This window comes from Callithrix jacchus, chromosome 10 (genome assembly GCF_049354715.1).
Source record: "Callithrix jacchus isolate 240 chromosome 10, calJac240_pri, whole genome shotgun sequence".
Classification (NCBI taxonomy): Eukaryota; Metazoa; Chordata; class Mammalia; order Primates; family Cebidae; genus Callithrix; species Callithrix jacchus.
The window spans coordinates 97430328-97502416 of NC_133511.1; the positions used below are offsets into that span (position 1 = coordinate 97430328).

At 43.0% G+C, this 72089-nt stretch overlaps 1 protein-coding gene, 1 non-coding gene and 1 pseudogene across 2 annotated transcripts; all 3 read left to right on the forward strand.

Annotated features, from left to right (window-relative positions):
* Positions 1-21612: 21612 nt before the first annotated feature.
* LOC118145848 (small nucleolar RNA U3) lies at positions 21613-21764 on the forward strand (annotated as a pseudogene).
* Positions 21765-24014: 2250 nt separating this feature from the next.
* LOC118146054 (small nucleolar RNA SNORA81) lies at positions 24015-24157 on the forward strand. Its single transcript, XR_004731515.1, has one exon. It is a non-coding gene; the product is annotated as a small nucleolar RNA SNORA81 (small nucleolar RNA).
* A 5896-nt stretch (positions 24158-30053) lies between these two features.
* On the forward strand, positions 30054-44273 carry RCN1 (reticulocalbin 1). The gene is made up of 6 exons (XM_035264252.2): positions 30054-30597; positions 35907-36100; positions 37409-37587; positions 39280-39340; positions 42025-42224; positions 43104-44273. The coding sequence occupies exons 1-6, from the start codon at positions 30344-30346 to the stop codon at positions 43209-43211; spliced, it is 996 nt and encodes a 331-aa protein (XP_035120143.1). The 5' UTR covers positions 30054-30343; the 3' UTR covers positions 43212-44273.
* Positions 44274-72089: the final 27816 nt, after the last annotated feature.

The following is a 72089-nucleotide window of genomic DNA, read 5'->3' on the forward strand; positions in this document are numbered from 1 at the left end:
CCACAGACATAGCAAATCTGTTCCCATGTTGAGAGAAAAATGTCTGTGTTAGATATACTAAGCTATAGCTTGGGATCCACAAAGCCATATCCATGGGACTTTGAATTCTCAAGAGTTATTTTAATGTTAGGCAATTTTACTAAGCTCACTGTCTTTATTTTTATTTAACTTTTATTTTAAGTTCAGGGGTACATGTGCAGGTTTGTTATATAGGTAAACTTGTGTCACAGGGATGTGTTGTATAGATTATTTCATCTCCCAGGTATTAAGCCAAGTATCCATTAGTTGTATTTCCTGATCCTCTCCCTCCTCCCACCCTCCACCTTCCGATAGGCCCCAGTGTGTCTTTCCCCTCCATGTGTCCAGGCATTCTCATCCTTTAGCTCCCACATGTAAGTGAGAACATGCAGTATTTGCTTTTCTGATCCTGTGTTAGTTTGCTAAGAATAACCGCCTTCAGCTCCACCCATGTTCCTGCAAAGGATGTGATCTCATTCCTTTTCATGGCTGCAGAGTATTGCATGGTGTATATGTACATTTTCTTTATCCAGTCTATTGCTGATGGGCATTTAGGTTGATTTCATGTCTTTGCTATTGTGAATAGTGCTACAATGAACATACCCATGTGTGTTTGTAAACAGAATGATTTACATTCCTTTGTTGACTTTAGAATTCAACCTGTGATACCACTGGCAAAGTTGACCAATACTGGAACCGCATTTTGCCTTCAAACCACACACCTTTGTTGCGGTAGAAGGGAGAAGAAAATTCAGCTTTCTGTTCTCTGGTGTTTTCAGTTCCAGGCATAGATTTTTAAAATCCCAGAAGAGGGAAACAACAAAAACAAAAACAAACCAGGAAAGACAGAGCTCTATTTATCTTTGTCTACTCCTGTTCCAAAATGGCGTACTAGCTAGGCAAGCTACAGAAACCCTGATGTAAACATCAGATACAACGAGAAGCAACAGTCTTTCCTCTCAAAGACCACAGTTGCAAAATTCTTATGCTTCTCCCCACCCTCACCCACCCCTTTAACTGCCAAGGATTCAGGAAGGCCGCATGCACTGTGGCCTCCCGGCATCCCTGGTCTGCAAAAGATGCAGACTCTTTCTCCCAACTCTTCAACTTTTCACTGCCAACTGAACAAACACCTTTGGTTCAGTTTGCCTGCCAACCACCTGTGAGCCACTCTGTAGCACAGTGCTGGAATGTAGCAGATGCTTGATAAATATTTGTTGAATGGGTGAGCTATGGAGAGAAGAGCTGTGGAAGAAGCAGAAGTGGTTTTCATGTAGGATTTTATGTGACTTGGAGGGCTTTTCCCCCAACTTTTGCTGAGAACCTAGCTCTGGAAATCGCCAGGGTGCCATCTCGGGATCGGTACAGTCCACCTGTGGCATGGACTTTAGTATTCTCATCTTCAGTAGCTTTGCAGGCAATTGACATCTGCGATGAGCCAGGGTAAGAGAAAAATACCATAGCTGTGTAGCAATTGCAGAGGACAGGCTGATTTCCAAGTTCATGTGTGATACCCCTTTGGGACTCCTTGACATGACTGACTCAGCATGTGTAGGGTGCTGAGGCCCTGAGGCCTCTCTAAGAGAGAGAGATAGTTGGTGAAATTTCTGGTATTATTACAGTGAGTTCAATTTTGTGCGTAAGAATCTGTATTGAGAACAAATTTTGTACTAGATGCTATGCTAAGTAAATACATTATTTTATTTAATTTTCACAACCCAATTACATATCTCATTTTACAAATGAGGTGACTAAGACTTGACAAGTTAACTTGCTTAAGTGTGATGGTCATTTTATGTGTCAATTCGACTGCTGTACTAGGTGCCTTGATGTTTGGTTAAACATTATTCTAGGTATTTCGATGAGATTAACATCTGAATCAGTAGACAAAGTAGAGGAGATGGTCTTTTCCAGTGTGAATAAGCCTCATCGTATCCCTTGAAGACCTAAACAGAACAAAAAGGTGGAGTGAGAGAGAATGGCTCTCTCTGTCTTAACACTGGAATATTGATTGATCCTCTCCAGCCTCCAGACTCAGACTGTTACTATATCATCTGCTTTCCTGAGTCCCCAGTTTGATGACTACAGATCTCTGACTTCTCAGCCTCTATAACCCTGTGAGCCAAATCTTTATGATAGATAGATACGAAGATAGAATCGTAGATGGATGATAAATAGATTAGACAGATAACAGACGGATGGATAGACAAATGGGTGGATGTATAGAAGATAGATTAGATAGATAGATAGATGATAGATGATGGATAGATAATGGATAAATGAATAGATGTATGTATGTATGTATGTATGTATGTATGTATGTATGTATGATGGATGGACAGATAGATAGAAACAGATATATATTCTATTGGTTCTGTTTCTCTGGGAACCTAGACTAATACACTAAGATCCTGCAATTATATAACAGACACTACTGGCTGCTTGCCTACCAACAATCATGAGACATCCACTCTGCGCTGCTGGTAGGACTCATCCTCCACTATGTAGACTTAAAATGTCAAATAATTCCCTTCCCAGCTTTCACTGCATTCAGGGCACAGATGTGCACCCCAAACCTTGCTGTGCGGATTTAAGGAGAGTTTGCTAGGGGCTACTGGGAAAGAGTTTCTTTCCTTAAAAAAAAAAAAAAAAAGCCACACGGGAGAAAATGCCTCCCTCTAACTTTGTGGAAGATTGTGTCTGCTTTGTGTGGAAATCAGAAACTGCAGCAAAGTCTTGCAACCTAGAGGGAGAGATTGCCTTCATGCTTCGGAAAGCAGCGGCAGAAAGAAAGAAAACATTTAAATTCAAATAATATTGTAGAGCTGCTGAATTAGCCAGTTCTGAAACCACTCTGCCTCCAGACTTCTATGTGAGATAACAGATAACCTTATTGTTTAAGTCCCTTCTATATGGACATTTGTTTTCTGTGCCCAAGAGCATTCTAATTGATCAGTTGATTTAATTTCCACTGTAAGAGCTCACATCAATGGAGGTCTACCTAGTCAAAGGTATACTTATTATATAAGTTCACTTAATATTCTTTATTATTTACAAATAGTCGAATGAAATGCTAAATATTTCTATTTACCTATGCCCATATCCACCCCTTCATCCTTCCATTCCTCCGTCTGTGTGTCTACCTATCTATCAACTGATCGATTGGTTGATTTTTCTGTGGTCAAAAAAGTTTAGGAAATTGCTTCCTACTATTACATAACCCCTTCTGGAGAGCCTCTGAGAAGCTTCTACAGTAAAGCAAACAAACAGACAAAACCCAAAACAAAACTTAAAAACTTTAACTCAGCAATTTCCTGAGACTTTGTTTGTTTAATCTCTTTTTTGGGCACACATTTTTAACAGCAACTGGTTTTTGGAAATGTGCATATGACTGGGTAACTATCTCCTAAGATTCCCACACATACATTTTTAAGAGAGCAATTGTTCCCTCTGAAAGCAGCACTTGTTATTCTGAAGCACTGAAGCGAAGCCACCAGCACACAGCAGCCACTTGGATGTTGCTTAGCAGATGTTTACAGATAGCTTGATGTTAAGTTCCACACAAAAGATACATTTCTGGACTTGCCTTATTGTTTATGATTCACAGCTAAATTCCACGACTCTCAAGTCTGGCCATCATCCTGCCTGAGCTAACCATATCTGACACAAACAGTTTCCATTCACAGTGGCCACATGTCCTGTATACACCATCCATGGCCCAAGAGGTAATTTGGAGCTTGGGTTTTAACATAAACTTCAAGTCACATGCATACTAACACTACTTCATGAGCAAGAAATTACCACGTCTGGTTCATTGACATTTACTTCTGGGAACAATTTCAATCAGATTAATTCATTTATCTAAATAATCTTCCACTCACTTCACAGCATCAAAACTCACCATACATTTTCTGTTGATGCTTCCAACTTTCCTCTTTGTAGAATGAGATGCAAGATTAATTTTTACCTGGAGTTCACAGATTGGGCCCTTATTAGAGTGTGAGGGGACCCAAATAATAACAAAAGAGCTCAAGAAAAGGGAAAAAGAGTAGGTCAGACGGAGATGCAAATGTCAATCTACTACTGATAGGCTGCTGGATAAAGTGGCTTAGATGCGCAGCCGCAACCGTAGGCCTTGTGTTAGGCAGGAGAGGTGGCTTACGCAGCAGTAATAAACAATGCAGGAGCCTTCTTGGCTAATAACAAAGGTTTATTTCTCTTTCATATTATGGATCCACTGTAAGCCAGCTGAGGATCTGCTCCATGGCATCATAACTCGAGTCACAGCAGTTGGAACAGACTATCTGGAACATTGTTAATTACCATGGAGGAGAAGGAAATGTAAGTATGGTGAGCCCCACATTGACTCTCAGAGCTTCCACCTAGAAGTGACCCCATCACTTCTGCTCAATTGTCTCTGGCCATGTGTAAGCTCTCCTACCACAGGCCCCCAACATTGAACCCCAGAGCTAATCAGATGTGTTCCCCTAGAAGAGGCATCACTAGAAAAGCTACAGGCTCCATCCCAAGTATGAGGACAAAGCCTTTACCCTGCAGCCAAGAGCAGAGCCAAGCACATGCTCTCTACAGACAAGCAGACTCCAAAGGGACTGGATGATGGAACTAAATCTCCCCACTCAAGTGAGAGGACAGAGAGTCATCAGGCAAAAGCAGTCAAGCCACAATAAGATCTTTGCAAAACAGGTTATTCCACTTACTCATTGCCTTCTCTTTAAAATTCGCCACTTCACTCTTGACCCTCTTTATTCTTCAACAAGTTCTATGCCTTCATCATCTACATCTCCATTATCCTAGCCTTCTTCGTTCTCCTCGTCTAAAAAACCTGATCCCAACTCCACGGCTGGATGCCTGAACACATGTGCCAGCAGTCCTGTATCCGAGCTCCAAACAGTAAATCTTTACATTTAGACCAGTCTGAGAAAGGGTTCCTCTGTGATAGCCACCATAGGCTTCCAGTGGGAAACCCTGAGGACGTGGGTGAACAAAGAGATAATGTACAGCTCCAGAATCAGCAGTTGCTGGTTCAATCTGAATTTCTCCCCATCAGCACTTTTGCTGATACTGGTCCCCTCTCGTGGCATGCCCTTTCCTTTTCTTTTTCTTATCCAAATCCCAACTATTCTTCAAATGTCAAGCTCAGGTCCCACCTCCTCTGGGGTACATTCACACCTCACAGCCACCACACAGCCATACCCAACCTACATCCCTGTGATAACACTTGGAGCTCACATTGTTGTCTGACTTCACATGTGATGATCTGACTCTACAAGTCACCTCGGAGGATGGGGGCAATGCTTTATTTGCTTTCTGACTCCCTGGCAGCAGCCAGGCCAGCATTAGGCACACAGCAGCCTCTTGACTGTTTCTGTTTCTGATGCATAGGCTAGGCAAGGTCGTTAGTGAGGTCTGCTCCCATCACAGTGAATGGGGAAGTGACTGGGAATCCACCTTTGTCACACAGACATTTGATCATGCTGGTAACACAGGTCTGTGCAGGTCCCATATTGTGGTACTGCTGAGAGAGACCCTGAGTTCTAGAAAACATCACAGATGCTGAGAGGGTATTTCTCAGCTAAAATTAGTGAGAAAGTAAAGAAAAGAAAACACAATTGTATTAGAATCATTGTATTACTCAGTTCTTCCAGGCTTTGGGGTTACTTGCTTATTTGTATTAACTGTATGCTTTTTACTAGGTAAAGAGGTGGATTTGTGCCCTGTTTATTACCTAGTAGTTGTACTCAGTTATGGCTTGATGTCCGTGACCTTTAGTGACATCCTGATGGTAAACTACCTCTCTTGCCTAAGTTATTGGATGTACCAATAGTAACAATAATAGTAAGAGCTAGACTTATGATGAGCCGGTTACTGTTCTACGTACTTTATTTATATCAATCAAATACCTTTTCATAAGAACTCTATTGAAGTAGGCGCTATGAATATCAATGTCTTAGAGTCACAGAGAAGCTGAGTTACTCGGCAAAGATTATGGAGCCTGGAGGCGAATCAGAGTCTGAACCCTGTGCTCTGCCTCCAGAGGTCAGACCCTAAACCTCTACCAGGGATGTCCAATCATTTGGCTTATCATCTTTTGCCCAATCATTGGAAGAATAATTGTCTTGGGCTACACATAAAATACACTAACACTACTGATAACTGATGAGCCAAAAAAAAAAAAAATCACACACCAAAAAAATCTCATAATGTTTTAAGAAGGTTTATGAATTTGCGTTGGGCCTCATTCAAAGCCACCCGGGGCCACAGGTTGGACAGGTTTTCTCCACACTAGCAGGTGAAGCAAGAATGGGAGCATGTGGGTCTTCTAAAGCCAGTCAGATGGGGCATGACTTTTCAGCCACACAGACCTGGGCTCAATTTCTTGCTTTACTGTCTTATTTTAGACAAGTCACTTCACCATTCTATGCCTTAGTTCTTTCATCTATAAATGGGGTTAAGGAAGATTAATACTATATAATGTGTCTGGCACAGAGTAGATTCTCAATAAATGTTAAGCATGGATTTGTTCACCTGTTGCCTGGTCTTCTAAGATAGGAATCATTAGAGCATTGAGATTGCACACCATCTGTTCACTCTTTTCACTCAGTTCCGTGACTAGCAAACACAGGACAAAGCAAGAAAAGTGTCAGACAGAGGAGAATTTTAGGCTGGTCAAGCAGTGAATAGACAGTCAGGCACCTCTGTTCAACCTCTGTACTCATCAGCCCTCGGGTCCCCTAGGAGACACCAGATTCCGCTGGTTTCAGCTTGGAGGAAAGGCTTGTGGCTGAGAAGAAACCCAGTTCCTTGGCATTTATTGTTGCCCCTCCTTAAGTGCCTTCCTTCCCTCTCCCCTCTCTGGTAGATAGATATCCCCCTTAAGTAGATATTTCAAATTTTTTAATAGATCCGGAGTTCAACCACTGAGCTACAAACAGCAGAACAAACCTGTGTTTCTTCATAAGTCCATAAAAAAATTTTTTTTTAAATGACAGAGGCCTGGCCTAACTGCACAGAGGGGTGAGCTGGTTAATTTAGCTTTCACTTCCAAAATGATTTAAGGCAATTTAATAGCTTCATGCAAATAGCCATGTCTGGAAGTCAAATCATCCCATCCTTGATACGAACCATGGTTTAGTCTGTTATCCCTTTAGCAGGACAGCTGGGTGGTCAAGTGTGGGCTTGAGGGAGTCTGCCTGGTTTCAAACCCCATACTTGCTGCATGACCGTGGGCAGGTCATTTACCCTCTGTAGTAAGCTAAATAATGGCCAGAGGTATCAGGTCCTAATCCCTGCAACTGGGTCTGCTTTATATAGTTAAGTCTCTGCAGACATTATTAAATTAAGGAGTTTAGATGAAGGGGTTATCCTGGCTTATCACATGTCCCTTAAAAAAGGAGAGGCAGGGTATTGAGGGAATGTGCTCTCTTTCTGGGTCCACCAGGGGGCATAGTTTTAAGGGCAAGAATTTCCCAGTGCCATGCCCCTCTCCCATCTCTCTCATCTGGGAGATTTAACCGTTTATGTTTGAATTTCCCGGGTGCAGGAAGAAACTAAGAGTCAATCACTCCACCAGAAGTTTAAAGGAACTCCTTTCATTGGCCAGAGGAACTTGGGAAGGTGGGAATTTCTCCCAGGATAAACTCCCCTGTTCCTTCACCCAAGCTGGAATTCCAGCTCTCTGGAATCCCCTTCCACACTCTTCGTGGAAGTCTTTCTCTTCTCCTTTTCTTCTCTTTTCTCTACATAAATAAAATCACCTTTCAGCAACACTTCTTGGGTCCAATATTTACTTTACGAGCTTACCGCGCACCTGCAGTGGTCCCTTCTCTTATTCTTAAGAGGGCAGAGACCAAGAACCTACAACATTCTCTCGGAGGAGCTATGCTTCACCAGCATCCAAAAAACAAACCCGGTTACAGTATTGGGCTCACCGGATCTGAAGGTGTGCAGTGATGATGGAAGTAGAGAGAGATTTGAGGATGCTGCACTGTTAGCTTCGGAGACAGAGGAAGGGGCCACAGGCCAAAGAATGTAGCTGCAGAAGCTGGAAGAAGCATAGATTTGCCCATCAACACTGCAAAGCACAACCCTGCCAACACCTTGATTTCAGTCCAGTGACGCTGATGTTGGGCTTTGGGCCTCCAGAACTGTGAGAGAACAAATTTGAATTGTGTTAAGCCACCAAATGCATGGGAATTTGTTACAGCAGCCCTTAGAAACTAGTACACACTCTCCAGGTCATGGTAGCCACGACTCCAGATGGGTTGAGAGCAGGGAGCTGATAGGGGTTGCCAGTGACTGAGGTGGTGAAAATGAGATGGGGAGACTAACCACGAAAACTACAACTGAGCAATTTCCTAGGGACACCGGGCAGGTGTCCACAGATGCACTCTTTGTGTGCAAGAGCCTGGGATAACTCTCTACGCAAATCCCAGTCATATTTGTGACTTTGCAGTCAAAATCTCATCTTAGAGCAGGTTATTTAGCCCTTCAAAGGCTCAGTTGCCTGAGCTGCAAAATGTGTTAAATGAGACAACAGTTACATAGTAAACACAAGGCTGTTTTCCTTATGGTACTCTCAAAGAGTGAAGAAGCAGGAGGGGCTCCTCTCATCTTGCTCTCCACTCCCTTCCATTTGAGCACTGATGAGGTAAGAAAGTAACGCAAAGTTGACCCCCATAGCTTCACTCCACACTACCACCATGGCCCCTAATGTCAACCTGCAGACCAGGAGGAGTCCTTGGTGGAATTCCCATCAGCCATTCAACATCCATTAAGTACATATTTATTGAGCACCTACTAAGTGCCAGGCACTGGTCAAAGCACAGCCCACGTGAAATTTTTTAAAGTAGAACAATGAAGTGCAGGGCCACTGCCAGCTCTGAAAGTGTTTTTGCACAGATTAGAGAAGGTTGCCCTTTCTGGGCAAACACAGCCCTGTCGGTACACAGCTTGGCAAGCAGAGAGAGCTTTTGTGTAAAGAAAAGCAAGCCTCATCATCCGAGTGGACACAACCCGTGTGTGGGGGGGCCTGGCTTGGCAAGCACAGTGAGAACTGGATTCGAGGCTTGCATGCCCCTCATCCAGGTATGCCAGCTGTGCACAAGCGCCCAGCGAGACAGCATCCCTGAAGTCATGCATTTTTCTTAAAGATAAATGGGTTCTGTTTAAGGGCTTCTCTTTTATTCTACACTTTCAGACTGTGAAAGTGTCTTTTCTTTCATAAAATGAGGGTGAGAATAGATAGTAGTTGTTTGTTTTACCTCTTTTGTTAAATTTCCTGACTTAGCAAAATAAAGAGTCGACAACTTTCTTCCAGTTCTCTATTTTGGACATTTTACTGGTCTATTAAATTCAAAATTTGGGGAATGAATTACTGACTGATGGGAGGTATGGCATGGTAAGAAGCCCTCAGTTCAAGCAAAGGAAAGCATACACCTAGCAGCTACCATATTCCATCAGTGTCGCTGAGCTGCTGTGATCTGCATGACATAATATTGCAGAACCTGCTGGGTTGCTATGGTTATCTCACCATACCTATGCATTACCTTTGTGACCCATGAGGTTCATACCACATTTATATTCAGAAAGATTTCTCTGTGTCTCAGAAATGAGCATGCTAGCAATAAATATCGTTGCTTGAATGCAGCTGCATACACACATGAAAATACGCACATAGAAGAATCATTATTTCTTGCATGCTTTGGTGACTCATCTGAAGTTCACATCGCTATGGAATGGGCAGACCTTGGCTCCAGAAACAAATCTAGATTTTCTCTCTTAGGCAGGATCCTTTCAGTTGCCAGAGAACTGGTCTTGGTAACAAAAGGTGAGGACGGGATGGGAGAAATGCGTTGCCTCACATGATTGAGACATGAGGTGTTTGTTTCAGGTACAGTTTGATCCAGGGGTTCAGGGACAGACAGTATCCGGACTGAGGTTTCTCCTACCCCTATGCACTCTGCCTTCCCTTGTACTTACTGACCACAGGCTCTTCCCTGGTGAGGGTCCCACCACGTGCTCAGTTGGCTGCCAAAGTTCAAAGCTTGGATGGAGAGATTAACCTTCCCAACACTTCAAAAAGTTCCATGTCTGTGTCTCATTGGCTCGAATTAGATAATATACCTATCATGTGAGGGGGACTGTTAGTTCTCCGTAATAAAGTCAGGGTGCATGGCCAGGGTCAGGGAATGCTGCCAGCCAAACTGAATTTCACTTCAAAAAGGAGTGGGTGTAAGAAATTAGTCCCCACGGCCGGGCATGGTGTTGCATGCCTGTAATCGCAGCACTTTGGGAAGCTGAGGCGGGCAGATCACAAGGTCAAGATAGCGAGACTGTCCTGGCCAAAATGGTGAAACCCTGTCTCTACTAAAACTTCAAAAATTAGCTGGGCATTGTGGCACACACCTGTAGTCCCAGCTACTCAGGAGGCTGAAGCAGGAGAATCACTTGAACCCGGGAGGTGGAGGTTGCAGTGAGCCGAGATTGCACCACTGCACTCCAGACTGGTGACAGAGTGAGACTCTATCTCAAAAAAAGAAAAAGAAAAAGAAAAAGAAATTAGTCCCCAGATAGACATCTCCATGTGGCTCTGCCTTCTTTTGCGTCCATCCCACCTCCTCCCTGATCCGTTCTCCACTCAGGTTTACTTGCTCTGTGCTCCAAGATGCTGACACCTGGGGACTTTAACACCAGGCCCCTTGCTGGCTGGCCCCTGACTGGGTCAGACAATGGGGGGCACAAGCAGGAGATCTGAAGGAAGGAGGAGGAAGAGCTTGGGGTATTTCTTCCCTGCATCGTCTTTGCCTTAGTGGCTCTCCGGAACTCACTCCCTCTGGGTGCTGGTCACACCATGTCTATCAGCCTTTGAGGGAGTAATAGCTTCCTGCTGCTGCTAGTCTCTAGGCATCTCAGCATCCTGTGTTTTTTCCTTTGACCCTGACCAGTTATCTGTACGTTGTCCCTTATGTCTTTTCACTTAAACCAGGAGTTAGTAAACTTTAGCCCACAAGCCAAATACCATCCTCCCAGTCTCCTTTTGAAAGAAAGTTTTACTGAAGCACAGCCATGTACATTGTTTGGGTATGTCTAAACACACCTGTGACTGAAACTATATGTGACCTGCAAAACCAAAAATATTTACTATCTAGCCCTTTATGGAAAAAAAATGCCAACCCCTGGGTAAACCACCTGATGGATTTGGTTTCCTGCTGGGACCATGTCTATTACATCTTCTTATAAAATATAAGGAGAGAACACAGCTTCTGCTGTGGGATTTGTATGTAAAGATTGGGAGATACTAAAATCATGGGCCTAGCTATCCCGAGACTCAAGGAAAAAAACCACACAGGGGAAAGACAAGTTTTCTTTTTTAAAATACTGTGAGCACTGCTCTCTCCTATCCTTGGAATCGAGGGGAGAATTGAGGGGAATTGGGCAGAGAATGCACCCCAGTGCTCCTGTTCCTGTCCCATGCTCATTTAGACAACACTCCTGAGTGCTCTGACTTCATCAGGGCATGCCAGTGAACAGGAAAATCAATATGTAAAGAAACAAACCAAAATGCTGAATGAACATGGCTAGGTTTAGAAAATAAAAATGTTCCAAATAGATAAACAGTACGCAAAGTGCTTTGATTTGTACTGTTTTCCAGTCCATAAAACCCTAATATCCGCCAACGTTTCATTAAGAGCTTCCATGCCACTCGGCATGCCTACTGTGGCTTGAATAGATCGCTGCAAAAATGTTATCCGAGCTGCAGACCCGATCTTTTGCAATGTTCTACATGGGTGCTAAATGGGGGAGAAGTCTGATCAATCACAAACAGAACGCCAGTTTAGGGGAGAAGCAACTGTTGGCGTTAAATGAACAATATCTATCATTCTGCAATGTGGTTCCTCCGGTCAATCAAAAAAAAAAAAAAAAAAAAAAGGTAAGCAAAGAGCATTTATTGGAATGAAGAAAAAAAAAAGAGTGATGAACACATGCAACCAGATCCTTCAGCTTTCAGAAACAGAGAGGGTTTGTGTTTTGAATAATACACAGTGAAATCAATGTTCAAATTATGTTGGAAAATGATTCATTTGGATTCCTAGCCCCTTCCAATCTCTAACCTGAATAATACTCCAGTTTATGGAATCCCTTCCTAATATATCAAAGGCTCTTCACCTATTGTTGCATTCATTCCCTCAGTGGCCCCTCCTGGAAGCTTGCTGAACCGCCAGCCAGACTGGAATGCACTGTGCGGGACTCTTTTCTTTAATGTCCTCCATTCCTGTGACTGCAAAGAGGAAGAAAGAGCCCTGGTTGGAAAATCAGCACCCAGCAGTGGTTTGTGAGCTTTGAAGCAGAGAAGCCTTGAGCAAATGATTAAATCACTCTCTGAACCTCAATTTCTTTATCCGTAAAATGGACCCAACACCTCTCGCCTGTCCATACCCCAGGTTCTGGTAAAGTCATTCATTCCATTTGGTGAAAATTTACTAAGCACAGTTTATGTATCAGGAGGGCGCTGGGTGGACCAGGAAGAATTCTGAGAGGAAGTGGTCTCTAAATGCATTCTGAAAAATAAGTTGGTGGGGAGGAGTACAAAGGAGGATATTATCACCACAGGGAAGAGGAAAGAGAATATGACCCTTCAGAGGAGGTACTGAAAGCATTTTTGCACGGCTGAGTCACAAGATTCAAGGTAGGGCAAGATTCAGGGCAAAAGCCCTGAAAACAAAAGAGAGCTAAGTAGGACAGATATCAAGGGCCTCCTGGTTCTGTTAAATAATTTGGACTTCCCCCAAGGACAGTGGGAAGACCACTGAAGGGTTCCTGTTGGAAACGATGGTCTGCCTCCGTATGTTTTAGGCTACCCCTACCAGTTCACCCCAATAACTTCCAAGTGGACAAGGAGTTACAGAGGGCCAAATGGAGGCTTGGCATCCAGTGAGAGATGTCGGTGGCTCAGTAGGAGAGAGCAGGCAGGGGTAAGAGGCGGCATTGACAGGACTCCATCCATTGGAGAGAAAAGGGAGAGGAAGGCATCACCAAGGAAACCAGCGTTCTGGCTTGGACCAAAGGGCAGATGCTAATTCTATTCACTGAGAGGGTGCATGCTTGAAGGTGGTGCCTGGCGCAAGGCAAGGTACACAGTAGGTGCTCAGTAAGTGTTTGTTGAATCTTAAGTGAAGCAGAATCTTTAATCTCCTAGCTTCATTCTCCTCCTACCTCTGTTAACATCTCACCCCCACAACCCCGCCCCAGCTCCACCCCCACCTCATCCTGCACATCACTGCCTGGTAAATCTTCTTAAAACACCAATTTGTCTGTCAGATTTAAATGGCTCATTTAAATGGCTCAGGATTTCCCCAGACATGAGTCAAAGCCCCTTTGCTCAGCAGCCCCCACACCCAGCCAGTCTTGCTTCAGCTCTGCTTCTGTCATTGGCCGCATAACCTGCGCCCCTCAGGACCTCTGCTGGGGCAGTGCTCACGGGAGCACCCGCCTTTCCTTCATTCTGCCACTGCAAATTTTAATCAGAGAATCACAGTGGAGACCAGAAAAAAAAAATGCAATTCCCTCCTGAGTCCTGTTGCTTCTGCTAATTCAAGGCAGGCTTCATTCTTTGACATCAGGCAACTCATCAGGTCTGTGGCTGAGGAAGTTGCAGGAGAGAAAAATAAGAGGTAAATGTATCCAGATTCAAGAGAAATTGGCAAACAAGCTGTGTCTTAATACATTCTTCTAGCATATCCCAGATTCTTGGAGTCCTTTTGATTTTGAAACGTTTTTAAAGCATGAGTGGATTATGATTGTCAGAAAAAAAGCAGTTTCTTCCAGGCCTTAAGCTATAAAAACTGCTATTCCTGTTCTCTTTGCAAATGAGCCCACTTTAGTATGCCCTGCTGGGAAATGAAAGCAATTGCTTTATTCCTGGGAATTACCAAAGATTTACTTGAAAGTGCTACCTCACGCACAGTGGGTAACAAGTCTAAATGAAAAGGAAAACAATTAGCCCAAATATGCCAACTTCAACAGTGTTGATTGGCTGGTTGATTTTGAAAGCTCAACTTTATTTCTAGAATCAAAAATTGCAAAAAACAAACAACAAAACTTTCATTGGCTAAAGTCCCTTCACGAGAAGTCCCTAGGGAGAGCACAGACGGGCTCCTTTCAGGGCCACCCACATTTGTGCTCCAGCCCACCTAGGACCCTAGGAAAGGTGTCCACTTGGACAAATTGCGCCCCCAAATTGCAATCCATCAGGCCAAGAAAGCTACAGAGCCACCAAAAATAACAAACAGATCCATGTTTTCTTGTCTGTCCTGCATGCTTTGCATTGGAAATGACAGGCCTCCAGCCCCAAGAAGCTGGCTTCACTGTCCATCCAACCACCAGGCAGCATTTCTCAAGGTATGGTCTAAGAACCACGTGCACCTTCATTAGAATCACCTGGACTCCTTATTAAACACGCAGGTGCATGCTACCCAACCCACACTTACCAAGTCCAAATCTCTGGAGGTAGTTCTTTCTTTTCTTTTCTTTTCTTTTCTTTTCTTTTTTTTTTATTTTGAGACGGAGTTTCTCTCTTGTTGCCACGCTGGAGTGCAGCTGACGGCAACCTCTGCCTCCCAGGTTCAAGCGATTCTCCTGTCTCAGACTCCTAAGTAGCTGGGATTACAGGAATGAGTCACCACGCCCGGCTAATTTTGTATTTTTAGTAGAGACGGGGTTTCTCCGTGTTGGTCAGGCTGGTCTCGGACTCCCAACCTCAGGAGATCTGCCCGCCTCCGTCCCAAAATGCTGGGACTACAGGCGTGAGCCACCGCGCCTGCCCGGCTGGAGGGAGTTCTATTCTTCAACATCATCAGGGTACCCACACTAGCAACGCCTCTTTTTCCTCTCAGTCCCTGAGCTTTTTCCTTCAATTGTTCTCAACGTATCCAGCTTACGGTCCCCAGTCCATTGTTTCAGTAACAACCCTTGCAATTCTAAACTTCCTTGCAATTCTACTGTGTTCCTCTAGTAAACACACTCCCCATCCTCCTCAATAACTTGGTCAAATCTTTTCAAACTACAATTTCCTAATTGCCAATCTCCCAACCTTCTTCCACTTGGCCTCACTTCGACTGCTCTGAGATTTCGAGGCTACCAAATGAGATGCCTTTCCTCTTCCAGACACCAACACAGGTACCCCTGTCTACATGGACCCCCTCCTTCACCTTAACTCAGGATCCCACCCCAACTCCTTCTTGGAACCTTACACTATCAACACGTCTCCTGTCTTCGGGGTGTTCAGTCGCCTCCTCTCTATCAATACTTCTCTTTGGCTCTTTTTTTTTTTACTTTGTAGAGTATCATTAGTGACAATTCATGTAAGAATTCTCTCCAATATCCCAGGAAAAAAGTCATTACATCAATGAAGACATACTATATACCTGGCCACCACAATTGAATGTTAACCTGATTGTTAACTATAAATCATTTTTAATGTGTTTCAGTATAGTTTTTTAAACTTTTTGTTATAAAAATTTTAAAATACATTCAAAAATAGAGAAACTAGTATAGTGAACTCCTGCTTACCCATCAGAAAGCCTCAACAATTACCAGAATTTTATCAGTGTATATATTTATTTTATTTTATTTTATAGACAGAGTCTTGCTCTGTTGCACAGGCTGGGGTGCAGTGGCACTAACTTGGCTCACTGCAACCTCCGCCTCCTGGGCTCAAAGATTCTCCTGCCTCAGCCTCCCAAATATCTAGGATTACAGCCGTGCACCACCATGCCTAGCTAATTTTTGTATTTTTACTAGAGACAGGATTTTATCACTTTGGGCAAGATGGTCTTGAACTCTTGACCTCAGGTGATCCACCCGCCTCCGCTTCTAAAAGTGCTGGGATTACAGGTATAAGCCTCCTTGCCTAGTCATATTTTAAAGAAAATTCTGTGTATTGGGCCATCATATCATGCATTTCTAATTGATAAGGGCCAATTGTATAAAACATAACCTCCAGGCCATTATCACAGCTAAATAACTGTGATTCCTTAATACCACCTAATTCTCAGTCCATATTTCATTTTCCCAATTGTCTCCACAGGATGTCTACTTATAGCTAGGTTGTTCAAATCAAGAGCCAGACAAGGTTCTCATATTGTAGTTCATTGTTTTGTTTCTTAAGTTGTTTTTGTGCTCTATAGTCTCCCTGCCTTTATATTTTTAAGATTCCATTGATTTCTTGGGCCATTTTTTACACAGAGTGTCCCACACTCTTGATTTGGCTGATCGCGTTCTTAAAGTGCTGATAACTTGTGTCTCTATCCCCCATATTTCTGTCTTTTTTTTTAAATCAAGAATATTTTTAAACATACTTACGTGGTAGAGACCACTTTCAGAAAAACTCTACATCATCCTCACATCCTCCTCCAGCTACCAGCTTTCCTCCTCCCCATCCATGGCTAAACAAGTCTCCAGAAAGCTGCTACGTTTGCTTTCTTAATTTCTTCAGCTTTCACCCTCTCTTCAACCCAGTCAAATCTGGCTTCTGCTCCTGTCACACCCAGGAACTGTAATGATCTCCATACCTTCAAATCAAACAGATATTTCTTTTACCAATTCCCATCTTATTCCAATTAGAGAATTCAGTAGCTTAAGGCAGGAATTTATTTTTACCTCTCGCAGTTCCATGGATTGACTGGAATCAGCTGAGCAGTTCTCACTTGGAGCCTCTTACGGGGCTGGTGTCATCTGAAGGCCTCACCTCCCAGATGGCTTCTTTCTTCACATGGCTTCACATGGCTGTTCCAGGTTGGATCACTGGAACAACTGGAGACTGGGATCTCTCCTTCTCGCTCTTTGCCCTTCTGTAGGGTACCTTCACATGGTTAGCTTGGGCTTCCTCACAGCATGGTGGTTTATGGGTAAATAGACTTCTTACGTGGGGTCTGGCATGGCACTGAGCAAGTATTTCAGGAGACCAAGGTGGATGTTGCAAGGATTTCTGTGGCTTTGATAGTCACGTAGTGGGCCCTCTGCTTCAGTCTGGTGATTGAACAGGTCCAGCCCCCATTCAGTGTCACTACGCAAAGGTGTGGATTTCAGGAGACAAAGTTCCCTGGGGCCATCTTTGGAGACTATCACACTTCTCCTTTGACTTTTCAACAATTATCAGCACCTCTGTGAATTATCTAATTTTTTAAATACTCTAACCGCTTGCTCCCATAACAAGCCACTTTTCTGTTCCCTTTCTACCTCTCTGACAAAAACCTCTCAGTGGTCTGCGCAGGCCCCATTTTCCTCTGCCCAGTCCTCCAGGCCTGGTCCTAGGTTTCTTCTCTTCCAAGTCTCTTCTCTCCCAAAACCCTTTCACATGGAGGTCCATGATTTCAATTAATTCCTAAAATGGGTATAACTAAAGTATTACTCGCTCCAACCCAAACCTGTCCTCTGAGCACCATTTCCCACCTTCTGGAAACTTCTTCTTGAATATTCCAAAGGTATATTAACATGTTCAACTAAACTCAGAATCGCCCCTTCTCCAAAGTGGGCCCCTTCTGGATTTCTTTGTTTCACCTAATGGCATCCTCACTGCCTCCAGTTACACAGAAACTTGAGGGTCCTCTCCCTCTCTCTCTGATTGAGTCTATTTATTCTATCACCAAAATATTACTTCTAAAATGTTTCTTCCCACTCTTTCCCACCTCCACTGCTGTCATCCTCTATCCAGGCCACCCTCTGGGGCTATCCCTAGAAGAAGATGAGACCCACAGCAACTCAAGCCAGTGCAGAGTTTATCCAAAGTACTGACCCTTAAAGGGTGCCACTCTGTACTGGCACTGGCATCTTTTATTGGCTCCTGGAGATATTATTAAACACAGAAACTGAAAATTGAATTTTAATGATGGTTCATTAAAAAGATATTCATTTTGCAGCCTCTCACCTCAAGTGTGGTGCCCAAGGCAGATATTCCATATTCCCTTCCTGAAGGAAAGGCCTGCTAACAGGTCTCCCTTCATCCACTCTTACCCTTAGAACCTGCTCTCCACACAGCAGCAAAAGTAAAAATGTGAATTATGTCCTCTGCTTAAAACTCTCTCACAACTTTTTATTGATTTGGGGATAAGGGAAAAAAAATCCTTAACGTAGCTTACAGCATAAATAGGAAATTATATTAGTTCATTTTCACACTGCTGATAAAGACATCCCCAAGACTGGGTAACATATAAGGAAAAAGACATTTCAGGGACTCACAGTTCCACATGGCTGGGGAGACCTCACAATCATGGCAGAAGGTGAAAGGCACATCTCACATGGCAGCAGGCAAAAGAGAGAAATGAGAGCCAGGTGAAAGGGGTTGCCTCTTATAAAACAATCAGATCTTGTGAAACTTATTCGCAACCACGAGAACAGTGTGGGAGAAACCACTCCCATGATTTAATTATCTGCCACCAGATCCCTCCCACAACATGTGGGAATTATGAGAGCTACAATTCAAGATGAGATTTGGGTGGGGACACAGCCAAACCATATCAGAAACATAGTCTGCCCTCTTCTTTATTGTTACAGCATTTTGATGCAAGTAACAGAAACTCAAACTCAATCTTGCTTAAACAATAAGGAATTCTAGTATCTCATAAAACAGAAGTCCTGAGGTAGGGTGGCAGACTGATTCAGCAACCCAACCATTATCAAGGAGAAAGAGTCTTTCCATATCACTATTCTGTCATTCTTGGTGCTGGCTTCCTCCTGAGAGGGGAAGATAGCTGCAGCAGGCCCAGGCTTCACATCCAGATTTTACAACACTCAGGAGAACACATAGGGGCCATCGTTTCATGTGACTTGTTCTTAGGAGTGAGGAAATTTTTTTGGAAGTCTCCCTTAATTTCTCTTTTGCCAGAATTGGGGCCTACCTTTATAACTAAACCAATCACTGCATGATATGGTTTGGCAGTGTCCCCATCCAAATCTTACCTTGAATTGTAGTTCCCATAATTCCCATGTCTGGTGGGAGGGATGTGGTGGGAAGTAATTGAATCATGGGGGCAGGTATTTCCCATGCTATTCTCCTGATAGTGAATAAGTCTCACGAGATCTGATAGTTTTATAAAGGAGAGTTCCCTCGCACAAGCTCTTCTCTTGCCTGCTGCTATGTAAGACATCCCTTGCTCTTCCACCATGATTGTGAGGCCTCCTCAGCCATGTGAAACTGTGAGTCCATCAAACCTTTTTTCCTGTATAAATTACCCAGTCTCAGATATGTCTTTATCAGCAGGTGAAAATGGACTAATACCCTGGGAGAGGGATTATTCCTGATGTAGAAAGATGTGTTGGGGGACATATGGATTCCTGAACAAAACAAGGGTTCTGTTGGAAGGAAGAAGGGTGTAGGCACTGCTGGGGAGGCCTGTCCAGTGTCCCTTACCTCTCCAATGCAATCTCACCCCAGCTTCCCCAGACTCTCTCCACTGCAGCGGCAGGAGCCTTCACATCGCTGTCTGCACCTGCTTCCTTCTATCACAGTCCTTGCACATGCTCGTCCTGCCCCAGGAATGCCTTCCTCTAGAGAAATCCAACTCATCTGTCTGTCTGGGAGGAAATATAATCTCTATTTAACCCTCATAAATTTGTAGTTGGGACAGACTCCTGTTAGCAACAGATTAACAAAGGAAAAACAAGCAACTTTATAAACACGTGCAGTAGACATCACACACAGGAGAAACTTCAATAAAAAGTGTCGACCTAATGTAACTACAAGGCTCAAAATCGAGTTCAAGTGAGTTAAGTACAAAGTGTGAGGGTGGCCATCCCAGGACACATGGACACTGAAGAATAGTGACCGCTGTTCTCGGTGTAGGGAAAAGTGAAGATCATTTGTACAGACAAAACTGCGGGCACTGAACAGAATTACAACATTTTCCACCCAAAGGCTAACATACAGATATAAGATTGACTGCCTACACTCAATTACACTTTAAGGAGTTTGCTTAACATTCTGTAGAGAAGAAGTCCCAGTCACAAGGGACTCTGTCTCCGAAGTCATTTAGTCTAGGTTTGAAAGAACAGAAAGTCTGGCAAAATATGACTCTCAACACAAAAGTCAGAAAGAAACAGACATGCATCAGAGAAGAAAAACAACCATGTTACATGACTCCATTTCCAAAGCTTAACTTTTCCCTTTGGCATAATCAATTTTGCAGGCTGTGGAATTTTCTTTTCACAAAGGTCACTCCAAGCAGTGGCTTAGAACTCTGCCTTATACAACATCTTCAACAAAGAACAGTAAATTTTAGAGAAACGACAAGACAAAGGAAAGCAGTTGTAGGTTTCCAGAGGTGGGAAACTATGGGAAGGCAAATACATGGAAGTAAAGTAATGGAGTAGGTTTGTGTGCAGAGCACTGCTGTGCCATATCTGAGTGGATAGCAGCTGTTCCCAGTAAAGAAGAATGTATATCCTGTCTTCAGCTGGAAAAGCGAGGGAGGATAGAAAGAGCTTTTCCTCTGTTTGCTGCTTCTTAATTGCCTTTTGCTCAAAAATATTTATGTCAAAGCGGCATATTTTGGGACTACATTGGACTTTCACTTCCAATCTCAGCTGAATGCCTTCCCTTAGGGAAATTCAACTCATCCTTCTGTCTGGGAGGAAAAGCTGCTAGAATAAAAGCAGGCAGAAGAACACGGAGGGACTAGCCTTGCTGAGTCTCCTGGCCTTCATCTTTTTCCTGTGCTGGATGCTTCCTGCCCTTGAACACCGAACTCCAAGTCCTGCAGCTTCTGGACTCCTAGACCACACTAGTGGTTTCCCAGGGGCTCTGGGGCCTTCAGCCACTGACTGAAGCCTGCACTGTCAGCTTCCCTACTTTTGAGGCTGGGGTACTCAGATTGGCTTCCATGCTCCTCAGCTTACAGAAGGTCTACTGTGGACTTTACCTTGTGATCATGTGAGTCAATACCCCTTAATACACTCCCTTTCAGATATACATCTATTCTAATAGTTCTGTTTCTCTAGAGAACCCCAATACATCATTCTTCACCCCTCCTGTGTTCACATTGTTTGCCCCATAAATCCACTCTGTCACTAGCACATGGCTTGCTTCAGCCAACAGGATGTGAGCAAATGTGACACAGCAGATCTTTATAAAAGCACTTGCATATTTCTGCTCAGGCCTTGCTCTCCTGAGTGATCATGAGCACATGCCTGGGCTAGCCTCCTGGAGTAAAACTCACCTGGGACAGCTAAATTGTTCTTGTTATCCCAGCTGTGGCCATCCTAGCAGAGCCAATACCCAACCAGTCCCAAGCTTGTGAGTGAGCATGTCAAAATGAGGAAGACTGCCCAGCCAACTGCAGCTGACTGCAGAGGCATGAGACAGCCCAGCCCAGCAGAGATCGGCCAAGCTGAGCCCAGGTCAGCTAAGACCCTGCACGCTTGTAAACTACACAGTTTATTCTTGAACACCAAATGAAATCATTGATATTGCTCATATTAAGGGATTAGAGTATCAATAGATATCAGATAACAAATACAGTTTAAACATCCAGCAGTTGAGGAATGGTGCAATACCTTGCGGCAATTAAGAAAGCTGATCTAAAGACTTTACTTCCAGGGATCATTCCTATCGTCCATTACTAAAAAAGTTTCTCTGAACATGTAGAGCACAGGACACCACAAGGAGGAGGCACAACATTCTCCCTGGAGCCTGAAGCTGGCTTTCAGAGGTTGAGGCAGGCAGATCACGAGGTCAGGAGATCAAGACCATCCTGGCCAACATGGTGAAACCCCATCTCTACTAAAATACAAAAAATTAGCCTGGCATGGTGGTGCATGCCTGTAGTCCCAGCTACTTGGGAGGCTGAGGCAGGGGAATCACTTGAACCCAGGAATTGGAGGTTGCAGTGAGCCAAGACCGGGCCACTGCACTCCAGCTTGGCATCAGAGTGAGACTCCATCTCAAAAAGAAGAAAGAAACAAACAAAAAAAGAATTCTGATGCAGAAGAATATTGACTGGACTTGAAATGTTCACAATAGGCTGATAAATTGTAGGAGGAATGGGAAGCAGGTTGCAGAACGATGTATGTAATATGATACCATTTTCATAAAACAAGTATTTATACATTTGCATATGAATGAGTTGGGTCTGATACACAAGATGCTGAAAGAGGTTATTTCCAGATGGTAGGATCTGGGGTGATTTTCATTTGTTGTTTATCTGTGTCTTAGAGTTACTCCACAGGAACATGTATCACTTGTACAATTTTCAAAGGGGAGAAAAAAATCTTTTCTGTAGAGTACAGCATTTAAAAAATTAAAAATCCTTTGGCTAATCCATAACAACCCTGAGTGTTTTTCTAGTACTTTCTGTTGATGAAGTCATCATCAGCTCTTGCAGCACCCTGTGCAGGAGACTTGGTAACATCAGGTGGTCCAGGAGTCACTGAGGATTGCAGGTAGCAGAACCCACCTGTCTGATCCCACTGGTAACCCTGAGCTCTGTGGATGGCAGTGGCTTCATCTTTCCAGCCCACACAGAGCCAGGGAAGTGTTAAACCTCCTCTACACCCGAGAAGGGTGGCCCAGGAAACTTCAGAAAGCAATGCAGAATCTTTATGTCAATTTTTAGGTGAGAGTCCCTAGCTTTCTTTTAATTCCCAAAGGGCTCTATTGATTTGGGACAGTGCTTCATCAGTTACACTCTCTTTCTTGCATTTTTAGGCTCCCTCCCTTTCAACTGCTATCCCCTTCTCCATCTACACATAACCTGGGTGTACCAGGGCCATGGACAACTACTAAATATAATTACCAGGTATATTCATCTGCTCTGGCTGGCATACCAAAATACCATAGGTAGGGTGGCTTAAACAGCAGAAATGTATTTTCTCACAGTTCTGGAGGCTGGAACTTTGAGATCAGGGTGCCAATGTGGTTGGCTTTTGGTGATGGTTCTCTTCCTGGCTTGCAGATAGCCGCTTTCTCACTTTCTCACAATTTCCTCACATGCTCACATGACCTTTCCTTGGTGCGTGCATTCCAGGGACCTCTCTCTTCCTCTTATAAGGACACCAGTCCTATCATACTATGGCTGGCCCCACATTTGACCTTTCTTTTTTCTTTTGAGGCAGGGTCTTGCTCTGTCACTCAGGCTACATTGCAGTGGCATGCTCATGGCTCACTGCAGCCTCAACCTCCCAGACTCAAGCAATCCTCCCACCTCAGCCTGGTGCCTAGCGGGGACCAGCGGTGTGCACCACCATGCCCGGCTAATTTTTTGTATTCTCTGTAGAAACAGGGTTTCTCCATGTTGCCCAGGCTGGTCTCCAACTCCTGGGCTCAAGTGATCCTCCTGCCTCAGCCTCCCAAAGTGCTGGGATTACAGGCATGAGCTGTTGTGCCCACCCGTTTAACCTTAATTACTTCCTGAAGACCGTCTCCAAATATAGGCAGATGGGGCAGAGGGGAGGTAGTGTTAAGACTTCAACATATGAAACTTGGGCGACCCAATTCAGTCCATAGCACCAGAAATAAAGATAACTTGCTTTAAGATATCAAAGTTGCTATCTTTGTTACACTGATGACAATCTCCTAACTTATCATTTTTCTCTGGCTGCTTTTAAGAACTTGTCTTTATCACTGGTTTTAAGCAATTTGATTATTAGATGCCTTAGTGGACTTTTCTTCACATTTCTTGAGCTTGGAGTTTTATTGAGCTTCTTGGATCTGCAGATTATAACTTTCATAAAGATTGGAAATTTTTGGCATCATTTTTTCAAATATACCTATTTTTTGCTTCCCCTTCCCAACTCAAATTATATATATAATTCCAGGTGGCACATCCCACTTCCTGGGTTCAGTGGGATAGTTCTACCTCCCTGGAGACCCTACCAACCACCAACACATCTTCGGCCCCTCCCTCCTGCGGTGGGCACAGCAGCTCAAGGAAGGCAGAAATGTAAGTGTGTCGTAGAGATAACTAATGCTCTTTAATTTTTACAATTCATTCTTGTCTGAGTCTTTTATTTAGGCCAGTTTCTACTGCTATCCCTCCAAGTTCATTAATATTTTCTTCTGATTGTAAAGACTGGGGGACCTCTTTCTTAATGTCCAGTGACCTTAGTCTTAATATTTGGTGCAGTATATCAGTAGATGTAACAAAATGAATATCTAACAAAAGGAAGTTGAAAACTAAATGACTATTACCTTTCTCTGGGAAATACTGTAGGAATGAAAGTTAGATACACCTTCTGACTTCTACAAGACACTGACCATTATACAGGCTGTGATTTTTCTCAGGGCAAGATGCAAGGTGAGCTGGCTCACAGAGAAAATGCACACCAGAGACTTCACAGTTTCTGCTCTGCATGATGATATGGACTAGAAGGAAAGAGATATTTGCATGAGGGATTTCTGATCAGGATCAAGCTGTGTTCTGGTCACTACTGATTTGTTGGCTCATGTGATTGATGAGCAATGAGTAACTTTGGTTACAAACTATGCTGTACCTACTAATTGTGAAAACTATACCCACAGGAGTCAACAGTAGCAGTTGATGGCAAGATGGCACTCAGAAATGGCACTGATGTAATTTAGAACATGAAATCATAAGTGAGACAGCACATGATTAGAATAAAGAGTGAGTCGAATTGGCAGAGGGGGTGGACTTAGGAGGAAAGGTGTGGATATAAACTGTTGCTGAAGAAGGCAAGAAGATTGTTCATGACACTGAGACTTTCTACAATACTAGAGTGGAGGAGATGCTCATGCATGTGGCTGACCTTATTTAATTCCTAAGTAAGATAGTTTTGGGTGCAGTGCTGGCTGTTGCTGAATAAGTGATCACAATGTGCATTGTGCTTCTCCTTTTGGCAATATTTGAATCTTGTCTTCATGCTCAAAATGGATGATACAGAGTTTGATAGCAAAGTGACATTAGTCATGAGCTCTTGTGAAGAAAGTCATTGGTTTTTTATCTTCTTTAGACTGTGAGAGTAGACATAAAAGATGGGTTCTGTAATATCTTTCCTTCTTAGAAATTTATTTCCTAGTCCTGTGGAAATGGTTGCATCAGATGTTCTCTATCATTTAATAATATACTTGTGGACTAAAAGATAAAAATGCTACATAAAATCAGCCAATTATATTAAAAAAGCATATCTGCCTTTACTGCATTTGTCGTTAACCTGAATAGAAAGGCCTTTAAAATTGATTTTTTAGAAAGCATTTGAATGCATTATTTCTATTGTATTTATTCAATAAAGCATTTAATTAGTGAAAACATATTGTGTTCTGCAATATCTAACCTTCTGCTAATCTTATATGGTATATTTTTCATCCCAGATTTCACAGTTTTGATATCTAGGTTTTCAATCTGTGTCTTTTTTGTATTTTCCCTGGCTCTTCTGAACTTTTAAAACATTTAATACAATTACAATCATTGTTTTAATGTTCTTCTCCATTAATTCTAATATCTGTGTCAGTTCTGGGTCAGCTTTCACAGACTGATTATCCTCTTTATTGTGTCTTCCTGCCTTCTTGTGTCTTTGATTGGAGTATAAAAATTGTGAATTTCACCTTGTCGGGTGTTGGATTTTTTATTATTTATTTCTGTAAGGTTTCTTGAGCTTTTCAGGTCTGCCTTTGTGCTTTGAGAGGCATTTTCTGGAGCAGTGCTCAGTCTAGGGTTACTTATTCCCCACCACTGAGGCAAGGCCTTACTAAGTACCCAGTGCCCCACAATTGATAAGATTTTTCAGTCTGACCTGTGGGGACAGGTACCATGCCTGGCACCCACTGTCCCTTCTAATCCTTTCAGATGGCTCATTCCTCAGCCTCACATGCATGCACTGTTCACCACTTGCTGTTGGCCAAGGGGATCCTCTGTGGAGCTTTGGGATTCTATCTCTGTGCAGCCATCTTCTCTCTGGTACTCTCTTAAGAACCATGGCTGACTTGGTCTCTCTGGTCACTCACTGCTGTCTTTTCAACTTAAGGAGTCTGCCAGGATCCATCTGAGTTCTCCCTTTCTGTACGGTGGCCTGGCAACTCTACCAAGGTAATTCTGGGGTGATCCTAGGACTCAACTAGTTTGTTTCCAATGTCATTCATTGCCTGATGTCCAGTGTCTTGAAAACTGTTGTTTCATATATTTTGTTTGTTTGTCTGTTTCAAATGAGAGGATAAATCCAGTCCCTCCTTCATTCCGTTCTATTCAGGCTAATGACAAAAGCAATAAAGGCAGATATGCTTGACCAGAAGCAGAAGTTGGCAGCTATTAATTATTTTATCATTCATTCAAGATATTTGGGGACACCTATTATGAGCCAGGTACTATACTAGGTTGAGTATACAGTGGTGAGCCAAAAGAATATGGTCCTGACCTCACAGCAAATCTGTCTTATGGTGATCAACTCCTGCCAGAAGGTAGTAAATATGCTAGGCCCTGGATTTATGACCATTCCTCTCTAGGAATTCAGAATTAGGAGAGAAGAAAAATTAATACAAAGCCAACTGTGAAAAGTGTGTGAAATATAAAGGCTCTGGGCATACTGATGAAGAAGTAATTAATTCTGATTTGAGGTATAAGGGAAAACTTCACGGAGAAGGTGACCTTTGAGTTAGGATGTGAAAAGTTCATGTAATTTTGAATGGTGGAGAAGCAGAAGGGAGGTAGAGATGCTCAAAGTGCTTTTAAACATGTGGCAGACACAGCTATCTGGCTTGTTCTCCTTGGCCCACAGAACCCTAATCATGTGCTTCAGAAGATGCTGTATACAGTACTTTCTAGCCCCTAGGAGTGAGTCTTGATTGGTTGAAGTCAACCATGGAATTTCCATTCCCCTTGCCTGTCATTGGATCCAGCATAGGCACATGTCACAATTCTGGCCAATGAGATATGAGGGAACGTCTACTGGGAAAGTTTATTTTCCAAATAGAGGGAGAAAACATTTCTTTCCCCCACTGTTTCTGAAGGAGAAACAAAAACAAAAAACCCTGATTCCTCGATTATGTCCTGAAACCACTGGAATTAACAAATCTGAAACTGACATAACTCACGACTTCTCCTCACATGAGATGCTAAAGTTTTCTTCTTGTTTCAGTAACTTCTTGTTGGATTCTTGTTGTCGATGGTGTTACTTTCAGTCAGGCGCAGGAGACCAGCATACCCTAAGCTGATCAGTCAACCCATTTGCAACTAGCTTTTCCTTTTCACTGATTCAACCCTCTGCTAAATGTTACTCCTCTTGTTCTGGTTCCTCTGCTTCATCAAGAAGGGAGGTTAACCTAAGGCATAAGACATGACGATGCACTTAGTTACTCTCCCCAAGCATGTACATGGGGGGAGATGTAAAACAACTCTGAAAACGAAAGAAAGCAATTACACAGGGCAATACCTTGACTCTTCTGTTCCATCACTCTTCCTGATCCTTTGGTTGGGAGGATTTGAACTCTCATGGTAGGGTGGAGGATGAAAATAAATATATAGGAAAAAAGTGTAGGCAAGCCCAGGGGAAATTATGTAAATTCTTCCGGATTCACAGCAGTGCTAGAATACTCTGGTAATTCCCACAGGAGATAAGACTACCTCTGGAACAATCTAACTGCTGGAAACCACCAGTGTCTGGCAGGAAGCCAGCTATAACAAGGACAAAAGATATGCCGTTCCGGAGAGCCTGGATGGATCCCCAGGGACCCAGGCCAGCCTGTGGCCAAAGTTGTGAATATGCAAAAACTGTCACCAGTCTCCACTCACTTTCCCGTTCCCTTCCTAGTCCCCTTCTTTTTCTAGCCCGGATCGTTTTCTCCCTGTTCCTCCTCCCACTCCTCCTTCTCCTCCCTTACTCAACAATTCATATCCTGCTGGCCTGATGAGCACAGAAGGTACTAAGCCGCCTACCTAAGAACACTTGCAGCTCAGCAGGGAGCTCTTACAGGCCCAAGGTAATGCTTCTCTGTTGCTAGAAATTCAGGCCTCTAGACTGGCTGTGGGAAGCACGTCTGGTCTCAGGCACAGTACTTCTTGTCCCATGCAAAGTTAGCTGGTGGGGAAGGGGGAAGGCTCCAAGGTCTGGATTCCCAGGTCTCACTGCCAGCCAGTGGGGATGTACAGGGTCACAATGACATTACCTCAAACGTGGAGCTGTCTTCTGCTAGCTCATACGGGACCTTATCCTTCTCTCACATAACTATATCCTCCCATCTAGCTTATCCTACTTACCTTCAGTCTCAATTTAGATGTCTTCCTCCAGGAGGCCTTCCCTGATTGATTCTCAAGTCTGGATAGATTCAGTACCCTCAGAGCACTGAATGCCTTTCTCTGTGAGCACTTGTCATGCTAATTTGTGATCCATGGATACTCACCCAGAATGCAGCACAGACTGACATTTAGCAGGTGCTCAGTTTATGGAACAAACGAACGAACGAAGGAATGAACAAATGAACATCTGTTTGTATACACTCTAGCTCTGCAGACACCATGACTATCTTGTTTGCATTGTGCCCTCGGCACCCAGTCCAGTGCTTAGGCTGTAGCAGGAAGACAGTAATGATGTATTAATTGATTGAAGGAGGGCTTCACAAGAAAACGACTTGCATCTATGCTGCTGTGACGTCTTTATTGCAAGGGCAACAAGAACATCCCAGACATTTTTGAAAACATCAGGGATGGAGATGGGAGGCAGAGCAAGATGAAGGACATTTCTGGGAGTACAGCTATTCAGCTGTCATGGTGGGTTTCTCTCCTCAACTATGATTTCAGTTTTCTAGGGATTTTATTTATTTATCTATTTATTATTTTTTGAGATGGAGTTTCGCTCATTTCCCAGGCTGAAGTGCAACGGCATGATCTCAGCTCACTGTAACCTTCACCTACCGGGTTCAAGCAATTCTCCTGCCTCAGCCTCCAAGTAGCTGGGATTATAGGCACCCTCCACCTCGCCTGGCTAATTTTTGTATCTTTACTAGAGATGGGGTTTCACCATGGTCTCGAACTCCTGACCTCAGGTGATCCAGCTGGCTCGATCTCCCAAAGTGCTGGAATTATAGCCTGAGCCACCACACCAGGCCTTCTAGGGATTCTTAACCTGGGGCTCATAGGCAGGGCTTCAAAAGATCCATGAATCCTCCAACTCTTTAATCAAACACCCGAGTCAGTAGCCACATGTGCATTTTTCTGGAAGAAGATCATGGCTTGCAATGAGTTTCAAAAAGCCTGAGACCCAAAAAGAATTACTGCTCGAGACCTGTACTGTACAATACGGTAACCATTAGTCCAGTGTGAATATTTGTTTAGATTTAAATTAAAATTTCAATGCCTAACTTACACTAAGCTACACTTTAAGTGCTCAACAGCCACTACCTACAGGGCGGACCAGATAGAGCACATCTCCGTCATTCCAGTAAGTTGGACAGACAGAAGTCTGTATTGATGGTATTACCAACTGAATACAGGTAAGATTGGATCCACCTAGTGCTTTTGTAAAATGAGTTACCAACATTTAGAAGTAAACATAAAAATAAAAAATCCTGATTTCATTTGGGAAACCGGACTATCTACCAGCGTGGGGCCTGCGTACCTGCGGCAGCTGGAACTTAAAGGACCGCTCCCCTTAGGGGACTCTCGGTCAAACAGAAGTTCCCCGCTTGACCCTCCTTGACTATTGAGTGTTCGGCCCGCGTTTCCATGGGACTTTCCTCGACTTGGTCTCCTTCCAGGCTCGCGTTTGTAACTAGACTCCATATTTTGCTAACTGGGGTTGAACTGGGTTTGAGAGCACATCTTAGAGCAGGCTCTGGGGCTGAGATTCGGGGTCTCAGTTGGAAGTTGAGGAGGGGCAGCGCCTCCTTCCTTACAGTTTTCTGGAACTGTAGGAAGTCAGAGGAAATTTTATCCTGAACATCTGTTGCTTGACAAAGAACTTCTTCCCAGTCCTCCTCTGAGCCCTCCAGTCCCCAGCCCAGTTCGCCCGGGCCCGCCCCCAGCGACGAGATCGCTGGGAGGGGCCTAGGCGAAACCCGAGCCCCGAGCCCCGAGCCCCGCGCCCACCACCCGGGCTGGCTACGTGGCTCCGCGGCCCCGGCCTCCCCAGGCAGCGCGGCGGCCAATGGGCGCGTGAGCGGGGCCGCCCGCAGCTTCCTAGCCCGAGGCCCCGGGCGCGCCCCTCGGCTCCGGCCCTGGGCGGGCACTGGCGGAGGGACTGGCCCGTCCCCTCCTCCGCGCCGGCCTCAGCCCCGCCGCCGCCGCCGCCGCCGCCGCGCTCCAAGCGCCCCGAGCTGCCGCTGCTGTCGCTTGCTCGGCGCCTCCCTCCAGGCCGCCCTCTCCTCCGGACGATGGCGCGCGGTGGCCGCGGCCGCCGCCTGGGGCTCGCCCTGGGGCTGCTGCTGGCGCTGGCGCTGGCGCCGCGGGCGCTGCTGGCCAAGCCCACGGTGCGCAAGGAGCGCGTAGTGCGGCCCGACTCGGAGCTGGGCGAACGGCCCCCCGAGGACAACCAGAGCTTCCAGTACGACCACGAGGCCTTCCTGGGCAAGGAGGACTCCAAGACTTTCGACCAGCTCACCCCGGACGAGAGCAAGGAGAGGCTGGGGTGAGACGGCGGCCGGGGCCGCGCGGGGGGCGGCGCAGGTGCCCAGGGCCGTCCGGGCGGGAGCCACGCGGGATACCAGAGCCAAAGCGAAAGCGAAATCTCGCGCGCGGGGGCCCCCTATGGCGGGAGCCTGCCTGGCTCGGCGCCGGAGCTCGGGCTAAGTTGCTGGAGAGCGCCGGGACCCCAGCGTGGACATCGCCGCCGCGCCCTGGCTGGGTTGGCTTCCCGCGGGGAGGCGAGAACGTGGCAGCGGCCGCGGGAGCCAGGACGGCGAGGGCCCGCCCCCTCCCCCGAGTTGCATCAGAAGGGAGGGGAGAGAGTGCACAAAAGAAGAGTTTGTCCACAGGGGCCTGTTAGTGACATGCCCACCCTCTCGCAGTTTCTCTTTTATCCCCCAACTCCCGGGGAGAAGGGCTTGAGACACTCTCCAAGAAGGTCTCGGGGATGAACATAAATGGATAAAAGATGAAGGGGCAGGCCAGCGAAAGGCTTGCTTCCTGGTCTCGGCCGGGGTGGTCTTGCCTTTTGACTAATCACCCTGTAAATCTAGCGTAAGTTGGCCGGGCGTGGTGGCTCACGCTTGTAATCCCAGCACTTTGAGAGGCCAAGATTGGCGGATCACCTGAGCTCAGGAGTTCGAGACCAGCCTGACCAACATGGCGAAACCCCGTCTCTGCTAAAAATCCAAAATCACCCGGGTGTCGTGGTGCACGCCTGTAATCCCAGCTACTTGGGAGGCTGAGGCAGGAGAATCGCTTGAACCCGGGAAGCAGAGGTTGCAGTGAGCCGAGATACACCACTCAACTCCAGCCTGGGCTACAGAGTGAGACTCCGTCTCAAAAAAATGAAAACAAAATAAAATCTATTGTAAAATCCGGTTGAGAAGGGACATTCAGTTGGAAATTAGAAACACGAGCTAGAGGGAATGGAAACGGGTTTCTGTTGGCAGCAGATTCTGCAGAAGCACTTGGTTCTTTGGTCACTGATTTGTTGGGGGCAAAAAGCTGGAGGGTGCTCGCAGTGGTGGTGGATTTTGACTTAGGCAGTTAAAGGCAGTTGAGACAGGAACCAAATCCGGAAAACAAAACTTTGGTGCATTTCAGTACGCCCTCCCCGGGTCTCCCTGAGGAGACACTTGGGCAGTGTGCAGAGTTATCCGGGGATCCTTGCACAGAGGACCACCAGGCAACCTGGTCCCAGATGGAAGCAGGGCTGTAGAAGAACCCAGCAGCCCTGCCTACTGGGCACCAGGTCTCAGATCTCCCAGAACCTGATTCCTGGGGGTGGAGGATCTTCATGTTCTGCCACATGAAAGAGAACACAGCCATCCCTGTTCCGGGGGCCTCCAAAGGCCAAAGTGTTTCATTGGAATATGAGGATAAATTCTACCTATTGTGTAGGTGCACCATCTGCCTGCTCTGATAAAAAGACCTTTGAACTTCAAAGTCACCTCCAAACAATTACCTTTTATCTGGCAGAGTATCTTCTCTTCCCGTTTAGGACTTAACAATGGGGGCCATTGATGATTTCAGCCTATTGTATTGCTTTGAGGTACTTGGAGACTAATTTATCCTGGAGCCCTGAGTGGTAGCCACATTGCACTGGAGAGGAGACAGGGAGAAGTTTTGGGATTTGGAAAACTTTATAAGATGCGGTCCTACAGCCTCCAGTTAATGCCTTTATCATGACAGTTCAGCCTCATAGTGAGAACAAGTGATGGTGGAGTTGGCTTGGGTTTGATCCTTGTGTCAACACCTTGACTTCATTCATTCATGCAACAAACATTTGAATGGCTACTGTGTACCAGACCCCAGTTTAGATAACTGGCAGGTACAGAGATGAAACATTATGCTCTAGGCATCAAAGTGCTTGTAGGCAAATGTGGAGGGGAGAAGCACAGACAGACCAGACGTTATGCATAATTGCTGCAATGATTGCCCATAAAACCTTTGGTGAGCACCTCCAGGAGAAGGAGCCCCCAGGGCTGCAGGTTACAGAGAGGGGATTGGGGCTGTCACCTGATAGAGAGTTTGTAGGATGACTTGGAGGTTGCCAGGTGTACAGCAGGGGAAGGTGTACCTAAAGAGAGAACCGCCCATTTCTAAAGGTTTTGAAAAGTATTCTGGGGAATGAGGGGTGGTGAGTCTGCAAAGGGGAACGGAAGAGAAGTGGGAGGTGGGAATGAAGGGGAAACCAAGGGCAGAGCAGGAAGGACCTTGGTGAGATGGAGATCAGTGGTTGTCCTGTACGTTGTCAAAATGTCATAACCCCCAAAACTAATTGGCAAAGTCAGGATGGCAGGAGGACAGCACACAGAGAACATAAAGCACAGACTAGACCGGTGGCAGGGGAGAGGAGGTGAATGCAGAAGGGGCTTGGCCTCTATGGATTCCAGGGGGGATGAATCTAGACACCAGTGGGAAGTAGAACTGGCAGCGCTTGCTCTTGACTCAACAAGGGGGTGAGGAGGGAGGCGCAGGAATCACGGGGACATCTGGGTCTCTGGACCGAGCGACTAGATGTGTGGTGGATGCACCATTCACTTGTAAGTTAAATCTGGGGTTGAGGCAGAGTAGGAGGTGCTGGAAATTATGGGTCCAGTTTGGATGGGACTGAGTGCGAGAGGCCGCCCCTCTGTCCAAAGCTTCTGTTTCTGTGGTTCCCCTCCAAGACTGGCTGCTGAGAATGTGGCTGGATCTAGGGAACTTTGTCACCATCACTTGTCAGTTCTGAAACTGTGACAACTCTAAGGCCACTGAAGACACCTGGGCCAGAGGTTTGCATAGTGGGAACCCGAAGGCTGCATACATTCACAAATATGCCATACAGTCTTAGAAAAAAATGTAAATTACTTGCCGACATTTAAAGTTTATATGATTTCACATACAGACCCCCATGTCTGGTTTCTCTTGACACCTTTAGTCCCATGTGGCAGTCATCATTTGCAGCAGAGTCTGCCAGCCCTGTTTGGCGGCTAGCAGGGTACCTCCAAGTGGCCATAGGTCCCATCAAGAGGTTTTGCTCATTCTGTTACCTGCTGGTGTTGAGAACAAATGATGATGGAGTTGGTCTGGGTTTCTTCCTTGTTTCGACACCTTGACTTCATTTATTCATGCAACAAACATTTGAATGGCTACTGCGTAGTAGCCACCATCTGCCCTGATCTAGATTATTGTCTCTTGGGAGGAAAGGCATGCATTCTCTCCTTTATTCCTCACAACATTCCTTATGAAGTAGGTGTTCAGTTTACAGATGGAGAAACTCAGAGAGTCAAGACATTTGCCCAGCATCACGCAGATAATGGGGACCAGAGGCAGGACGAGGATCTCGGTGTTCTGATGAAAGTGTTGGGCTTCATCTCCATTCTGGCTGCCTTTCCCAGGATCTCACTTGAGGTTGTTAAAGAGAGAGGTTAAGATCTTCTTTATTCTTACAACAAATATTTGTTGAGTCCCTACTATGTGTCAGGCTGAACTGTGTCCTAGATGTTTATTTGGCATAGAATAGATGCTGTCCTTTCCACAAAAAAGTATTATAGAGTCAGATATCGTTAGCCTGAGATTCTGTTTCCCAGTTGGCTTTGGGTAACCCACTGGCATGTCTCCCCAGTGTCCCCAGGACTGGAGCAGCACTTGGCATGTAACTGGGCTCACCACAGCACAATGTTAAAAGAATTCTGCTGTGTCTGGCTATGATTTCCTGGGGGAAGAAACCTTTTAGTCTTTTTCTTTTTTTTTCTTTTTATTTGTAAGACAGCGTTTGTTGCCCAGGCTGGTTTACAGTGGTGCGATCATATTTCTCTGCAGCCACGACCTCCTGAGCTCAGGCAATCCTCCCACCTCAGTCTCCTGAGTAGCCGGGGCTACAGGCATGCACCACCATGTCTGGCTAATTTGTAAATTTTTGTAGAGTCAGGATCTCACTATGTTGCCCAGGCTGCTCTCAAACTCTTGGCCCTCCACCTCAGTCCTCCCACCTCAGCCTTCTAAAGCACTGGGATCACAGGTCCAGCCTATCTTTTAGGATTGAGACCTGTTAAGCTGACAAATAAAAGGGCACTTTCAAGCTGTTAGTGATGTTTACACCTTCCTGAGAAAGAGGAGCTTGGACTCTTGGATTCAGGTAGGAGGTGCGGACATTGATTATTCACTCCTCTCCTTCTCTTCTCTAGCCTCCCCCCACCTAAAAAAAGTTATAGGAGATTTTCTCTATGAAACTAGCAAACTGTACCGATGAATTTGTTTCCCACTTTTTATTAATCAAAGATTGCCAATCAGAATGTCTGTTGACAAGGAAGTTTGACTACTGAAGCTGATAGAATTCCAGCCTGAAACAAAGAAATCTAGAGTTAGCCTGTATGACCTCCTCCCAGGTAAATGGACTACAAAGGTGAAACTTTTTTAAACAACGGAAATAGCTTGTGAGTGTTTTTGAAGTTCCCTATTGGGATGCTGTCCTGGTTTGGGACCATCTGGTCTAGAGACTATGAAAGTGAGTTCCCAGCCTGAAGTTTGCTCTGGGCCAGCATTTAGGGTGCCTCAGTGGAGTCAAGTGGTAAGTTTCTGAAACCTAGGCCAGCTGCAGAGCTGGTGTAGGTGTCTTTACCCTAAGAGCAAAGGATTTAGGCTCCTAGAGCAGCTCAGCTGGTCAAGTTTCATGAATAGATTCCATGATGTCAAGGCTCCCTCAGCGCTGACATTTGTGCTGTGTCCACCAGCTGGTCTCCTGCTTTAGGTTTCAAGTCTTTGAGTCCATGGTGGTGGGATAGAAAAAAAAAAACAACTCATTTGTATCTTTTGATTTACCTAAAAGTTTCCACTTTTTGCATTGAACTTAAGCCAGAAGACCTGAGTTCTTACCTCAGTTTTACCAGATACTGGCTGTGTAATCTTAGAAAAGTGATTCCATTTCTTTGGGCCTCAGTTTCTATTACTCCAAAATGAGGGAGTTGGACTATCGCAGAGAAGATTGATAGTTTTCATCTTACAGATCAGCTCTGATCCATTGGTAGTGGCCATCGCCAGAGCACCGTGCTGAGAATTCAGAGAGCTCTTCTAGGTGTATCAGGACAGAGGGGCGCGATCCATTAGTGGTGTCTGCCCTTGGCACTGGTCAGGGGAAAGCACGTCTACTGTGGAAGGATAAGCTTAACGATTTCCTTCCAGCCTCCTTGGATCATTGATTCTGCTGTAGTTGTTTGTGCATTTTAGATTGCGCAGGTGTTTGATCTTTTGCTGGACCAGGATCACACAAGAGTTGATAATAGCCTTGTGCATGTGTGTGGGTTTTTTTTTTTTTTTGTACTGCAGGAAGATTGTTGATCGAATCGACAATGACGGAGATGGCTTTGTCACTACTGAGGAGCTGAAAACCTGGATCAAACGGGTGCAGAAAAGATACATCTTCGATAATGTCGCCAAAGTCTGGAAGGATTATGATAGGGACAAGGATGATAAAATTTCCTGGGAAGAATACAAACAAGCCACCTATGGTTACTACCTAGGTAAGAGGTGCTGCGGGAGCAATGACATAGCGGGGGCCCGGTTCACAAGCTTTTTGTAGACTCTTCTCTCTCATCATATCCACTCCCTTCAGGGATATGTCACAGCCTCCTAAGTAGAACCAGCTTGTGTAACACCCTCCTCTGCAAACTCAAATGTACTGCGTCGCTTATGCTGAGTGAAGATACAGGTGGGAGGGAAGGTGTGTGAGGGCTAATAAAAAAAATCCTGGCCAGGTATGATGGCTCACGCCTGTAATCCCAGCACTTTGGGAGGCCGAGGCGGGTGAATCACGAGGTCAGGAGATCGAGACCATCCTGGCTACCACAGTGAAACCCTGTCTCTACTATAATTACAAAAAATTAGCTGGGGGTGGTGGCATGCGCCTATAGTCCCGGCTACTCAGAAGGCTGAGGCAGGAGAATTGCTTGAAGGTTGCGGTGAGCCAAGATTGGGCCACTGCACTCCAGCCTAGGTGACAGAATGAGACTCCATCTCAAAAAAAAAAAACCTCCCTCAGATTACAACCCCATCTCAACTTCATCTCCGATGCACTTACGGAAAGCAGAAGGAGGTGTGTCTGTGGTACACTTTCAAAATGCTGCCTAATTCTGGATAGCAAGGATTGAGTGGGCCGGAACAGTCAGGGAAGGCTTCCTGGTGTGGGTGGTTTGGAAACGGGGGCCTTAGAGAATGGATTTATATTTGAAGAAGGTGGGTCAACTGGAGGGGCAAAGATGCAGCAATGCATGCAGTCATAAGAAGGGTTTGGATCCAAGACGAACAAGATGGAGGGAATGAAGGAGAAGTGGGATACAGAGGCACCGGGTGCAGACTTGCTGGGTACATGGTAAGGACAGCGAAGAAACCGCCCCGAGGAGAGCCAAAGATGCACGCGTGCGGCCAGAATCAGGGAGATCTTGAAAGCCAGGCACGGTGTTAAGATGTTGTGGGTACCAAGGAACCACGTTCTAGATCAAAGAGTGAGATGACCAAAGCAGAGTTCTGCAAAGAGACATGTGGCTGTAGTGTACTCTAAAGCCTGCGCTCTTAACCACATGCAGTAATTCCCCCAATATGTCATGAGGCCTAGCATATTCAGGGAGTTATTGCACGTGGTTCCCCCACAGGGTGGCTTGAAGGGACTGATATTAGAGGCATTCTGACATAAAATGTTTTCAAGAACTCAGCAGGTTGGGACCTTTTTTCCCTATGTGTACCATTTGAGCATGAAGGAAGAGTGGTCTGGCAGGAAACGCCTCTCTTGGCAGCACAATTTCAAAACATTTCTGCCTGTATACATCCTGCAGGAAACCCTGCGGAGTTTCAGGATTCTTCAGATCATCACACCTTTAGAAAGATGCTGCCACGTGACGAGAGAAGATTCAAAGCTGCAGACCTCAATGGTGACCTGACCGCCACTCGGGAGGAGTTCACTGCCTTTCTGCATCCTGAGGAGTTTGAGCATATGAAGGAAATTGTGGTTTTGGTAAGATAAGTGAAGAGCCTGGGCTGGGAAAAGACTGGGGAGAAAGCTGCCTTTAAATCTTGACTCTTCCGAAGAGAGAACGTTTTTCAGCCTGAAGGGAATTGCAGAAGGACTCTGAAGCGGGGTGTGTTGGAATACCTATCTACCCAATAAATTAGTCAAGGCAGGCTGGCTGCTGTAACAAATAGCCTCCATTTGTAGCCGTTGAACACCATCAAAGCTTGTTCCAGCCAGATGGATCTCCTGGGCTGTTCTCTGAGCACTGCTGGGTGCCCAGTTCTCCTCTAAGCACTCCTGCTTGTGCTCTGCCATCTTGTAGCTTCAAAGTCATCCTGGTAACTCGTGGCTGGCTGACAAAGGAAAAGAGAGGGAATGAGAAGATACAGTCTTTCTTTACTGTTCTGGCCAGGGAATGACACATCCCCTTCACTTATGTTCCACTGGTCCTTCCTAGATATGAAGAGGTTGGGAAATCTAGTTTAGATATGTGCCTAGAAAGGGCCAATGGGTTAAGTGAGCAACTAGCTAGTCTCTGTCACATTTTTCAGTTTTAAGGGAATTAGAAAAAGACTCAGAAATGGAATGCATGGGATTGTTAAAACTGTATGGGAACATAAGGTAAAAATTATGGCTGAAAGGGCTGCTACCCTTTGGGGGTGGATCTTTGGAGGGTGGGTGGATCAGACCCTGGGCTTGAGGGATGACTATGCTTGTAAGGCTTCAGAATGTCGTTGCTTGCCATGGTGTTTGTTGGGTCCCAAATGTCTTCATTTTCCATGACAATTAAATAAATGCTGTCACCTGTTTTCCTGGACAGATGCACCAAGCCATTTCCAACTGTTTCAATCCTGGGAAACAGATGGCTAGAGCTTTTGTTTACATGAACTGTGGATGGTTTTAGTTTTCTAGGTGGTGGAAGGGTCCACTCATGCTTCATCCTCATGATCGCCATGGCTGTAAGAGCTGCGCGGTGGCTCCAAGAATCATTTCTCTTTACCACCCAGCATCCATGTCGTGATAGCTAATGCGGCAGAGGACAGTGCAGGTGGGAATGAGCCACTGTGAATTACAGGCCTTTGGGAGTGGCTCTCTGCTGTCAGGTTGGCTCTTTGTTTTGACCCAGGATGCCACTGAGTTGCTGTGCCAGTGGACAGTAGACTCATTTAATTACTGACCCAATCAAAAACCTAAATAAGAGGTCAAGTAGACAAAATATAGAGCATAGTACATTAAAAAGTCAGATATACTTTTATTTTTTAGTTGTCCACTCTTTCACGTTTCTGACACCAACATTCACAGTCCTGTTAGCACTGGAGTCTATTCTTGCGGTCATCTAATCCAGTGGTTCTCACACTGGGTTTCTTGCATGTTCCCCAGCGGGTGTTTTGGCTGAATGGTGGAGTTGGTTGGCCTGGCAGGGCCTCCTGATATCGGCAGAGCACCTCTGAGCTTACAGGTACATCTTGCTTTGAAGCTAGCACTCTGCTCTTGAAATTGGGGTGGAGGATTAGGAACAGAAACTATTGCCTGTATTTTTTCAGAGAAGAAACTAGTTGCCAGGGAAGTAAGGAGATGAGCCAGAAGTCATCAAGCATTCAGCCGTAAAAGCTGGATAAAGGAAAGCAATAGAATTCTCAGACTTCCTTAGAGCGCACGGCCATCTTGCATTCTGTTTTACCCTTTGCTTCCTAGGAAACCCTGGAGGACATCGACAAGAACGGGGATGGGTTTGTGGATCAGGATGAGTATATTGGTGAGTGCTGGCCTGAAGTCTTGCTCAGCTATCCCAGCGGGGCCACATGCCTCCACCCACATGTCTGGCTTCTTTCCCCAGACGTCTCTTTTAGCAACAGCTGCAAGTCTGTAAGCCACTCCTGTGAACTTCCAGCCTGCTTGTCACATCAGCCCTAGTGGTGTAATATCAGGGAAGTATTATTAGACCTCATTCAGTGGAGAAGAGATGAAAAAGCTGGCCCTACACTAGGCTGCCCAACAGTTGGCCCCATGACTCTGAGAGCTGCCCTTGTCACACTGCCTGATTTTACCTTTAGAAAAGGGCATTGGAGATCCCACAGACTTACAGTAAAGATAGAGGAATCAGTGTCAAGGCAAAGACTCTAAAACTGGACTAGGTTGATGGGGCCTAGAAGCTCTGAGTAGATACGGCTGTGACTAGCAGAACTGTTCATGTGTCTGAGCTCTGCAGAAAGGCCTTCTTAAGAGAGATAAATGCTTTACAGAGTGCACAATTGCCCAATAATATGGTCATTTTGTGCCCCTCGTTTTCCATCCTTCAGTCAGGAGTCCCATAGAGTTAAATTAATGTATTTGGATCTGAACCCACCATTGCTGGTTAGAGCCCTTCCTGGTAGCCCCAAATCCCCCCCACCCCAAGTCCCATCTGAAAGGGCTAGAGCAGGCAACAAGGACAGTTCTCTCTGATCCTCACCAGCCGCTATGGCACGTGGCTCCAGCTGCAGGCCCCCTTCTCATGACAGCCCTTTCCCCAAATTCTCAATAAAGTAAAAGCTGGGAAATCATTTGATTTAGGTGTTGACCTATGAAAAGAGGAATGAAATATATATACTTTTTATACAGATTTTTAATCAAAGCCTCTATTACCTTTAAATGTAAAACCCAGAGCCCGAGTTGCCACCCGTCTCTGGTTTTGTGGTTGTATCTTACTTTGCCACCCTAGACACGAGAACAAGTGCCTTCAAGAAGGAAGAGCAAAGTTAATAATTAATAATTTCTAATTCTAATCATTAGAAATTATATTTGATCCTGAAACAAACACTGTTCCTTGTGTGTCATTGGTAACAGACAGGTAGCTCTCGCCACAGTAATTAAAATGATCTTGGTGGCACTCCCCTGATAGAATAACAGATGCTGACAGCTCCCTCATCAGAACAAGCAGCAGAGCCATCCTCTTGCTGGGTGCACGTGCAAGGGTGAAGTTCGGAGGCATGGACCTCTCACGGTGGCCGTGGGATGGAATGAGACTGACAGCAATGGCTGCATGATGAAAACAAACAATGTGGTGCTTTTGATTGAAAGTGTTTGCTCTGCCTGGCCCTCTAGAACTGTGCATTGAAATGGTGCAAAATGAGGGGCAGAATTCTTTGAGCGGCTTTGCCTAAAAGAAGCATCTAATTCTTTATACTGAATAAAGAGAGGGAGGTGGAGGCGCTGCGCTAGAAAATCAAATACCAAGTGACTCGCAGTCCGAGAAACCCAATGTATTGACTTGTCATTTCACTTTCTGGGGAGGCTTCTCTTCAGGTGCAACAAGTGGAAAGCAGGTGGTGGGGGTATATTAGGAAGGGCACTGGAATTAGGAGCCCTACCTTCTCCACTGATGAGCTGTGTGACCCTGGGTAATCATGTAATGGCTTTAAGCCTCAGCTTCCTCATCTGTAAAATGGGAAAAAAAATGAGCCCATTCTTGCAGGATTGGATGAAGCTCAAATTAGCTAATACATATTACGGCTCTTTCCCGAAAACAATGTAGACACGACAGTTAGGGGTCTACCTTGTAGTCAAGGTTCTTGTCTCTTTTTTCCCTTCGCTCACTACTTGCTCCCTTTACCACCTGATAGTTCTAAGTTCTGCTTCCATTACAGAGCAACTGCCCACAGGGTTTCTCTTTTCCAAGAAGAGCTAGTGACACACAAACAATGCATAAAGGTTTCCTTTTTCTTTTCCTTACCATTTTGTACAATGGGGGATAATGACCCATCTTGTAGAATTGTTATAAGGATGAAATAAAATGACAGTGAAAGCCCCGTGGAAATTATATAAACAATAGCAATACACACAGTAGTTAAGACTCTGGGTTGAAAGCAGAGTGCCCATGTTACTGTGTGGCCTCCAATTCATATGAGCTGTGGGTCACTGGGTAAGCCTCATTGTTTTCATGTGTAAAATGGGAATAATAACAGCACTCACTTGATAAGGTCGCTGTGTGAAAAACAAATGAAAAAATGTGCGTAGAGCATGTTATACAGGATCTAGACCATAGAGTTCAATGTTGGTCTTTATTACTAGTGTTCGCTTATGTAGTGCCAGTTTGGATTGGAGAGGGCTATTACATCGAAATGGTGCATTTGATCATAATAGCCCCGTGATTTATAAATTATCATCTCCATTTTACAGACAAGGAAACTTAAGCCTCAGTCACCAAACTAAGAGCCGGGATTTATCTTTGGGCTTCTAAACTCGGGTCTTTCTACTCTACCATGTGGCCTTCATCAAGGATAAATTACTGCATTATTATCCCTAAGAAACTGCCTACCAGCTGTTTGAGTTAGGTCTCTTGATTGATCATCACCTTTTCTAAAGCTCAGGAGGTCAGGTTTTTTGCCGGGGGTGGGGGGGCTGGGGGTGGGGGTTACCTTCCCACTTTTCTTTGTAACCACCAGCAACCTTCCCTTCTAGCGGATATGTTTTCCCATGAGGAGAATGGCCCTGAACCAGACTGGGTTTTATCAGAACGGGAGCAGTTTAACGAATTCCGGGATCTGAACAAGGACGGGAAGCTGGACAAAGACGAGATTCGCCACTGGATCCTCCCTCAAGATTATGATCATGCACAGGCTGAGGCCAGGCACCTGGTGTATGAGTCAGACAAAAACAAGGTATTTCCCATTCTTCTGGGATCACTGATGGAAGGAGACAGTTTTCCAAAGATTGGTTTTGTTTGCTTTTCGGCGATAGCATTGACTCATGTTGCCATGTCTTTATTGACTTTTCCTTCTTGTCCCACAGTGGAAACCTGTAAACTTGAGCTAATACCACGATAACACACAGTGAGCTTATTGGGCCTCAGCTTTCCTGGAAAGTCAGCTATGAGCCACAGACTTGTATTAATCACATCTCCTAGGATTCCAGAACTTTGTGGGCAGGACACAGATTTAAGAAGTATGCCCCATGTTGCCCTAGGATAAGCTTATGCATTCATTGTCAGCAAATATTTATCAAACATCTGTGATGTGTCATTAACAAGGAAGTCCCTCCCATTAAAGCCCAGACATCCTCAGGCAAGCTCAGGTTTCTGACTTTTAATGCCTAGTACTTCAGTATCTATTGATAAACATCCAAATAAACAAATCAGTAAATTTAGAAAATAAGTCCTGCCTACTCCCCACTTTGCTGATTGTCCCTACATTGTCAGATTATGCCAATAGTCAGGTTAGGCAGTGAGGCCATAAGAAGGAAATGGTATTCTTGAGGGCCAATTTTGGGAAGACCAACATTGCTTGTGGACACGAATGGATTCGAACTTCTGACTTACTTGGGAACTTCCCTGACACATGTTAGCACAGTTTTTATAGCCAGAGGCTGTTCCGATTTGAAGTTTTGCAGTGCAGTCATGGTAGATGAAGGAGGTGCCCAGCAGCTTCTGAATTACTGAATATCATATTTTAAATGTTGCATATCAATGAAATAACATGAATATCATGAAATAGTGCAGTTATCAGAGCTTCCATGACAGAGCTCTTTCATCTCTTCTATAGGATGAGAAGCTAACTAAAGAGGAAATACTGGAGAACTGGAACATGTTTGTTGGAAGCCAAGCTACCAATTATGGGGAAGATCTCACAAAAAATCACGATGAGCTTTGATAGACACTCACCAGAATATGGCAGACTGTCACAGGCTTCTGTTATTGTCTTGGATGGTTGCTACAGTTGTCTAATTTGCAACAGTTGTGTTCCCACAAAAAGCAAGTTTATACCTCAGATTAGGGTATAAAAATTGTTTTTCACTCAGTATTTACTGGAAAATGGACATCACTATTCTTTCAGTAAGATTTCTCTCAAAACACACGAAACCCTTGGAAAATTGCAGTTCTCTGCAATTTGGGGGAGATATTGGTACAACATGACTTTTTAAAAGTTTTTTTTTCCCCCACTAAAACTTAAAGGGGAACAAAACTTGAAAAAGCCCTGTTCTTCAGAAGTTGGGGGGGTTGGGGGAGACAGTAGTATGAAGAGACTTCTGTGTATTTTAATTACCAGATTTTTTTATATTTGCCACTGTTAAATAGTTGGAAAGGAAAAATTCTGATTAAGCAAAAGCGGTATCATCCTAGGTAAGCTTATTTCCGAAAGTCTAATATTTCAGATTCTTCCTTCTTGACTTTATACTCTGAGCTGTTATTGTAAAGTGGGTATGAAACCTCCATGCATTTTCCGGTATGGATCTGCTAATATGCATAATAAATCCATGTCTTTGTTTTTCTATTAAAAAGCAATCAAGAAAGATAATGTGAAAAAGAAAGGAATTTAAAGGTAGGGAAAAGATGAATATCAGACATTTGAAGAACTATAGGAAAATGATAAACACTAAATATACTTGAGAGAACTTTCTTGATAAGCCAGTAAGGTAGGCCTGTCCTTCGCAATAGTGAATAGGAATACAGTGCATTTCCTCAGTGATCACTGATTAGAATCAGGTGGTGGGATCCTTGCAAAGCCAAACATAGCGGAGTTCTGGATCGTGTCCCATCCAGTCCAGTGAATCCATGACTCTCGGACCTGGCCCCCTAGAACAGGTTATGCCAAGGAATGAGGACAAGGTGAAATTCTGAGCCATGCACTGAACTGGCAGACACAACCTGTACAGATTGAAATTGCACCTTGTAAAGAGGAAGTGAATGAAATAAAGGATCCCCCTAAAAATTTTCTACTGTGTCCTATGGTGTTTGACTTCATAGATGCTATTTGTGATGTTATTATTTATATAGCATAAAACAGTGGGGTTGGATCCCATGAGTATGATGATAAAGATTCTGGGATTTTTTTCATCCAATTACTAGGATGTTCAGAATAGACTCATATTTACTAATTTAATATATGTATATACTTAACGCCCTTTCTTCTCTAGGTCATTTTAACTATAAAATCTTCCTGAAAATGTTTCCACTGGAAAATCTGAACTTCTTCCCTGGGCCTACGAGGCCCAGTGTGGGATCTGGCCCTGCTAGCATCAGCATCATCTCCTTACCACTCTCCCTTTCACAGCCCCTATATTCTGCCCCACAGACTTTCTAGTCCTCAGACGCACTGAGGTCATTCCCAGGTTGGGACCTTTGCACTTGCTGCCCCTCACATTCAGAATACCCATCTCTCACACCCTCAGATAATGCATGAGACTTCCTCAGGGAGGCCTTCCAGTCCTCCTATTTAAAGTAATCCCAACTTGAATCCATGTCTTACATCCCCATTTTATTTTTTTCTTGGTATGCATTACCATTTATATTCATTTCCATGCCTTCTGTCCAAATTGCCACAAAGTGGAGGATTTACAGTGACAGAAACTTAACTCACATGGTTCTGGAGGCCAGGGTCTGAAGTCAAGATGTCAGCAGGGCTGCTCTGCCTCTGAAGGCGCTAGGGAGAACACCTCCTTGTTTCTAACAGCTTCTGCAGACTCCCCGGAGTTCCTTTCCTTGTGGCTACATCACTGTGTCATCTCTGCCTCTGTCTTCACAGGGCCTTTCTCTGTGTCTCTCCTTGGTGTGTCTCTTATAAGGACTCTTGTCATTTGATTTAGAGCCCACTTGGATTATCCAAGATGATCTCATCTTGAGGTCCTTAATTATATCATCCTTTTTTCCAAGTAAGATCACATTCACAGGTTTGGGGGTCAGCAGGCAGATAAAGCTTTTGGTGGGGGCGCCATTCTGGCTATGACACCACTTGACATCATATTGTTTGGACATTGCTCTTTTTCCCAAGCTAGAATATAAACCAGGAGAGCAGCAGTCTCATTTTCTGGTTTACTGCTGTTTCCTAGGACCTAGAACAGTAGAGTCTAGCAGCAATCAATGCTCAGGAATTATTTGCTGAATGAGTGAGAGGCTGATGGCTTTAATCAAAGGGAATATCCCTCAGGGAAAAAGAATTAACCATATTGAGATGTCATCTCATGCCAGTTAGAATGGCCATCATTAAAAAATCCCGAGACAACAGATGCTGGAGAGGATGTAGAGAAACAGGAACACTTTTACACTGTTGGTGGGAGTGTAAATTAGTTCAATCATTGTGGAAGACAGTGTGATGATTCCTCAAGGATCTAGAAATAGAAATACCATTTGATCCAGCAATCCCATTACTGGGTATATACCCAAAGGATTATAAATCATTCTATTATGAAGAGACATGCACATATATGTTTATTGCAGCACTGCTCGCAATATCAAAGACTTGGAACCAACCCAAATGCCCATCAATGACAGAGTGTATAAAGAAAATGTGGCACCATGGAATACTGTGCAGCCATAAAAGGATGAGTTCATGTCCTTTGAAGGGACATGGATGAAGCTGGAAACCATCATTCTCAGCAAACTGACACAAGAACAGAAAACTAAACACTGCATGTTCTCACTCATAAGTGGGTATTGAACAATAAGAACACATGGACACAGGGAGGTGAACATCATACACCGGGGCCTGTCAGGGATGGGGGCCTAGGGGCAGGATAGCAGGGGATGGGGAGATTGGGGAAGGATAGCATTAGAAGAAATTCCTAATGTACATGATGGGGTGACGGATGCAGCAAACCACCATGGCACGTGTATACCTGTGTAACAGATTTGCACATATACCTCAGAACTTAAAGTATAATAAATAAATTTTTTTAAAAAGAAAAAAATGTTTAAAAAGCTATCAATTGCTAAATGGGAAGTTGAACAGTTTGCCCAAGATTCCACAATGATTAAATGGCAAGGCAAGACATCAGCTCCGAGTGTTCCTGACTCCAGAGTTCTCTTCTGTTTAGCTTTGAGTTGTGCTGCTCCAAACCTCAGAATTTCACGTTTTTTTCTTTATTTCTTTGCTCGCCCACAGTATATGATTATGTGGTAAGGAAATGAGAATAACCCCTCTTTACTAGAAATAAGCAGATGGCTTTAAAAAAAATTTTTTTTAAGGAATGAGAAGCTGTTTGAAGCTATTTTTTTTTTAAATGAGAAAATAATATGTGTAACCTAATTATAAGCACACCAATTTAAAAGGAGGTAACATTTTTCACCTCTAAAAAGGAATACAGTTGATTTATTAAGTTATATGTAGTAAAACATTAAATATATTTGGAGCATTAAGTTTTTCCTTTCAAGTCAGTGCACATAAGAAGACTAACCCTGAAAGATACCAGCGCTTCTGGGGCTGAATTTAACACTATTTAAAGAAAGAAAACCTTAGCTAGGGGACATAACTGTTAACATGGTGATTTGTAAAACCTTAGATTTCTAATAAGGTCTGACTGTTTCAAGGAAAACATATTTTGTTTCTAGGTAACATTTCAAGTCTGATTATGAACAAATGCTACAAAATTGATCTGTAATGGGAAATACTGTAATGTCACAGAGCATTATTTAATGCTTAATGTGACTGAAAGCAGTAATTGCTAGGAGCCATAGTCTGTCCAAGCATAACATGAACACACATTTTGCACCTCGTCTCCTACTGTAGGTTTTCGAATGAATACAAGTGTCACAAGAATGTAGTTAGAAAACCCGCAATACCTGAAGGTTTTCTTCACCTGCTTGGATTACGGTAGTTGTTCCCTTGTTAGCAAATGTATGAGTCGTATCTTCTCAGAAGTACCCAGCAAACATTTGCTATGTGGCTGCTTGTTAGCAGCTCAACTAAAATGTCTCATGGAGTGAGGGAGTGAATGGCTGATGGGATTTTTTTTTTTTTTTTTTGTCCTTCTAGATTTATTTTGTCACTTTCATAATCAAATCTTAGATTTCTCTAAGAGCATGCAGTTGAGATTTGGCTGTCTCTGTAGTATTAAAACAAGTTTATAGTGCTAGAATTTCCACTAAAAACCAATGAGTGCTGTAATGTTCACCATTTTGGCTGGCTGGAAAGCTTATGTCATTAGCAAACTCATGAGATTTACGCGAACTTGGGGCTATTTCCAAAGAAGCCATCCCCATCCTCAATTCTGGTCAGTCGCAGCGTCTGCTGCTGGGGACACATATGCTAGATGTAATGTGTCCCACCATCCCATGTGCTTTTAGTACCTCTATCATTTTTCTCATGTAAAATAGAAAATGGAGTCTGATTCTCCCACAGAAGCCCATCAGAGAAAATGCCTGTAAGGGTTGGCTGCCTTCTACCTCGAAGGTGTTTGTGTAGTGAGTGCGCTTACTCATTTCATTGCTCCTAGGATAAACACTAATAGCTCTGCACCAGGAACTATGCCAAGCACGTTCATTCATACATTTCTTTCTCATGTTACCCTCACAGCAGCCCTCAAGATTGATACTCGTAGGAACGAGGAGAAGCCAGGCAATGTTGCAGTAACAGACAACCCTAACACCTCAGTGGTTTAAAACAATAGAGGTATAATCTTTGCTTTTTGCAAAGCCAGCTGTGGTCTGGCCAGCTGTCTGTGGTGGCTGTGGTGTGGGGGATCAGCAGGGCATCTCCACAGGCACCCATATCCACTGGAGACCCCACACAGATAATCCCATGCTGCCACCTGAAAGTGGCCCCTGTCACACATGCTCACTGGCATCGGTCAGTCAAAACAAGTCATGTGGCCACATCTAACTTCAAGGGAGCAGGAGAGTATAATCCGACTGCTGAAAGCACTGGTGAGCAGCATCTGTGGTTACCACAGTGGATTTCCCATCTTAGAAATCAGGGAACTAGAAAGGGAAGTAATGCCCAAAGCCACACAACTCACAAATGAGGTGACTGTATAATTGATTATCCAGACAGGGACACCTTTGCCAATGAAAGGGAGGGGTTTTAATCAGTATCTTCCTGAATCCCGGACAGCCTGCTCTGCCCACTTTGGAACTTGTAAAGACCCATTCCACCCCTCTTCTTGCTATGTTCCTCCCCACAGGTTGAGAAGTCCATGGGCCAAAGGATTTTGCCCACTTAGAGCCAGTGCCACCCACTTCTAGACCATGCTCCAAGTTCCCATATGATTCCAGAATTATCTGCCCAAATGACCCCAAGCCTCTTCCAAAGCCTGGGTCAGCCTTTTCCCCAGGTATATCTTCCAAAAGGCAAGCAATGTGGCAGGTGTACCCACTTCTAGTCCAAAAGGATGGCCAATAGGCAGCTGCTAGGGGGGTGGACTCGATGTGAACCTGCAGGCTGGGGTGTTCACACACACCGCTATGGTTTGAATCTATGAATCACCCCAAAATTCATATGCTGAAACCTAAGACCCAAGGTGATGATACTGTAAACCAAAAAGTATGTTTCAGGTCTCAATCAATTTAGAAGTTTATTTTGCCAAGGTTAAGGACATGCCTGGAAGGAAAAAACGAAACAAAACACAGAATCACAGAAACAGTCTATGGTCTGTGCCTTTCTCCAAGGATGATTTCAAGGGCTTCAACAGTTAAAGGGAACAGGCTGCAGGGGAAAGAGAGAGGGTATGGAAATCCACATGCTGCAAGGAAAAAGGAGCAGGTAGGGGAATAGTCAATTGTGTATTCCTCTCCTGCTCAGTAAATCGTTACTTTACATATAATAAGGGGAATATAGAGTAGTTACCTGTGGAAATATTTAACCTTTATCTGTAGGTATCTGCTTAGGAGCAAAGGGAAAGGCAGCTTCTTGCATGACTCAGCTTTCAGCTTAGCTTTTCCTTTTGGCAGAGAGAATTGGGATCCCAAGTTTTTATTTTCTTCTCACAGTATTAAGAGGTGGGGCTTTTAGGAGGTGATTAATTCATGAGGGCAGGGCCCTCATGAATAGGATTAGTGCCCTTATAGAAGGCCTAAAGAGAACTAGCTAGGCCTCCTTTTTTCCCTTCTGCCATGTGGGGACACAGCAACAAGGTAACCATCTTGGAAGCAGAGAGCAGCCTTCACTAGATACCAAAGCTACCAGGGTCCTGCTCGTGGACTTCCTAGCCTACAGAGCTTCGAGAAATAAATTTATATTCTTTATAAATGACCCAGTCTAAGGTATTTTGTTACAGCAACAAAACACACACCTACATGGAGCCCATTGGTAGGGAGAACAATAATAGAGGGACCTCCATTTTTTATTCCCATGATGGAGCCCACAGGTATTAGGGGATGGCCTGCCATGATGCTAGGACAACCAGGACTGTCTTGGGTGAACAGAGACGTGTGGTTCCCCTACTTAGAAATGGCAGATAAAGGATACAAATACAGGTTTCTCTAATATAGACCCTACTCTGTTAATCACTCCACTCTGTTGCCTCTCATTCAGGAGCCTCTTAGTGGAACCAACAGGGCTGTCACCATTTTTTAAACTGGTGGGAGAGCATGGTGTCATTTGAAAATTCAGGACTACTGTGATGAGATGCAGAGTTGGTAACATGGAAAGACAGATCCAAAGGCCTGGTTGAATTCGAGTTCTAACTGCCACTCAGAAGTGCTGTAATCTCGGCAGGTCACCCTCTTCCAGAAGAGCCTGTTCGGTTGTAGAGTGGGGATCATGATGATAATACCCAGCTCCCAGAGTAGCTGTGCAAATGAGGTGACATAATGCATGTGCAAGGAGCTCAAGGACTAGGAAGTGACACACAAATAAAAGGATTGCTCCCTGTTGCCCTTACTGAGCAGGTCAAGTGCCAGAGATCAGGTAATCAATGCCTGCAAACACCAGCCTGCTGGTTAATCATCTTTCCATGCTTCAGAATTATTACATGAAGCATTTTTAAAACCTCAAAATCAATCTATTACTAGGTTGAACTGAATGGCATCAATGACAAAGGAATAGCAATTGGCAATTGTTGTTATCATGGTGAGAGTACTTCAAAGATATTTATATGTAGCACAGATTTGGAACTCAATTCCATAGCAGATGAAGAGTCTCCATACAGCCAAAAAGCATTCAAGAATCCAGATGGAAAAGGCCACTGGGGATCATGTTTTCCAAATCAGGAAACTGAGGCCCGGAGAGATTAAATCCATGGTTGTGGCACTGAGGTGGAGACAGACCTTGGACTAGAACCTGACTCAGCCATCCTCTTTAAAACCTCAGCGTTCTTATCTGGAAAATGGTGATAACAACGCCTGCTGTATAGAACAGCCATGATGATGGATTGAAGCAATGACCATAAAGCATTTTGTGTCCTGAGCATTCAGCAAATGGCAGCCATTTTTATTATGACCCCCAAGTATGGTACTTACGTATTTCAGCATCAAAGATTTATTTTATCCATAGTTACTTCTAGACTTCAGTTGATGGCATGAGTGACTGATTGAGGTTATAGGTTTAATAGAAAAGTGTTAAAGGTTTACTGGTTTGTTGTTTTCAACATAAAAAGAAAGCTGGCTTTACCACACCAAAGTTCACTTCTTCCGTAAAAGGGAGGTCTGAACAGTACCTGCCTCATAATGTGGCTGCAAGGGTTCAGGGAGGAAAGCCCTTAGCCCCCAGCCCTGATACAAGCAGGCACTTGATCAATGGAGCTAGATGACTCTGTTATAAAAAGTTTTAATGACTTGACAGTCATTTTAAGGGCAAAAACATATGCAAAGGAATCAAAAGAAATTATCTAGAAGATAAACTATTTTATGACATGCACAATTCCATGTACAGTATGTACGATTCACACAGAAGCTGACCTCATCAGCTGCAAGAGGCCCCTCCAGAAGTCCTCTGGAAGGCTTGTTGGCTTGCCGGTGGCTGGATTCACAAAGACATGAACTGAAGAACCAGTGGTACAGGCCAAAGCATCAAACTGTGCCAACATGGGATGGCCGAAGAAAAGGCCATCACTGAGGTCACGGTGATCCACTGAGGGCAGTTCCTCAGTGGGCTTAGGTGGAAATAGAGCAAGGAGGTAATGCACACTGGAGTGGCCCACTTTCTCTACAGCCAAGGCAGCCACTGGGATCTGAGGAAAGCCAGTAGGTGTGTGGTAGGTACACCCATTGTCCACCATGAACCCCAACATGGAGAATAACTGCAAGCTGGTTTTCAGGCCACAGCTCCTAGAAGATTAAATCACAGTACTTATTCTGGGTCACCATGATGCTGTCTTGCAGCCCAAAGGGACCTGTTTCAGTGGCAGAGGTCTCTGGCCTCAAAGGGCCTTGGTTCAAGTCCCAGCTCCGCCACTTAACCAAATTACGTTTGGCAAATTACTTAACACCCCTGTACCTCTGTTTCTTTTGATTTGATTTGATTTTTTTTATTTTACTTGCTCTGCACTTCCAGAGAAACCTCTAGTAACAAACTATAGAATGATCCCTTAAAATATAGTCTACCTCAGTCTAACAGCATAACCTACCTCATAGGCTGACTGTGAGAATTAAATGACAAACGTATACCATTTAATATATTAACAGTTCCTAGACATGGTAAATTCTCATTAAACATTGGCCATATTCATATATTAGGTTAGTGCAAAAGTCATTGTGGGTTTTGCCATTCCTTTTAACAGCAAAAAATACTTATGTCCATCTTTTTCTTTTGCTTCTCATGATGAAAAGTCAGGCACTTTTATGCTAACTGAGAAAGAAAACTCATTTATTATTGATAATAAGTTATTGTGTCTCTTATTTTTGCTGCTAGATATTAATCTCAGAGAACAGGGGCTGTGTCTTGTTCACTTTTTAAGTTTGTCTAATAGGAACAAGGTGACACTTGAGATAAAACTTGGAGGCTGAACAGAATCAGAAATAAAAAGCATCGAGCTGAATTGCAGCCTCTGCTCCTCTGCACCAAAGAGGCCCACAGATGATTTAAACATTTTAATCATGTTGTCTTAGTGTCTTCTTCTCCTGATAAAAATTATCATTGACTATGAGAATTCATTGTGAAGGAATAATTACGGGTTGTATACAGTTTGACTACAGGCTGGATGCGGTGGTTCATGCCTGTAATCCCAGCACTTTGGTTGGCTGAGGCGGGCAGATCACAAGGTCAGAAGATCGAGACCATCCTGGCTAACAAAAACAACAACAACAAAAAAAAAGCCAGGCATGGTGGCATATACCTGTAGTTCCAGCTACTTAGGAGGCTGAAGCAGGAGAATCGCTTGAACCTGGGAGGCAGAGGTGGCAGTGAGTGGAGATCAACCCACTGAACTCACGCCTGACAGAGCGAGACTCCGTCTCAAAAAAAAAAGAAAAAAGTTTGACTACACAAAATTGTTCAATGATGCACTGTTCATGAAGGGGAAGCAAAAATGAGCTACAAGTCTCCACTCAGGGAGGGCACCTAGCATGAGTGTCACATGGCCAGCCCCCCTCAGGGTATAACACTGCCACCCATGATGCCAGGAGATATGTCCACTGGCTGATATGGAAAGATGTTCAATGGAAAAGATTAAGTTATGGAATAGCATGTACTGCCCTATGTGATCTCGCTTGTTATACAAGAACGTGTTCGTCTATGTACATATTGCCTAGAAAAAAAGTTGAAAAGCTAGACTGCAAAATGTTTTCATTAGTTATCCAGCAGTGGAATTGTGGATAATTTTTTTCTTCTTTTGAAGAATCTTGAATCTTCCCACATGAACATAATTTGCCTTTGAAATAAGAGAACATGTTATTTTTTCAATGGCTGAATGTGAATTTTATTTTTAAAAAAGCACTAGAGAGATAAGAAGTGGGATAAATGTGGCTCCTTCTTCTTCCACCAAGATCCTGCCCCCACTTCCCTGGCTAGGTTCATTAACTCCCAGACTCCACCCCAGCCCAAACTTGAGGACCAATGAGTCTCCAAGGCAACCATGGCTCAGAATAAGACCAGCAGTGCCTACGATCCCAGCCTGACTTTGTATCCAGCTCCAACAATGGGGCTTGGTCCTATCTACTCCCCTTCTCCCAAGTTCCTGCCTCCTTCCTTGCGACTGTAACTAGGTTCTGCCTGGACTCCTGTGTTGAAGCCCTCCTTTGGTGCCTTCTGAAGCCCTGGGTCCCTCTGGAGCAGGAGGCATGCACATGATAGACCCAGTGCTCCTGGGTCTGTGTGAGGACACAGTCCTGCCTCCCCCTGAGGTCGGGAGAGAAAGTGCCTGTCAGCCGCAGGAGGCCAGTGGGCAGATGGCACAGGTATGCCTTTCAAAGGGCTGAGGCTATTTTTGTCACTCTATAAATATCATAGAATGGGCCATGGCTTGTGGTCAGTTACCTGGAATATCGGGCAGGATTCTGGCAGGACGTATATCCCCATACTCCCCTTAAAACAGAATAAACACTGGCTTGGCAGCATGAAACTGACTGTGCAGAATCCTCAAGGAGCATCACACAGACAGCTGAAGGGTAATTCAGGCCTTGGGACCCTGCACAAGGAGGCCTCTGACTGTGTGGTGGTAGCGGATTATGTGGTTTTAAGGAGAAATACTCACATTAATAAACAGGCTGGGTGTGGTGGCTCATGCCTGTAATCCCAGCACTTTGAGAGCTGAGGTGGGAGGATCACTTGAGCCCAGGAGTTCAAGGCTGCAGTGAGTCATGATTGTGTCACTGCACTCAAGCCTAGATGACACAGTGAGACACTGTCTCTAAAAAACGTTGTTTAAAGAAAAAAAAAGAAATAGAAAATACCTTAAATGGTAACATGTATAAAGTCAAAATAGATTAAGATGAAACTAGCACTTAAGAATGTACTCTGTGTATCTTTATGAAAATAATTTATCTTCAATCAAGCCTATTTTAATATTGTCACCACAGAATGATTCAGGTATACAGGGCTCAGAAAGACTAATGGAAATAAATGATATGTCAACCATTTCTATTACTGGCATCATGCAGTACAGAATACTGGTTAAAAGCTTAGGGTCATTAGACCTGAATTTGATTCATAGCTCTGTTGCTGTGTGATCTCAGTAAGTCACTCAATGTCCCAGAGCCTCAGTTTTTCTCATTTTTTTTTTCCTTGAGATGTAGTTTCACTCTTTTGCCCAGGCTGGAGTAAAGTGGCACAATTTCGGCTCAATCTAACCTCCACCTCTTCGGTTCAAACAATTCTCCTGTCTCAGCCTCCTGAGTAGCTGGGATCACAGGTGCCTGCCACCATGCCCAGCTAATTTTTGTATTTTTAGTATAGACAGGTTTTTATCATGTTGGTGAGGCTGGTCTCAAACTCCTGACCTCAGGTGATCCACCTGACTTAGTCTCCCAAAGTTTTAGGATCACAGGTGTGAGCCACTGCGCTCAGCCAGTTTTTTTCATCTTCAAAATGGAAATAGTAACGTACACTTGAGTGGATTTTTGTGACAATTAAGGCAATGCATATTTTTTATGTCCTGGCTAATTTCTGGACCCTAAAGATTTTTATGGTTATTGTTGTTTGCTTGCTTTTCAAAATTTGCAAATGGTTTTTGTCTCTATGAGTGGAGACTTACATTTGCCTTTGGGCCAGATTTTTCCCTTATTTAGGAAGACTGCCTGTATCAGGACCCTGGTAACCAGCTAGGGTGTGGATAGTGGTGATTATCAATAAAGGCCACTGTGTTGTTCCTTCAGGTGGTGTCCAGTGTCACAGACATCAAAACTAGGGAGCCGGGTAAGAGGAAATGAGCCAGAGGGATGAAGGGTGGCAACCGTTACAATTTAAAAACCTCCAGGAAAAGCTGAGGGATGCTTCAAAGGGGAGAGGGGACCCGTTTAGCCACTGAGCCAGAGGAAGATTAAGCCAATGAAATTTGCATGGTAAATATTATAAGATGTAACTAATTTTAACTGCATTGTCTAACAGGAATTTACTGAAGAGGTACCACCAGAAGTCTCACTTGGTCTCCTGGTGGCAATGATTCAAGCATAATCAGTTTGTAGACATAAGATCTCCTCAACTCCTCAATGGAAACTGGTAAGTCAATCTAGACTTTGACTTAAGTTTTACCAATTTTAACTGATATAGTTTGGATATTTGTGCCCTCCAAATCTCATGCTGAAATGTGACCTCCAAAGTTGGAGATTGGGCTTAGTGAGAGGTGTCTGGGTCATGAGGCAGATCCCTCATGAATTTCCCATGGTAATGATTGAGTTCTCAGTCTATTAGTTCACACGAAAGCCAGTTGTTTAAAGGGATTGGCACCTCTTGCTCTCTCTTTCTCTCTCTCTCTCTCTTTCTTTTCTCTCTCTTGCTCCCTCTCTTGCCATGTGATGCCTCCTTCCCCTTCACCTTCACCATGAATGAGTTTCCTGAGATCCTCACCAGAAGCAGATGCTAGCACCATGCTTCTTGTACAGCCTACGAAACCATGAGCCAAATAAACCTCTATTATTTAAAAAATTACCTAGTCTCAGGTATTTTTTTTAGAGCAATGCAAATGGACTAATACATTAACTTTATCCTTGGATTTGGTGCTGGTGATACCATCATGTTAAAAGGTTCTCTTCTCTTGAACCCTACACTAATCAAAGAGAGACAATACTGAACATTCCATCACAAATTAAATGCAAGTGTTCTACAGAAAGGCTACATACAGTTGGCTCTCTGTATCTGCTAGTTCTGTATCTTCAGATTCAACCAACTTCAAATAGAAAATATCCAGGAAAAGGCTGGGCATGGTGGTTCACGCCTATAATCCCAGCACTTTGGGAGGCCAAGGCAGGTGGATCACAAGGTCAGGAGTTCAAGACCAGCCTGGCCAACATAGTGAAACCCCATCTCTACTAAAAATACAAAAAAATTAGCTGGGCATGGTGGTGTGCACCTGTAACCACAGCTACTCAGGAGGCTGAGGCAGCAGAATCACTTGAACCCAGGAGGCAGAGGTTGCAGTGAGCCAGGATCACACATTGCACTCCACCCTGGCTGACAGAGCAAGACTCTGTCTCAAGGAAAAAAAGAAAAAAGAAAGAAAGTATCCAGAAACAAAGAAATTAAAAAATTAAAATAATACAAATTTGAAAAACAGTATAATTATTTACAGAGCATTTACATTATATTAGGTATAATAATAATCTAGAGATGATTTAAAACATACAGGAGGATATGCATAGGTTATATGCAAATACTATGCCATTTAATATCAGGCTCTGGAGCACCCTTGGATTTTGGTATCTGCAGGGTGTCCTGGAACCAACTCCCTGCTGAAATTGAGGGACAACTGTATATGGTTGTATGAGACGCAATAACAAAAGATCCTGACCTAGACAGAGGCAGGTGGGAGCAAAGAGCTTCTGAGGAACCTAAACCAGTGAGGCCCTGTGGCTGGACCATAGATTGGAAGGGAAAAAGGTAGCAGATGAGGCAAGAGAGGGAGGCTTAGCTAAATCACATAGGAACTGGGTTTTATCCTGGGAGAATGGGAAGCTTTTCTGTTGGGGGGAGGGAGAGACATGACCACTTTTTATGTCAAGATCAGCACTCTAGGAAATGGACCAGTGAAGTCAAGTATGGGGGCAAAGACACCAGTCAGGAAACTACTGAGACGCTGAAAACAGTTGAGTGGCAATACTGGAAATAAAAATTGTGGCTTTCAGAGATATCCAAGGACCGGCTCAAAGGACAGATACCTGGACCTCTCCTGGCTCACTGGCTTCTAGCTCTCACCAAGGTCAGTGTTTGGTAGCAGTGGCACCTACAGCAAAGGCATGTGCCTCCACCAACTCCTTCCAGGCTTTGAGGCTACTGATGAAACTTAGGGTTCTTCACTATAAAAACCCACCACCCTCCCTAGGTAGGTTTCTGCCTCAGTTACCTATTATTCTGCATGGCTGTGACTGTGAACTTGTCCCATTTTCCATTGGAGTATAATTTTAGGTCTAGGTTTTTCAAGTACTTCCAAACCTAGAGGAGATGACCACATAGGTAAATAAATTTATTTAAAACATATAAGATGTTTTGCTTCCAAAAAAAAATTGGAGGCCATTAAGACAAAAATGGGAAGAGATACTTTCTGACAGTCTCGTATTTGGAAGAACCATGACCTGGAGAAGGCTGAGTTTTTCCTTTCATTAGCTTTGTGTTGCTTTTTAGCTCATTTGACTTTATTTTAAAGGACAAATGATGTAGCTAATAAAAACAATTTCTCAGAACTCAATCCTAGCAACAAGTGAAGTTGAGCAAATATCAAAATAAGACTTTACACCATGCTACATTTTTTTTGCCACTTGGCAGTATACCAATATTAAAAATGATATTTCCAAACCAAGTTACCTATCTGTAAATCTAAGAAGCTAATATAACGAGCTAGCAAGAGTTGACATTAGGAAAAAGCCCGACCCACTTGGCTGCTACTTCACATTTCAATGTGCATGCACTGGGCTCCCGAAGTGAGGAAAATAAAAATTATGAAAATCATCTACTGTCAGAGCAGAATAATTTCTTTGCTGCAGTGTTCTCACAGGAAGTTCATTCTGGTAAATCAGTGTCAAAATGACAAGAAAATCCAACATGTCTCAAGAGGCACAATGTATAACAAGCAAAGGATTCTAAATCAGTATTCAGAAATTGAATGTTAAAGGAGCTAATGAAAAATGCAAGACAAAAAAATGATGGATGTGAAACAAATTCATTAAAACATTTTGAGTAAAAATAAGAAGACCGTGACATTATGCTCAATTAAGAGGAAAATACAATCTTAAAGGGTAAATGTGGTAGATAATGATCTGCTTTTTCAGACATCAAGAAGTGGAATCAGCCATTAGAGATGGCTCTGAAAGAGAGACTAGATTAGATAAAAATTGAATCTACACACTAATGATATCACAACTGTTGTGCCTTTTGCCTTGGCTGGAGTTGCCCTCTCAGCAACCGACTTCCAAGAAAGCATCTCTGAAAAATGATTACTGGATAGTTCAAGCCTCAAAATCAAGCAGGTCAGGGAGGGATACAGTAATCATTCCTGGGCACCTGTTGAGAAACAGTGAGAATAGAAGCTTAGAAGACTGTGGTGATACTTCCCACACCCACAGTGCTCAGTGAAGTCCCCAGTGTCCAGCATCTTGCAATTAGCTATGGACAAGTCCAGGAGAATGTGCACAGCAGCAGTGGAAAACGCTATTTCAAATCACCAATGTCAGAAATTACTTAAAATCCGTGGAGAACAATTTAGAATACCAAATGTGCTAGAGATAACTGAAGGCGGTGAAATTGGAGGAGACAGAGGATGGAGCATAAAGAGTTTTTCTTTCTTGTAATCACCACAGTGTGATTTGTGAAGTTGAAACAACTTGACTCTCTGCCCCAGAAAGAGGTTACTGAATAAGGCAGGTACCCCAGCTAAGAGGGTTCCAACATCAGTCCAAGCATTTGGGTGGCTTTAAAGCTTGTTTATCATTTCTTTCTTCATGTTTTTAAAATTAACTTTTACTATATAATTAATGCATGCACACTGTAGAAAAGTAGAAAGTACAGGTAAAAAGAAGAAAACTTATGTCACCATTTATTCCATAAGTCAGAAATAATCAGAGTTAACATTTTTGTTTTGTTTTGTTTGTTTGTTTGTTTGCATTTTTAACTCCAGATGTCCTAAAGCTCAATTGTTTGCTCTCTGGTTTTCATCCTTAGAGAAGCCATGGAGAACAGACTTGAAAAGTTTAGGAAATCATAATGTGGCAGAGGTGATGGGAAGAAGAAAGTTGAGTTTTTCCCCTTGAGAAACTTTTACATTTATTTGTATTTTTCCAGGCAAAACAAATGGGTATTCTTTTCATACAGCCATTTTCAAATAAACCTTAGAAAAGTATTATTTAAGGTATTTTATGCACAGAATACACTTAGATTGATAGGAAAGAAGTTGTAAAGGAGTTTGAGTAAAGAAAACGACTGAGGTACTTACTTAACTCAGTAAAAATTGTTAAAAATGTTAAAAGGTCAGCATGTTCTAATTGGGAATCTAGATATAGCTTAGATTTCCTATTGGTTTAGAGTATTTTCTATAACAAATGAAGTGCAATGACAATTATATATTGCTACTTGGTCATACTGGACTGGCTTCATTCTCTTAATATTCAGTAATGACTCAAGCTTCTGGCTATTAACATACTCTAGTTGCCAATTTTTTAATTGCCACGAGCCAAATATTTCTTGTATACAATTGATCATTTATTTTAGTGGTTGCCTTTTTATTTTCATCTTTTCTTGCTGCTACCCATCTATGTATGTAGTCGGGGGGGGATGTAGTTACATTTTTTATGGAAAGATTTTGTGTTAAAAGCGAACATTTTGAAGGTTTTTAACTGGTGAAAGAAATTAGCCTGGAATAATGCCACCAGAGACTGAGTGGAAATCGCCCCTTTTGAAGGTGCCATTCTTATGAGCCAAAAGTTTGTTGTTTAAAAGTTCATTTTGAAGGAATAACATGTAATATAATTTGAAATAAAGGTATAGTAACCTTAAAAAGAACATTATAACTGAATATTGTGAATGGGGTGAATTTGTTAAATGAATAACTTTGATAAAGTTTTCATGCACAGGCAAAATGTATTCACTAGATTTCTACATAGTGATCTGCTTTTACTTTGGAATGTGTAGTTCTCAAAAGACTTTTTTTAGTCTTCTCAAAAAATAAAGTCTATACTTAAAAAAAAAATTTGGTATACATCTTTCCAGACTGTTTTAGGACAGGAGATTTTTGTTTTGTCCTAAGGAAGTCGAGATCATATTGCAACTTGCTTTCTTCAATCAATTACATATCATGAACTCATTCCCATGCCAGTAAATATATTTCTTATCGTGACTGCTGAATATGCCCTTGTATGGGCAGAGCATCATTTATTTAATCAATCCAAAGATAATTTTTAAATGATTTTATTCTTATTTATGTGTTTTTAAAATTTGTTTGTTTTGTTTTGTTTTTGAGACAAGGTCTCTCTCTGTCACCCAGGCTGGAGTGCAGTGGTACAATCATTTCTCACTGCAGCCTCAACCTTCTGGGCCTACGTAATCTTCCCATCTCAGCCTCCCAGGTTGCTGGGACCACAGGCACACACCATCATGCCTGACTAGTTCTTATATTTTTTGTAGAAATAGCTTTCTTCCATGTTGCCCAGGTTGGTCTCAAACTCCTGGCTCAAGCAATCCACCCACCTCAGCCTCCCAAAGCTCTGGGATTACAGGTGTGAACCACCATGCCTGGCCTGATTTTATTTTTAAATACTTTCAAACTGACAGAAAGGCTTGCAAGAACAGTATGGTGGACTCCTGGGTATCTTTTATACAGAGTCATCCATTTTTAACATTTTGTCACATGTGCTTTATAATTAACTTTTATTATTTCTGAACTATTTGAGAGTAGGTTGCGCATGTCATGCCACTTTCTCCTAAATATTTCAGTGTGTATTTCGAAGAACAAAGACAGTTCCAAAACCACACTACTGAACGACTTCTAAGAGCCATTTCTGCACCAAACTGCTATAATTCTTCACAATAATAGTTATCCCCTTCCTGGTATCATGTTTAGATCTTCAAACAACTCTTGGTTCTACTCTGAGCAGGACTCTATATTGGATGTCAAGAATTAAAAATGAATAAAATAATAGTCCTCCCCTTGAGCCACTTACATTCTATTATGACAGACACAAGTAGGTACTTATAATGCAATGTAGTAAAGATGATATGATGCTCTGGGCATAGAGGAAGGCCCATAGAACATTGGAGACACAGAGAACTAGCAAATCTCACAGCCGGAGTCAAGACTGATAGAGGTGAACAATGGTGCAAGTGTGTGCTTCTGCATGTGTGTGCATGCATGTGTGTGTGTGCATGCTCAGGAAGCATGGAGGGAGTATGTTTTGACAGGTAAAATGCCTGGTTGAGAGCAGTGAAAGATGAGGCTGGAAGTGAGGCAGAGCCAGAGCCTGAAAGGCCTGGACACAAGACCTAGAGCTTGGACTTGACCCTGCAGATGATACAGGGTAAGCTGAAGAGAACATGACCAACACGGTTTGATGGGTCATCCTGGGGGCAGCAGAAATGTCAAGTCTGAGGACAGCAAGACCCTGGAAGCAGCAAATAAGTTTAGTAGGGTATTGCAACAGTCTAGGTGAGAGAAGAGTCTGCTCTGAACCAGGACAGTGGGGGTAGAAGCAGTGAGAAGACAAAAGAGAAATTTCTAAGAGGTACCTGAGTGTGGGAATGATGGGAAGGGAGGAGCTGACTCCCAATTTTTCAACTTTTCAGAGAAAAAAATCATAAATGATATTACTTAACTCAAGTTGATCTTTATAACAACCCTATCAGATAAATGGAGCCAATAGTGATTATCCTCATTTCACAGACCTTTAAATTGAAATTCAGAAAGTCAAAGTGACTTATCAAAGGTCACACAACTAGTCAATGGCAGAGTAGAGATACCAAGTTCATCCTAGTATGAATACTAATGGATGATACAAAACTATTCAAAATGCCACAATTGGGGAACCGCATATGGATCCATACCTCACATCACATGTAAAAATTAACTCAAAATGGATCATACATCCACATTGAAGAGCTAAAACTTTAAAAACATACAGAAGAAAATATAGGAGAAAATCTTAGTTGCTGTGGGTTCAGCAAACATTCTTAAATAGGACACACAAAAGTGCAAGCTATAAAGGGAAAAATCAACACATTAGATTTCATCAAAATTAACACCCTTTTCTCTTTGCTATAGTCTGAATATGTATGTCTCCCCAAATGTATATGTTGAATCCTAATTACCAAGTTGATAGCATTAGAAGGTGGGCCTTTGGGAGGTCATTAAGTCATAAGGATGGAGCTCTCACAAGTGGGGATTAGTGCCCTTATGAAAAAGGCCCTCCTCATATCATCCTTTGGATGAAAAAGAAAAAGGGTCCCAGAGAGCTGCCTTGCCCCTTTTGCCCTCTGAGGATGCAGCAAGAAGTTGCCATCTATGAAGCACAGAGAGCCATCATCAGACACCAAATCTCTTGGCACCTTGATTTTGGACTTCCCAGCCTCCAGAACTATGAAAAATAAATGTTTGTTGTTTATAAACTATTCAATCTAAGGCATTTTGTTATGCCATCCCAAACAGACAAAGACACTCTTCAAAACCCATTATTGCAAAGATGAAAAGACAAGCAACACACCGGAAGAAAATACTAGCCAAACACATCTGACAAAACACTAGGATCTAGAATATATATAGTACACTCATAACTCAATAATAAGATATACAGTATAATTTTTAAATGTGCAAAAGACTTGAATAGGTATTTCACCAAATAATATATACAGATGGCAATAAGAACATGAAAGAGTGTTCAATGTCATTAGTCATTAAGGATATGCAAATTAAAATCACAATGAGATATATATTATCCATCCACTAGAACATCTAAAATTAAGAAGGTAGACAAGAAGATGCAGCCAAGAAGAGCTTTTCCTGCCGAGAGAGACCAGAATATCAACTAGACAACAGATCTGAACAGATCTTCTGAGAGGAAGCACTGAGAGCGGATGAAGAGATGATGGAGACAATGGGCCCAAATAGGGAGGAAGCTGAGAACCCTGCACAGGGTTGCTGAGTGCTGGGGCTTGTTCCTGGCACTAAGTAACTCGTAAGGAAACAGTAAGTGAAATAATTGCAGGGCAGCCCACTCTCACCACAGACCAGTGGGGTCCTACCTGCAGTAGATCCCACATCACCACGGACATTTAAGTTGGCATGGGAGTTGCCTGCAGAGTTGACAGAAACAGATTCTGAGTCTCTTTGGAGCTCTGGGAGTTTGGCATGGGGACAGAGGCAAAGGGACACAGCCAGAGATGCCCATCCCCCAAGGCTCTCCTTGTTCCTCTAAGTGTCTCTGACCTTTGTTATCTGTTGGACCTGAAGACAGCAAGGCCATCTTTCCCACAGGACTGGAGCAAGTCTGATCTGTGCATCCCCCATCCACCAGCCCTTCCCAGGGTCCCTGCCTGGCCACTCCCATGGGAGCAGGCACATAGCACAGCCTCCAATGCTCTGCCAGAGTGTTTATGCCAGCAACCACCACCATAATACTTTTACTGCTGGCCCCTGCCACTCTGCCAGAGCACTTTTACTGGCTCCCACCACTGCCCTGCTAGAATACTTTCACCAGCAGCCCCCCCCCCCAAATGGACCACTTTTGCTACTACCTCCAATGGACCACTTTTGCTAGCAGCTTGGGAGCATCTTGTCCCCCACCCCCCCAAACGCAGCCAGTGTGAGAGGACAAAGCTGTGTGCTTGGTCCAAGTCCTGCTGGGTTAGAGCACATATCCCAGGAGTGCCAAGCTGAGTCTTGGTCCTCTGAAAGCATCCTGAAATGAAACCAATTAACTATGTCCAACTTATTCCACAGTCCAAGCTTCCAGGGAAATAAAGAACATAAAAACAAAAAGCTCCAGCCAAAGGACAGCAACTTCAAACGATAAAGGAACTCCAGCTCTCACAGATAAGAAAGAACCAGCACAAGAACTCTGGCAACTTTAAAAGCCAGAGTGTCTTCTTACCTCCAAATGACCACACTAGCTTTCCAGCAATCATTTTTAACCAGATTGAAATGGCTGAAATGACAAACATGGAATTCAGCATCTGGATGTCAAGGAAGCTCAATGAAACACAGGAGAAGATTGAAACTCATTCCAAGAAAATAGCAAAATTATCCAACCATTGAAAGATGGCATAACCATCTTAAGAAAGAACCAAACTGAATTTGTAGAATTGAAAAATTCACCACAGGAATTTCATAATACAAATGGAAGTATTAACAGCAGAATAGATGAAACTGAGGGAAGAATCTCAGAGCTTAAAAACTCCTACTTTGAATCAATGTAGGCAGACAAAAATAAAGAAAAAAAGGATTTTTAAGAAGGAACAAAAACCTCTAAGAAATATAGGACTATGAAGTGACCAAATCTATTGACATTTCTCAAAGAGTAGGAGAAAGAGTAAGCAACTTAGCATATTTGAGGATACAGTCCACAAAAATTTCCCCAATCTTGCTAAAGAGGTTAACATGTAAATTGAAGGAATTTACAGAACTCCTGCAAGATATTATGCAAGACAACCCATGGTCATCAGATTCTCCAAGATAATGCAAAAAGAAAAAATTAAAGGCAGCTAGAGAGAAAGGGCAGATCAGTTGCAAAGGGAAGTCCATCAGGCTAACATTGGACCTTTCAGCAGAAATCTTACAAGCCAGATGAGATTGGGGGCATATTTTCAGCATTCTTAAAGAAAATAAATTCCAACAAAAAATTTCATAACCTGCCAAACTAAGCTTCATAAGTAAAGGAAAAATAAAATCCTTTTCGGACAACCAAATGCTAAGGGAATTTGTTACCACTAGACCTGCCAGAGGTCCTTAAAGGAATGCTAAACACGGAAATGAAAGAAAGATACCTTTCACCATAAAAAACACTCTTAAGTACATGGCCACTAGTACTACAAAGCAACTACACAATCAAGTCTAAATAACAACCAGCTAACAACATGATGACAGGATCAAATCCTCACATATCAATATTAATTTGGAATGCAAATGGGCTAAACACCTCACTTAAAAGGCATAGAGTGGCAAGATGAAAAAAGAACAAGACCCAACTGTATGCTGTCTTCAAGATATCCATCTCACATGCAAAGGCTCAAAGTAAAGGGATGGAGAAAGATTTATCATGCAAATGGCAAACAAAAAAGAGCAGCACTTGCTATTCTTATGTCAGATAAAACAGACTTTAAATCAATAATTATCAAAAAGGACAAAGAAAGGGCATTACATAATGATAAAGTGCTCAATTTAACAAGAAGACTTAACTATTGTAAATGTGTATGGACTCAATATTGGAGCACTCAGACTCATAAAACAAGTTCTTAGAGGCCCAAGAAGAGACTTAGATAACCACACAATATTAGTGGGAGACTTCAACACCCCACTGAAGTGTTAGACAGATCATCAAAGCAGAAAGTTAACAAAGATATTCTGGACTTAAACTTGACACTTGACCAATTGGACCTAATAGTCATCTACAGAATACTCCACCCACCAACAGAATATACATTCTTCTCATCTGTACAAAGCACTTACTCTAAGACTGACCACATGTTCAGCTATAAAGCAAGTCTCAACAAATTCAAAGCAGTTGAAATCACACCAACCGTACTCTCAGACCACAGTACAATAAAAATATAAATCAATACGAAGAAGATCTCTCAGAACTATACAATTACTTAGAAATTAAACAACTTGCTCCTGAATAAGCTTTGGGTAAAGAATGAAATTAAGGCAGAAATAAAAAAAGATTCTTTAAAATTAATGAAAACAGAGACACAACACACCAGAATTTTGGGGACACAACTAAAGCAATGTTAAGAGGAAACTTTAAAGTGCTAAACGCCTACATCAAGAATTCAGGAAGAGCTCAAATTAACAACCTAACATTGCATCTGGAAGAACAGAAAAACAAAAGCAAATCAATCCTAAAGTTACCAGAAAAAAAGAAATAATAAAAATCAAAGCAGAACTGAAAGAAGTTGAGATATGATAATCCATACAAAAAAGATCAATGACACCAAAAGATAGTTCTTTGAAAGAACAAACAAAATTGATAGAATATTAGCTAGACTAACAAAGGAAAAAAGAGAGAAGATCCAAATAAGCACAATCAGAAATGTCAAAGGTGGCATTACAACCAACCCCACAGAAATACAAAAAGTCCTCTGAGACTGTCATGAACACCTTTATGCACACAAACTAGAAAACCTAGAAGACACTGATACATTCCTGGAAACATACATCTCCCAAAATTGAAGCAAGAAGAAACTGAAATCCTGAACAGACTAATAATGAGTTCCAAAATTGAATCAGTAGTAAACAAACCTACCAACCAACAAAAGCCCTGGACCAGATGGATTCATAGCAAAATTCTACCAGGCATATAATAAGAGCTAGTACCAATCCTACTGAAATTATTCCAGAAAATCAAGCAGGAGGGACTCCTCTTGAACTCATTCTATGAAGCCAGCATCACTCCAATATCAAAACCTGGCAGAAATACAATAAAAAGGAAAACTTTGGGCCAATATCCCTGATGAACATAGATATGAAAATCCTCAACAAAATACTAGCAAACTGAATCCAGCAGCATATCAATAAGTTAATTCACTATAATCAAGTAGGCTTTATTCCTGGGATGCAAGATTGTTTCAATATATGCAAATTAATAAACATGATTCACCACATAAACAGAATTAAACACAAAAACTATATGATCATCTCAATAGACACAGAAAAAGCTTTGGATACAATTTAACATCCCTCGTGTTAAAAATCCTCAACAAATTAGGCATCAAAGGAACATACCTCAAAATAATATGAGCCATCTATGACAAACCCCAAGCCAATGCCATACTGAACAGGTAAAAGCCAAAAGCATTCCCCATGAGAACCAGAAGAAGACAAGGATGCCCATTCTCACCACTCGTAATCAACATAGTACTGGAAGTCCCAGCCAGAGCAATCAAGCAAGGTAAATAAAGAAAAAACATCCAAATAGGAGGAGAGGAAGTGAAATTATCTCTCTTCATAGACAATATGACTCTATACCAAGAAAACCTTAAAGTCTCTGCCAAAAGCCTCCTAGAACTTCAGTAAAGTTTCAGGATACAAAATCAATGTACAAAAATTAATAGCATTTCAATATGCCAATGACATTCAAGCTAAGAGTCAAATCAAAAATGCAATTCCATTTATAATAGCCACAAAAAGAGTAAGACACCTCAGACTACAGCTAACCAAGGAGGCGAAAGATCTCTATAATGAGAATTACAAAACACTGCTGAAAGAAATCAGAGATGACACAAACAAATGGAAAAACACTGCATGCTCATGATTAGGAAGAATCAATATTGTTAAAATGGTCACACTGCCCATAGCAATTTACAGATTCAATGGTATTCCTATCAAACTACTTATGTCATTTTTCACAGAATTAGAAAAAACTTTTCTAAAATTCATATAGAGCCAAAAAACAGCCTGAATAGTAAGACAGTCCCAAGCAACAACAACAAAAAGACAAAGTCGGAGGCATGACACTACCAAAACAGCATGGTATTGGCACAAAAACAAGCACACAGCCCAATGAAACAGGACAGAGAGCCCAGAAATAAAGCCACATACCTACAACAAACCTGTCAAAAACAAGCAACGGGGAAGGACTCCCTGTTCAATAAATGGTGCTGGGATAACAGGGTAGCCATATGCAGAAGACTGAAACTAGACCCCTACCTTTCACCGTATACAAAAACCAAACTCAAGATGGATTAAATCTAAGACCTAAAACTATTAAAATCCTAGAAGAAGATCTAGGAAACACCATGCTGAACACTGGCTATTGCAAAGAATTGATGACTAAGTATCCAAAAGCAACGGCAACAAAACCAAAAATTGACAAGTGGGACTTCATTAAACTACAAAGCATCTGCACAGCAAAGAAACTGTTAACAGAATAATCAGACAACCTATAACCCTACTTTAAAATGACCAAACGACATGAACAGACACTTCTCGAAAGAATACATACATGCAGCAAATATACGAAAAAATGCTCAACATCACTAATCATCATGGAAATGCCAATCAAAACCACAATAAGATACCATCGCACCCTGGTCAGAATGCCTATTAGTAAAAGTCAGAAAATAACAGATGCTGGAGAAGTTGCAGAGAAAAGGGAAGGTGTATGCACTGTTGGCGGGAATATAAATTAGTTCAGTCACTGTGGAAAGCAGTTTGGGGATTTCTCGAGGAACTTAAAGCAGAACTGCCATTTGACCCAGCCAGCTCACTACGGGGTATATATTCAAAAGCAAATAAATCATCCTGCCACAAACACACATGTACTTGTATGTTCATCACATCACTATTCACAATAGAAAGACATGGAGTTATCCCAGATGCCCATCAATGGTAGATTCAATAAAGGAAATACACACACACACACACACACACACACACACACACACACCGTGGAATAGTATGCAACCATGAAAAGGATGAAATCAAGTCCTATAAAGCTATATGGATGCAGGTAGAGGCCTTCATCCTAAGCAAGTTAATGCAGGAACAGAAAACCAAATACCACATGTTCTTACTTATACATGGGAACTAAACATTGAACACCCAAGGACATAGAGATGAAAACAACAGACACTGGGGACTACTTGGGGGGGGGGATCTTGGCGTGGGGGGCAGTGAAGATTGTAAGACCATCATGTACTGTGCTTACTACCTGGGTGATAGGATTATTTGCACACCAAACCCCAGTGACATGCAATTTGCCCATGTAACAAACCTGCATATGTACCCGCTAAAACTAAAAGAATAGTTGGAAAAAAAAGTGGAACTGTAAATGAAGCTTAAAAAAAAGAATTTAATAAGGTGGAGTATACCAAGTCCTGACAAGGATATTGATATAGCTTGGCTGTCTCCCCACCCAAATCTCATCTTGGATGGTAGCTCCCATAACTTCCATGTGTCATGGGCGGGAACTGGTGGGAGATAGTTGAATCATGGGAGCAGGTCTTTCCCAGGCTGTTCCCATGATACTGAATAAGTCTCATGAGATCTGATGGTTTTATATAAGGGAGTTCCCTTGCACATGTTCTCTTGTCTGCTGCCATGTAAGATGTCCCTTTGCTCTTCCTTCATCTTCCACCATGATTGTGAAGCCTCCCCAGCCATGTGGAACTGTTAAGTCCATTAAACCTCTTTCCTTTATAAATTACCCAGTCTCAGGTATGTCTTTATTAGCAAGCAGCATGAAAACAGTCTGATACAGATGTGGAGGATTAGAACTCTCATACACTGCTGATGACACTGTAAAATTACACAACTGCTTGAGAAACTACTTTGGCAGTTTCCTAAAAAAGTAAAAAATACATTTACCATATGACCCAGTCATTCTACTGTTTGTATTTCTCCAATAGAAATGAAAGCATATGTCTGCACAAAGGCCTGTAGAGGAGTATCACAGTAGCTTTTTTTCATTATTTATTTATTTTTATTTCAATGGTTTTGAGGGTACAAGTGGTTTCTGGTTACATGGATAAGAACTTTAGTGGTGATATCTGAGATTTTAGTGCACCCATCACTTGAGCAGTGTACACTGCACCCAATATGTAGTCTTTTATCCATCACCCCCTCCCAAACTTCCCCCATCGAGTCCCCGAATTCTTTACATCCTTCTTATGCCTTTGTGTCCTCATAGCTTAGTTCCCACTTATAAGTGAGAACATATTTGGTTTTCCATTCCTGAGTTACTTCACTTAGAATAATGTCCTCCAGCTCCATCCAAGTTGCTGCAAAAGACATTATTTCATTCCTTTTTATGACTGAGTAGTGTTCCATGGTATATATACACTACATTTTCTTTATCTACTCAGTTGATGTGCACTTAGGTTGGTTCCATAGCTTTGCAATTGTGAATTCTGTTGTTATAAACATGCATATGTGTGTGTCTTTTTCATATAATGACTTCTTTTCTTCAGGGTAGATACCCAGTAATGAAATTGCTGGATTGAATGATAGAGTTTTACTTTTAATTCACCAAGGAATCTCCATACTGTTTTTTATATTGGTTGTACTAAGTACATTCCCACCAGCAATGGAAAACTGCTCCTTTTTCACATCCACACCAACATCTATTGTTTTTTGACTTTTTAATTATGGCCATTTTTGTAGGAGTAAGGTGGTAACTCATTGTAGTTTTAATTTACAGTAGGGTTTTCTTTTTGGAATATCCAGAAACAACCCAAATGTTGGTCTCCAGGCTCAGAAACAAACTGTGGCATATCCATATAATAGAATACTACTCATCAATAAACAGGAATGAACACACGACAACATGTAAAATTTCAAAATAATTATGCTGAGTAAAAGAAGCCAGACCAAAAAAAAAAGAATGCATAATGTATGGTTCCAATTATATAAATTTCTAGAAAAGTCAAACTAATCTCTAGTGAAAAAAAGCAGATGTGTGGTTACCCGGAGGTAGAGTAGAAGGGAGGGATTACAAAGGGGGAACCAGGAAACTTTGGGGTAATGGTAGTAATGTTCATGATCTTGATTGTAGTGATGATTTCACCAATCTGTAGATATGGTAAAACTCATCAAATTGTACACTTTAAACGTGTGAATCTCATTTTATGTCAGTCACACCTCAATATAATTATTTTAAAGAAAGAACAGAATGGAGAGGAATATAGCAATATCTTAGCAAGTAACAAATATACCAATATCTTAACAAAATAGTCTCTGTGAGATTATAATGATGATTCTTTTATTTATCCTTTTCCAAGTTTCCAAATGAACATGTAATAATATCAAAATCATACAAACTACTTCTTTGGAGAAAAAAAGAATTAGGTGAACAGAAAAATTTGAAGAAAATGGTCTGTGCTTATGAACCTTAGTACCAGTGGATGAAAAACATCAAAGGCATGAAACTTTTCAAATGACAAAAGATCCTCTCTTCTTTCAAAAGCCATGGTGAGCCAGAAGGCACTATAAGAATGTTTGGTAAGTTGCACCAGAACGTATATAAATGTAAAGAAATCTATGGAGAAGCTACCATATTAGCAAAATGCATCATTCGGTTAAGCTGTCCAGCTCAAATATCTTTCACATGCATCAGTGAGAGACAGTTGCAACAAAAGAAAGAAAGAAAGAAAGAAAGAAAGAAAGAAAGAAAGAAAGAAAGAAAGAAAGAAAGAAAGAAAGAAAGAAAAATAGACAGTGCTAGGCAGCAAAGGAAGGTGAATTTTTTCATGATGTCAGGACCCATCAGTTCTGGAATCCACCCAGGAATCTAAGGACTAAAGAACAATGCAATATAACTAGCAAGTGACTGGCATGGTATGTCCTTAAAAAGAATAAATACTGCAAAGAACAAGCCAGGCCACAGAAAATGCTGTTCTCCATCTGACTAAATATGGTCAAGTCTCATGAATCTGGGTTTCCACTCTTGGAAATGTTTGTTAAATCTGTGTGCATTGGACTGAGGGTTCACTCTGAATTTTTTATTAGTGGTGGAAGTAGTAAGTTTTAAAAAGCTTTCAGAGACATATTTAACCCATTTGGATGATAAGACATTTTTAAAGTCTTCAGGGCATTATTTGTATATCAAATATTGACATTTATCAAGTAATTCTTATATTCACTTATTCAAGAAAAAGTCACTAAGTGCCAGCAATTGTGCCAGGTCCTAGGACACACAGAAGCAAATACAACCCATGACCTCATGGGGCTCTTAGTCTACTGACGAACCTACAAACAGTTGCAATACAAGGTGTCCTCGGCTTGGGAGAGTGAAAAGGAAGTCAGAGAAGCCTACAGAGAGAAGGTAGAAGATCCTGAGCAGGATCTTGAAAGCTATGAAGGAGTTTTCTGGTTAGGAAAATAGAGACATTCTAGGCAGGAGGACAGCATGGGGCAGAGAGGGAGAGGAGAAGGGAAACTATTTGGTAAATGGCAAGAGCATCTGTGAGGATGAAGAATATAATCCACCTGGAGGGGACAGGCCCTAAAGCAGATGGAAGCTCTTTGTCCATGCTGGAGAAGTTCAGGCTTTATCCTAGATAAAATGAGGAGGTGTGTTGGTTACAACTCTGCTTTTA

What these genes read in the sequence shown, in the direction of transcription:
- RCN1 (XM_035264252.2), top strand. Translation starts at nt 30,344, where the DNA reads ATGGCGCGCGGTGGCCGCGGCCGCCGCCTGGGGCTCGCCCTGGGGCTG. An exon ending in GAGAGCAAGGAGAGGCTGGG is followed by an intron (nt 30,598 to 35,906) that starts GTGAGACGGCGG and finishes TTTGTACTGCAG; the next exon opens with GAAGATTGTTGATCGAATCG. An exon ending in CACCTATGGTTACTACCTAG is followed by an intron (nt 36,101 to 37,408) that starts GTAAGAGGTGCT and finishes TACATCCTGCAG; the next exon opens with GAAACCCTGCGGAGTTTCAG.